Here is a 72,089-nt window from a genome sequence, read left to right on the forward strand (position 1 = left end):
TGGACATAGGTCTTTTGTAGGGAGTTCCAAGTTCCACGATTCTGAGCCGCTTGGATCCAACGGCTACCTGCGACGCGCTTAATGTCGTCTGTCCACCTCGTTGGGGGTCGACCAACGCTGCGCTTACCAGTACGGGGCTGCCATTCCAGCACCTTGGGACCCCAACGTCCATCCTTTCTCCGAACTATGTGCCCGGCCCATTGCCACTTAAGCTTCGCAACTCGTTGAGCTATGTTGGTAACTTTGGTTCTTCTACGAATCTCCACATTTCTGATTCGATCGCGTAGAGATACTCCGAGCATAGCTCTCTCCATCGCCCGCTGAGTGACTCTAAGCCTTCTTATGAGGCCCATAGTTAACGACCATGTTTCAGAGCCATAGGTCATGACCTATGATAAAATAAGTGCTTATTGCTAACGTAAACTAATATTTTTTTGTTGTTCAGGCTAACACACCTTTGTACACATACATAATGAGTGAATTAAAATACAATAACTAAAACTTAACCTTACTACCTACTTATAACTTGTACTATCGACGATCTCACATAATATTTATGCGTAGCTACATAGTTTTTAAGTAAAAACAAATTGATTAGTGTAACAAAAGTGGGTGGACATACAAAAATTGAGCAACGGAATCGGTAAACTGCAGCGTAAATCGCCGCCGTCTTATAAGTATCGGCGTACGATAGTGGTTTATTAATTAATCGGTACTGCTACAAGTCAGAAACCAGAGAGTATAACGCAAAAAATTCCTTGCGAAGAATTTTAAGACTCTATTTGATTTTGATAATACATTATTTCTCAACATATTGTGAAGTCCATTTTCTAGCTTATTCTATTTCCTTTGTCTTCAAAATCCAATTTTTCGTTGCATGACCTAAAACAATAAAAAAATGTAGATTAAAATTCTAAGTAGGTAAATCATAATATATATTTTTAAAAACAGTGAGTGTGCTTTTGAATGAGAAATGCGAGTTAAAAAGCTCGCTATGTTTTAAATTAAATTTCCGACTTGGCGTTACTATTCCTGTGGGATTTGTAAGCCTCGCCTAAGAAGCTTTGTTGAATAAATATTTTTCCTTATAAAATATAACATTGCTTGACAAGCAGTGTTTTTGTTTGAAAGCACTGCCTTGTTTTTAAAGAAAAAATCAGAAACATAGATAACATAGGCATACATTAATTACTTTGCTCAATTTATTATTCTCGACCAACTATACGAATATTCCAATCGTTATAGCTTACGTTATTTATTTACTATTTATTGTCACACAAAGAATTACAAGCATTCAACAATTTCTGGCAATTTCTTCAGATTTATAATATTACTTAAATCTAATATTATTGTCGGATTAAAAATTATATTATATTTATTTTCTATCATTTAATGCGTGTATTCATGACGGTAAGAGAAACCTTTCAGTTTTACAGTAAATTATGGTTTTACCATAAAAATATTAAATATACCTAAAATTACTTAAATGTCATAACTTAAAATCAAATAATTACCACCTATTTTGTACTTACTTTGTAAAATTTCAATCCTTAAATTTTTATTAAAAGCTTTTTTTTTATTTTATGTGTAAGGAATTTTTTTATCGGGCAAATGGGTCCAGCACACAATGATTTCGTAAGAGTATTACTCTAACTGTGGCATGGATTCAATAACCTGATATTAGATACTCTTGAGAACATCTATAACTGAAAGATAATCCCCGGTAGGTGTAGCGAGGAATGGATACAGATATTTTTTACTATGGCTATTTTGGTTGGTTGCTGTCAACCTGGGTATTTGGGTTATTGGATGAGAAAAAGGACACCTGCTCATACAATACTTTATGGCCTATAGCTGCTGAAAAGTGGTAAGCACATTTTAGTGAATTTTCTGGGATTTAACGACCTGTGATCTCTGATATCAATCAAAGCAAAAATATGACAGCAGCTGTAGATATGATGAGTAGACTTGTGATGAGAGAGTAGAATTGACGTGAAAGATAAAATATTGTTTTGGTTATTAACATTAAGAACTTCACAAAGTACTACATTTCATAAACAACCATCCCGGTCCCAGATATCCTTTATATACATTTTCATACTTATTTTTTTTTGACAAAAGTTATAATAATATTTGTTGAATACCTATAATTATGTATCTAAAATTATATTTGACTTATAACGAATGCTTCTGAAGTGGTGATAGCCCAGTGGGTAGGAGCTCGACATTTCTAAGTTATGTACGTTTTAAGTAATTAAAATATCACCTGCATATCTGATAGTTCTCCATAATGTTCTCAAAGGTGGTGGAGTTCTCCGATCCGCACTGGGCCAGCGTGGTGGACTGCGGCCTTAAACGTCATTCTGGGAGGAGAGCCGTGCCCTGTAATGGGCCGATAATAGGTTGATATGATGATGCTGTTGATAAATGCTTACGACATGTGTTGTCCGCAATTTCAGTGGGGCGTTTTGCTTAAAAACGTGTGCAGTTTGGCGTAGCATTCTCTAATAGACAATGCATCATAAGATAAGACCTGTTTTCACAAACACGAATGAGTGTAAACATACGAAGGCCTCAGCCCACGTCTAACAACAAAACTCTTGCAACTAAACCGGGTCAAACTAAGAACAGTTGCAGGTAGGATAATAGGGCATGCCCATTAAAAAAAAAACACCTTTTTCTTCTAGGTATAATTTACAGTTCTCTTTACAAAACACGCATAGTATATATTTGTGTATTTTACATGCGTATATATTTTTTTTTTTGATTAAACGATATTTTCACCTCCTACTTATTATATATATTATATATTAATTCATATTAATATTATAAATATGAAAGGGTGGATGTTACTCGATCACACAAAAACGGCTGAACGGATTTGGATGAAATTTGACATGCGTGTAGCTTTTGGCATGTAAAAAAATTAAAAATTGTTTACAAGCTAAGCTGCGGGCAGACAGCTTTGTAAGTTGGTATGCATGTCACCTATTCTATGGAAAATTACGTTCTTCCTATACATTGGTATAGTTCCCGTGGTAGGATTAACAATAGTTAACGAGTGAAGCTTTAAACCCAATTTTAAAGTTCACCTAGACGAAGTCGCGGGCAGAAGCTTGTTTCATATAAATTGACAATCAAAGCAATTGGTGGAAAACAATAGATATAAATTGGTAATCAAGTATTACCTATATACTTTTTGGTAAGTGCACATCGAAGAATTATTAGGATATAATAATGCTTAAACATCGTCATTTACTATCTATCGTATGAGATTGCGAGGTTGATGTTATCGAATACCAAAAAAATCACATTTCATAACTAGTTCCGAACAAAAGGAATAACAATTTTATACCACGATAACAATATTATCTCCATTTCAGCCAGCGCAAAAAGTTAGTTTTTATACGATAGACGTGATGTTTGTTTTAGTTTAGCGTGCACTGTTTCCAGACACCTGTTTCTAATGCGTTTTGTTTTGAAATAGTGTATTTGCAAAAATATGGAGCTTTTATTGGAATCGGTTAACTGTTTACATGCGGATTTGTCTTTTTTATTAGAGTGCTGCATACGGCTATTTGAGCGCTTATATTCTGTGGGCGTTTGTGGTTTAGGTATATTTGACGACCCAAACTCCCTGGTGCAGTGATGAGCGCTGGGATTTTAAGTAGGTGGTCCCGGGTGCGATCCCATGCAGGGCAATTTGGGAATTTATAATTTCTGATTTAGTGGGAGGTTTTGGCCTTGACTATTTACAGACAAAGCAATTATGCGTTCCAATATGAGAACTCTCGGGCATGCAAATTTCATCGCGATGTTTTCCCCCACATTTAAACCGAGTGATTTTTAATTAAATAAATTGTCTTGACAAAAAAAAAGAGAACAAATTCTTAAATCGAAAATATTGTATCCTCGGTTTTACAAAATGTAATTGGTTATTTTATATGACGATCACAAAATGTTATTATCAAGAAAAACCTGTTTTAGAATAATTTTAGAATTTCAACCTTATTTTAATTCTCTGACGGGGCTTCATGTTCATTTAACAGTATTGTATGCTATATATGTATCCATAAAATAAATAAATAAATTGATAAATAACTGAGAAAAGTTAGTTGTGCATACCGGGAATCGAACTCAGCCCGCCCAAAAGGGAGGCCGAAATTGAAAATACTAGGCTATCATAGCTTAAACCAAGCTATCTTCTAGTAAAAGTACGGATTTGAGCTTGGTTCACATTAATGAATCCCACTCGAATCTTGTTTAATTGGACAGAGTACTCGATACATGCTCGTTTATAATAATGATGTCTGCTGTAAGCTTTTGAAGCTGGCACTTGAGTTAAAAACGGCCTAGTTTTAAGCCGTGTTCCGTTGACATGCAAAAATGCAAGTATCGCGATCCTATGGTTATCCACTGCTAGACTAAAAGCCTTTTCCAACGAGAGGGTTTGCCTATAATCACCACGCTTGGCAGATTGGTTGGTGATCACTGCAGATTGCTTCCAATGAGCATACGACGATCCAAATCACTGGCGATATATAAAAAAACAGTTAAGGCTAAATATCATCATCACCATATCAAACCAACCAAGGGCTGTAGTGTTCTTGTTGATGACGATGATGATTATTATTTACTGATATTATTCATCATCATCATCATCTCAACCAATTGACGTCCACTGCTGGACATAGGTCTTTTGTAGGGAGTTCCACAATGCACGGTCCTGGGCCGCTTGCCTCCAACGGCGGCCGGTGCGATCAGTCTAGCCCTGCGATGACCAACCCGCCTGCCCAGCGTGGTCATTACCGGACAAATCTTTGTATGAATGGAGAAAAGAAAGGCTAAATATAAATTAATATAATTAAATATAATATAATTTATATTGGCGACGACTATTAATACGAGTATTTATATTGTATTCACTCTCACGTAAATATCTATAGTATGTTATAGTATTTAAATATTAATGTGTTGTTATTATGTATTTGTTTATTTTAGAAAGCGAAACGTAGGTACTATGCGTGTGTCGGGCTTTTATCTTCAATAGGGTTGGCATAAATAAACAGAATTAGTACAATGTTTTGAATTAATTTTTATGAAAAAATAAATATGCTCTTTTTGATTTAATATCTTTACTTTATATCCTTATGAAATATACTTATGTACTCTTCAACAGTATTTCGTAATTCGGTTACATGTTCTATAATGTTAGCTCGTAGATAGGATGGACGGTATACAATGAAAACTCATTCGTATAAAGGCAACCTAAATATATGTTACTTAATCGGAAATCGAAACACGTCTGGTATTAACGGGCTCTGTATTTCTCTGTCGATACACAGTCCAAGTACCCTAATAAGCAACACTAACTTTCCATGTACCGATTGAAATTGTTGGATACCATCACTAATTGTGTTAGGAACTCACGAAACGGGGAACTTTGGATTCGGTCGTATTATACTAATCAAATTAAACTATGTTTTGAACACGAAACTTAATGTAAGATATAATTAAACTGAAATTATCCAATCTCAAAATATGTAGGTTATGATCAAAATCAAAATTCGAAATTTATTCATCACATGTAAGCCTAATTTTTAAGAACTTTTGAAACGTCATGTCAGTCTGTTTGTAGTGACTCTACAAGGAAAGCAGATTCTACCGATAAGAGCCGGCAAGAAACTCAGCATATTTCTCTTTTTCAACGTAATTAATTTACAGTTAAGTTACAGTAACTTTACAGTTTACAATATTTACAATTTTCTGTCTTGTGGGAGATGAGAGCGGATCGACCTGGTTCAAAGCTGATGAAAGATAAGGCTTGACTATATTCAGCAATCGCTTTTATTTTACAATCATAATCCTTAAATAGTCCACTTAACTTTTATCAACATACATGCACGAACACTCTAGTACTCACACTGCACGTTTTATTTGCATGTCAAAAACGCGTGTACTTATGTACACGCGTTAGAAGATATACTTACAACTACTACAAGATTATTTTATTTTCAAAAATTTCATCTTTTGCCAACAGAAAAAAGGTATTTAATACATTGAAAGTTTTACTATAACGCATTATCTATTTGTCTCATTATTGGACCACCAAGTCTTACTCAAAATTATAATTCGAGATTTTTGTAGTTGAATCAATTACATCACCGGAATGAGCCCGCAGACTTTGAAAATTGAAAGGGTACACTCCCAAAGTTTTTTTTGAAAAACTAAAATTGGACTATAGCTAACTTAATGGGGTCGGTTTTTGTGTGATGGTGTGCGTTCGCATCGTAAAAAATTACACTCATAATTTTTCCATAACGCGCCAAAAGAAGTATAACTTCATTAAATGTATTATATAAATAAATTGAAATAAAAATGTGTTTTGTAAGGGATGAGCGAGATCTTCTGGCATAGGTTGTAAACTTTACAGAAGTTTACCGCCTTATCTGCTATTGTTATTTGTGAATACATAAATTTTCATTTCATTTATCAATACACAACAGTAACGTAGGCGAGAAATCCCATAATATTTGATGAAATCAAGTGCAACCCAAAAAAGAATAAAAATAGACCATTTTACTCAGTGAAAATCAAACAGCCTTTCCGTGTAGTGATCTCGCGCCAGTAAAAACTTCAGCACTTGAACAAAACTGCATATTTCACAGACATCCCGCTCGCCCGACGGTTTAAAAGGCGAACCAATCTCCATTACACTTTCATGTCCAGTGGAAGTAAATTCTATGAAACTGAAACGATCGCTTTTTTATCTACTTTTTGCGTCCCCACTTTATCCTTTGCTACGAGCCGTCTGTAGACTCAGTTTTTCGTTCTTTGTGGAGTTTAAAAAAGGTTTTGCTAGAGTGATAACTTGCTCATGCAATTAATTCATCACCAACATATCAAACGTCCATCTTTATACGTCTTTTAACTTTGGTATTTTGCATGAATTTGCAAACTCCACGGTCTGGTGCAGCTTGTATGGTAGCGACACCCAGTAGTTTTTCTTAGTCCACGCCGGAAAATTGTTGGGTGTTATAAGTATGACGTGTCTGTGTGTGTGCGTGGGTGTGTGTGTGTTTGTGTCCGTCTGTGGCATCGTATCACCCGAACGGATAAACCTATTTTGTTTTTTTTTTTTATGTTGGTTTATAAAGCGCTCATATGTGAAAACTTCGATAGCGCGATGTAGGATCTTCCGTTGTCGATATGTGAGATCACGCGGACACTTGTGGTGCCTTCTAGTTCGATAACTCGAAGCATGCCCGAGTTACATCTTTTGTCTCTCTCAAATAACGAATTGTGTATAAAGCTGAGACGTCCTTAAATTACACTTAATAATTCCCGTCCAAAAAAATATCGTATCGCCACCTAAAAAGTTTTACTCCATTAATTAACTAAAATTGAAATAGATGTCTGGGACAAGTTTAATTTTATCTTTAGCGGTTATTCTGGCCTCTCTGAAATGTATTTTCGTCAGCGCTCAATTTAATGCACTATTGATCGGATAGCATTTAAAATGCACGACATTGCATTTAGTGTCGGTACGACTTCACCACCAATTTACATTTAAATACAGAGCTGAACTAATTTGTAAAATTAGAAAGGTTAAATTCACAAATTACAAGTCCGGCATTTAATGCAAATTTTGCAATAAAAAAGTGGTTACCCAAATGTAGTTTGATGCTTGGGCTCGTTTTTATAGTTATTCAAGCTTCGGTAAAAAATCATTCATCATCATCATTTTTATTTTTATTATTTGGTTATAATATTATATTGGACTAGTTAAAAAAAACAGATTTGATAAAAAGTAACTCTTCGGTCTATAATATATCGATACCTCTGGGCTCAAAGGGCGTAAAGCACATTTTGGGGCATATGGAGTTAATAATACCATCGTATTCAGTTTTTCATTCTCTATCGATTGGTATATGCGAAGTTGCCAAATTCGCACAAAAATGTTCTTTACGCCCCATCTATTTTGGGCTGCTAAACCAAAATGAAACAGGAAATCGGGCTGTAAATTACATTACTACGCAAGTTTTAAATGTCCTAGGTTGTATAGAAATCCAATTATGAGTATTAAAGCGTATAACGCATTAATTCTCATTATTGTTCTTTACAACCATTCAACATAATCAGCAACTGTACCATACTACCTCAAAACTATTGAAAATGCATAAAGTATTTCCTGATTTTAGGGTGTAAAGCACATTGCATTTGACAACTGTTCTTCACGCCCTAAATATTAAAAGATAATAACAATTTAAATGTACCTTACTACCTAAAAAACAATTAAACATAATTTTTTGTTTGCCTCATTTTGTTCTTTACTTCCTCACACTAAAGTTTACTTTGTCTTTTACAATTTAATACAACATTTTTAGCCCTTATTTTCATGTAGTTATGGTTTGTATTAAAAAAGAATTACAAATGTTTACTCAACACTATCACAAGGATAAATAAGATATTGCTTTCTCTTTCAACATAGCGCCTAACTGGCTGCTCTTCTCAATGTTCCGTTTAGAAAAGAATCTGAAAGTAGTAGTGAAGAAGAAATGGATATAAGGAAGAGAAAAATTAAGAAAGTTAAGAAAAACTCTCATGTAGAAATTAAAAAAAAAAAAAGCCAGAAAATAAACGCAAGATCATCAAGAAATTAAAGGTAGAGGGAAAGTCTTCAAAAAAATCAAAAAAAAATCAAAAAATTGTTTATTACATTTCAAGATACTTGATACAACAGTTGTCGGAGCCCCCTTTTAAGCTTGTAATTGCCTGTACCAGGGGATTCCGCTCTTCCTTAAATATAATACATAGGTATATATTTTATTAACATTTTACTTTTTTATTTAATTAAAAACAATTTTAGGTAGGTAGTTAATTTTAAGTTTCACTACAATAATTTTAGTTATAAGTAATATATTACCAACTAGTTTTATAATCATTTAAGTTTGACTTCGATCTATAGTTATAAACAATGTTTTAAGAAAATAAATTTTACAATTATTTGAGTTATACTACGAGTTTTAGTTATAAACAATATTATCTAACTTTAAATTTTACTTAGCCAAATTTATTAGTTCACCGTGTTATTCCATAAAATGTATGATATACTTAATAATGTCTTACGAAAACAGAAGTGGAAAAATCGGTCCCGAAAAAGAAATTTAACATAATCCATGTATGAAGGGCAAATGCAGCAGAGGATGCTATGATATACCAGAAAAGAGACGTCAGTCGCTATTTGCACACTTCTGGAGTTTAGATTCTCAAAGGAGGCGCGATTGGTTAGTACGATGTTGTCACACAGTTCCAATAAAAAGAAGGAAGAATACCGACAGCCCTGCCTTGAGAAATGCATCTTACGAATATTACATTAACAATGGCGAGGATCATCAAAAAGTTTGTCAAAAGTTTTTGTTAGATACCTTAAATATTACTCAAAAATACTTGACTTATACAATGTCACGTGCTATCGAGAATACGGCTCAAATAGATAAGCGCAAACCTAATGCCCCACAAAAATATACTGATGATTCTAAGCTTAAAGTGAAGGAATTTATTGAATCGTTACCTGCAGTGCCATCCCATTACAATAGACAAAGAACAAACAGAGTGTATCTACCTCAAGAATTAAAGAACGTGTCTAATTTGTACCAGATATATAAAAAAAGCATAAACAATAATGAAGACACTGTTAGTGAAAATATGTTGAGAAACATTTTTAATGAATATAATATTAGTTTCCACATTCCTAAAAAAGACAAATGTGTAATACGCACAAGAGCGGAACATAATATTATGGACACAATGAGTGAAAAAGATAAAGAATTATTTGACTATCACATAAAAGAAAAAAAAGCAAGTTATAAAAGATTTAAAAAACATCAAGATTTGAAGTCTTTTGATAATGGAACTATTACATGTAGTTTCGATTTGCAAAAAGTTTTAAGCACGCCGCACGGTCAAAGTATGTTACTATACTATTCAAGAAAATATGCGGTGTATAATTTAACATTTTTCGAAAGCGGCACACAGGAAGTTTAAGTGCTATAACTGGGGAGAGAGTGACGGTAAACGAGGAAGCAATGAAATTGCCTCTTGTCTTTTAAAGTACTTAGAGGAGAAAGATAGAATTGGCATAAAAAACATTATTTTATACTGTGACTCCTGTAGCGGCCAAAATAAAAATAAAACTGTATTGTCCACTATTAACTATTTTCTAAAGTTGGCAATTAATATAGAAGTAATACAAATAAATTTTCTTTTGCCTGGTCATACATACATGCCCGTTGACTCTGTACACGCCACGATTGAAAGAGAAGTGCAAAAATTAATTGTATGGAGTCCGTCGCAATGGCCGACATTCTTTGAGACCGCTCGGAAAAAACCTAAGCCATATAAAGTCATTGTTATGGATCACACGGATTTTCTGAATTTTGATTAATTAACTGCCAATACTTTCACACCAAACACATTAAAAAATATAAAACTAAAACAGATTAGAATTGCTACATTTAAAATAAAATACGAAAACCAAAAAAATACTTGTCAAATATTCCATGGCAGACGAAGCTGAAACTCAAAATGTAACGTTAATGGAAAAGTCATCAGTAAAAGGAAAAGGAAACGGGAAAGGCAAAAGCAAAGGAAAAATTAAACAAAGGACAAGTCAAGCGAAAACAAAAAGCAGGAAGCGGAAGAAGTTAAGCCACTATATACAACTAAATTAAACATAAACAAACAAAAATACATGGATTTGACACGTCTCTGTGACAACGGAACTATACCTAAGCGATTTCATGAAGAATATAGAAAGCTTCCATGGAGCTCTAATGTTTGTGATACGTTAAATGAAACTGATAAAGAAGATAAAGAAGATGAAAATAACACTGAAAAAGAAAATAATTCTAAAGATGAATAATCCAAAAATTGCTTAAAACTTTCTTGTTTGCCCTTTTATTACGTATAATAAAAACTATTAACAATAATTCTTCAAATATTTAATTTTTAAGAAGCTTTTTGGTTATTCCCATAATCCCCATTGGGATGGGGATTATGGGAATTATCCATCAGGGCGGGATGGGGTACCCCCCACCTCATTTTAACCCTTACTATTATGAAAGAAGTACAATTTTAAATGCCAACTTTGTGATTTACAACACAATTAAACATTGCTATTATCATTTACCACATAATATTCTACAACTTTTTTACGCTAGGTTATAATATTTTCATGCTAAAAATAACGTCAAACTGTTGCTGCGTCAAAGCAGGACAGAACATTGGTAGAATAGATTTATCAGTATTTTATATGCACTGTTTATTATTCGAAGAACATTTCTACCTTGTCTTATAGGTATAGTTTCGTCAAAATTTGTTCAGCTATTTTAGCATAAAGAGTTTACAACAGAATCGTCCTACTACACACACACACACATTTTTTTTTGGAAAGACTGCTACATCTATTTATTTTACTAATTATTTATTTCGGGCTTAAAGATAGTCTACTAATATGAATTTTTTTTTTGTTGCATAGTATTCTTGGATAGAAGAAGGCGTTACTTTGAGGATGGCCGTATATATAACTGTTACAATGAACATAAAGCTTAATTCGCGAAAACCAGACACATCTGCACGGTGCATTTTATTTTTCCATCAATCTTTATACACCGCACAGATCTTCCATTCTGCGCTGTCTACGCAAGTATCACTCTGCCAACAGATATACTCTGAGGATAGTTCATCCTCAGAAGATGTTGACTGTACAATGTAAAATTACTATGTCAAACATTTACTAACTTTTACTAGATTGCACTGTGCAGAATTGTCTGGTTTTAAATGAAGCTTAATATTTACTGGAATAAAATGTAGCGTCTACGTAGTTCACATAATATATAAATATTCATCATCATCGTTATTATCAAATCATTACCGGCCAACTACGGAGCACAGGCGACTCGTGCTCCGTAATTGGTAGTCTTCGAATGAGAAGGGTTTAGGCCGTAGATCAACACGCCAAGTGTAGTTTGGTGTACTTCACACGCCTTTGAAAACTTTATGGGGCAATCACAGGCATGAAAGTTTTTTCAAAATAGAAATTGCGCTCAAAGCTTAGAAAAAAATAGCGGTACGTGCTGGAATTCGAGTTAGGCTAAAGCTAACCGTTAGTCTACCACCTATATATATTATATATAAAAAAAAAAAACGGGGTGTTATAAGTTTGAAGTGACAGTGTGTGTGTGACTCTGTCTGTGGCATCGTATTTCCCGAATGTATGAACCGATTTTGATTTAGTTTTTTAGTCAGAAAGGTGAATTAGTCTGGAGTGTTCTTGGCTATATTTGATGAAAATCTGTCCATCAGCTGCCGCTACAAATTGGCAAATTATATATTTTTTCACATCTCCCTCAGTATGGGTATCTAGCGAAAGGACTTGTATAGAAGAATATTATACACTATGGTAAAATTTAAATCCAAGATGGCCGCGAACACAAAATGGTGAATAATATTATTTTACCCTCGATATGGGTAACAAATGATAGGCCTTATCTAGTGTCGTTTTTTTTTTTTTTTTTTAATTGCACGCCTCATAAGCGAAGCGTTGAGCTGGTTATTACGCACACCGAGTGATTCTCCGACTTAAAATGTCACTTTTTTATTCTTTATTGCTTTTATATGTGAATATAAATAGACAAATGTTGAGGAAAAACACTATTTTTAACTCTTAAATCTCTTTTTTTATTATTTATACTAACTAAAAAATTGTTTAAAAAATTTCTGTCTTGGACGTCCGTGTGTCTGTATGTGCGGATCCAATTTTATTGTAATGAATGAGATTAGGAGGCGTGCACTTTTGGATTTTCCAACTATTTTTATAATTTAGTGATAAAGAATTCGTTCCAACTTGCTCTGTAGTTTATTTATCTGATTCCTTTCATTTGTTGCAGATTATGAAGCCCCGCATCGGGCGTGGCCTTGTGCAGGCGCTATGTGGAGGGTGGGCGTATTCCTTCTCACCCAGATAGCTGTTTGTCAATTTACTACAGGTAGAAGTCTTTCATACAAAATACCCACTTTATTTCTTAAAGTAAAAGTTAAAGTAGCAAGTTAAAGTAGCAAGATAAAGAAATTTGTCTGACCCTTGATTAACCCCATATGTACGATGACATAAGGTGGGCTTAAATATATATTTTATCAGAAAGCTGTTTTTCAATTTGCTACAGTTAAAAATATTTTATACAAAATACATAACATACTTACAATTAATTAATTAACTATTTGTTGTTTATATTTGATTAAAATTTATAATAATGAGGTATGGCTTTCAAATAACTGTCTTACTCCCAAACAGGTCTTTTGAGATTGCAGTCAAATGCTAACTTGTAGAGGAATAAAAAAAAGTTCAGCCGTTTCGAACCTTAGCACGTAATTCTAACTAATGCTAGTTTGAGTATCTAAAGTAGCATTCTATCCACAGACAATATAACATCAACAACAGTAGAAGACCACACAGTAACACCCTACTACGCTCTCAGCACTGGCATCGTTCCGGCGCCCGTGATGCTGCGACTGGGAAACTCCACAATCGATAGCACAAAGTCATTCAAAGTGCCCCAAGTACCGCAGCCGTCTAAGGAACCGGAAACAGAGACGCTGACAGTTCAGACTAAGCAACCCAACCAAGTGAATGTTAATATCGATATGGTGCCTCATGTGATTTCGGTTAAGAACACTTATTTTGACCACGATCGAAGATACGGTCCAACGTTCGAAGATACCCCTGATGGGAACATAACTAAAATAACTGTACAGTTAGGGGAAGACGCGCATTTGAATTGTCGAATTAGCTTGCTACAAGATAAGACGGTAAGTTCAAAAGCATATATACTAAATATATACATTACATTATTGATCGTCATCATCATCGCCACTGAGCTATCACCGCCTTAAATTACAATTCAAATATCACCTGCTTCAACGGTAAAGGAAAACATCGTGAAGAAACCTGTATGCCCGTGAGTTCTCCAAAATGTTCTCAAGCGTCTGTGGAGTCCACCAATCCGCACTGGGCCAGCGTGGTGGACTACGGCCTTAACCCGAGCCCTAAAGTGGGCCGGTGATGGGTTGATATGATGATGATGATCATCAGCCAGTTATTGTATATGTTAGATACACGCCTCCTTTGAAGACCAACCACATTGTTGTTGAACAACCAACAGCTATGCAGCCACATTCGTAGTTAATTCGTCATTAAATAAAATGAAATTTTCACACATTATTTTGATTGAAATCAAAAATTTGTGGACCAACGTTGTGGATAATAATAATAAGAAATCGTTGTACGGAAAAGACCAACCACGTCAAGTCTCAGTAGTAAGTCTCAGAGCTGAATTGCAAAACTTTTCTCGGGAGTTAAAGATATATATATATACCCTTTGTGAGGATCGTAGGACTACGTGATACGGTAAAGAATCTACAAAGATTTATCTCTTATATATAACTAAAATATACTAAAAAATCATCTTTATTTACACAGAACATTCAAATACCTAATTGGTCTAAACTTTAACGAAACTAAATTACAAAAATAAATAAAAATATTACACGATAATTTGCTAACATATACTCTCAGTCACACACACACACACACACACACACATACACACACACTACACACATACACACACTTCGACTAGACTAAGTGATAATAATATAATGTAACACTATCATCATTATAAATTATAGATTTTTTCGGTAAAAAGTACTGACAAATCGAAACTTGCTAGCGCGCACAATAACAAGCTCAGCTTAGTGTGCTCGCTAGCGATATGTTCTGTTGTGACTTATAACAATATTTTTACGTAATGTATGTAACAAATAAGTTGTAATGTTGATGTTCAAATAAACTTTTCATTTTCATTTAACAAGCAGCAACTTTCGCTACTTCGCGATAAGGCCGCCTTTTGTATTCTACTTCTGTCTTTGTATTTCTTTTGTTTTTTTTATTTTCCTAACTTCATTGTGGTGTACAAATAAAGAGTTAAATAATAATAATAAATAATAACTTTCACTGGTCGGTCTTCCGGGACTGAAAGATTTCGTTTCCTATCCTGGATCGGTTGTACCAACCATACCGACCGTACTTTAGACTTTCTGGAATAGATAGCTAACGACTAACTAATAACTATCTATTCCAGATTTAGGATTTTTTTCTTTTCATTACTGTTTTATGCGTGCAACGTTGTACTCAGGTATATATAATGAAACGCCTGTCGCACCAACTTTTTAAGTATACCTGAAGTACCAAACCAATAACCATACCTTATCGACAAGTAACTTTACTGCAATCATACGGTTATTAACTTAGGGTCAGGCAAAATACATTTCTTTTAAAACGTATAGTAAACGTATGTTAAAATAATATGGATATATAAAACTTAGTGTTTGTATTTAATTACTGTGGTTAAAGTACTGAGGATATTTCAAAATGTCATGTACCTAAATATAAAAAAAATAAGGGAATGATTTCAACATCTATCGGTTCATCGCAGCTAGAGTACCTTAGACCAATTGGTCTATAATTTACTTCACCTATGTCAAAATTTCTACATATATTAATACCCCCTTGTCCAAACGACTGCACCAAAAATTTACATTTTCGATATACATAAGTTCCATCGTAAATATTATTCATTTAAAACTATATAAATCAAAGGTTATTTCCATAACATTTTATCTTTTCACTGTCAACGTTATTTATAGAAAAATAGAGTTATCTACAGTTCAAAAATTTCCGCACAATACTTTCAGCCATTTTAATCTCTGAATACGAGCAGATAGACCGAGTAAGCCGTTAAGCCGTTTTTAATGCAAATGTGCCTCTGCAACTTTCACTTTTACTGAGAAAATGTAGCATAGATAAAAGAGAACTGTACAAAGCTTATGAGTAGGTGTTTTAAGTGAACATGGGAGTCGTACTTAAACTTGAAGGGTTTCTTTTGTCTCTCCACAAACGTTACTGTGCGGTGTCTCTATTTATAACAACAACGCTTCTTTCACTCTTATTTCGTTTCGGAGCTTTTTATATAAGTCCATTCCAAGTTATTTTACCTCCAGCCAAAAAAAACGTCATCGTCGTCGACATATAGTATCCGGTTGGCGTAATTTATTAATTATATATTTACTTACTTATTGTTATGTAACTATAACGGACTAAGCCCGATTAAGCATTAAATAGAAGCAGAATTCCATTATATATTTTGAAAGTAAAGCTTAATTTGCTATACTCCGCGAGAAGATGGAGAATCTGTACGGTTATTATAATTTCTTCAATCTTTATACTCCACACCAAACTGATCTCATATACCCTCTACGCTTTTTTCACGCTGCCTCCGGAGCACCCTCAGGAGTTGTTGACTTTACAATGAATAATTGTTGAGCGCAACTCTTTAAATATATTAAGTGTAACTAGTAATTAAAGTGTAATTAGTGTAATTAGTAATAAATAATAAATAATAATAAGTGACTTGCACTTAACAATTATTAATTGCCGACGATCTGTTTGGTGTAGAGTATAAAGATTGAAGAAAATATTATAAATTACACCATACTAATTCTCCTGCTTTTCGCGGAGTTTAGCAAATTATGCTTTATTTTCATAATAAGCCCGATTAGACTAACGCAATTTTCGTTATAATGACGAATGTCAGAGGTAAAATAACTGTGAATGGATTAGTCCACAAAATTTACGAAAACCTAATGTGGCTATTTATTGTAAATAAACAAAATTCTTATTTCATTTTTAATTAATTCAAATATTGACTTAATTAAAGCGCCATTCACCAATTATAACGTCATAATAAATTAAGGTTTTATCTCGTATAACATCTGCCTATTAAAACATACCTAAATAGCCGGCTCCACATTAACGGATAGGTACGTGTAGAAACTAATTCACCAACCACAGGTATTATAAAAACGTAGTGCAATTTTAAGACGCTCAGAGTTTTAAAGAAAAATGGCGTCTGGATATCAGGAACATCGCACACTGGTCATCGATAAAAAAGTGTTCGGTGTAAGCAAAGTTTTCAGTAGGAGACACAACATAAACTCATTTCCCTATTTACCATTGAAATTCCAACTTAAAATTTTCCAACCAATTAAATTCTTTTGGTATAAACGTGACATGAAGTGGTGAATACATATGAATGCATCGTCTAGCTTGACGGGAAAGTATCGGTACGTGATTGGAATATTCTTGGACAAGACACCTGTATAAAATGTAACAAAAAATTATAATTATGTCGTCATTATTATTTGCGAGCCATAGAATGGCAGATTGTAGCACAGAACATGATATGTTTTATCAAATATTGCATAGAAGCAATTATTCATTGTAAAGTATACATCTCCTGAGGATGCTCCGGTTTCGGAGCGAAACGTGCGTAGAGGGTACATTGCCGAAGATCTTTTTGGTTTGGAGTATAAGGATTGAAGAAATTATAAATTACACCACACAGATTCTTCTGCTTTTCGCGCAGTATAGCAAATTAGGCTCAATTTTCATAATATATACGATCAAATTTGTTAACCTGCAATCACGCAAATAAAGATTTCAATTTTAATTTGAATATACTGCTGAGGTGCTTAATGTATACCCGGCTATTGACTATACGAAGGGGAATAATGCTATGCCCTAATTTATAGCTTATTAAATTCATAAGTACCATTGAGATTATTCTTGTCTTCTTTCGGGTATTATTAATGTTCCCAATATTGTCTCACCCGAATTACCATTTTGGATAGTGAAAATATTTAAATTACGTTTTAAAATATGTTTGGATTATACCTTCTTGGAATTACTCTTGTCATGGCTGTAATTTGGGCTACGTTTAATGTAGTTTAAGTAAAATATCCCCTGCGTGTTTCTGAGAATATGTTAAACCGTCGGTCCGTTATTATTAAACGATTTAATAATCGTTAAATCCTTCCAACCCGTATAAGAGGAATGCTCCCACTGGTCTCACATGCAGCACAATGCTGAGCTGGCACCTTTTTTCTAGGTTGTGCCACACATAACATACGTGGTGTCGTTAATGTATAATATTGGCGACACCACGTGGCGTTAATGTGTGGCGCAATGTAAGAAATTTTTTTTTTTTTCCTTCATTGAGACATTTATAGGCTAAAGAAGATGATAAAAAAAAATCCTGATTAAAGAAATATATATATTAAGCACTGTTACTAAACTACTATTGCAGGAGTTATGAGCGTTTCGTTCGTTTCGAGGAGTTTCGTATTCAAACCTTTTTCGGTCGACATTTGCAAATTAAATTCGACTGATATTATAGTGCTATACCTGGTAATGGCAGATCAGAATCCAGTTGTCACTACCCGTCATCTTCCCGCGGGTATTGTACGAGGCTACTAAGAAAACTAGGAGAACTTTCAACAGCGTCTTCTGTGGTGCTACTGCTACTGCTGTCACCAACCCGTATGCCCAGCGTAGTGATTATGTGCAAACCTTCCCATGAGGGTAATATTGATAAGGGTACACGGTATAAGCGAGAGATGTTATTTATGTAACAGTTTTGTAGCTTGATTAATTACCAATCTAAATTAGAAATCATTCTCTTATTGATGTACCACTATTAAGGTTATTATTATTCCTATCACGCAGGTAACTTTTTAGTCCAAAGAATAATAGAATGGTGATGAAGAATAAGAAGAGTAAGAATGGTGAAAATAGCAAAACAGGTTTTTATCATCATCATCATAAAACCCATTACCAGCCCACTACAGGGCACGGATCTCCTCCCACACACAGAAAATGGTGCCGCGATAACTGTTGCAGTAGTATAAACTGAGTCGCAACAATTGACGCCCACCTCCAACAATAAATGTATACTACTAATAAAACAAAAGTAAATGCCTATAAAAAAATTAGAGCCAAGGAAGTAAATTAAATAAAGATAAATAAAAACGATGATTAAGTTTCAAAAATAAAACGTTATAATGAGGTTGGAGAATGATTTCAAATAAATTCAAAATTCATTTATTTCAAGGATGCATAATAATAAGCACTAATCATTCAGTCTGTTTGTAGTGACTCTACCACAGGTTTGGAAGGCAGATTCTACCGAGAAGAAGCCGGCAACCAAACTAAGCAGTTGTGCTTTTCCCACTTCAACAATTTACATTTTACATTTTAACATTCATTTTTCTATCTTGTGAGAGATGAAAGCGGAGCCGGATGCTTCCAAGCAACCTAAAATAGAAAAAATATAAACATCGCAATCAGTTCAAACCTAAGAGAGTAACGGAGTGTATCTAACAATTAAGGGTTTTATTGCAGAAGTCATTTAAAAATAGATAAAATACTTAGGCTGACAATAACAATGATAGACAAATATATACAAATTAAAACAAGGTATTTATGTTTATGAAAACTCCATCTCTTTGGCGAAGACAAAGAAAACTCGAGTTTCTCAGTTGGACAGTAAAGTTGTCCTGTTTAACTTATTAAGACGAAGTTTAATTAAGTAGTTCAAAGAAGTAAAATAAAACAACGAGGAGTTGTGAGGGAAAATGTTTTTGTAAACAAACTGAAATATAACCTAACTACATGGTCTAACATTTAACTTCACTTGAATTTTGAAGTTATTTTCGCTTCATATTTACTTTTCTCACTTTAATAAAGGACAGCATCTAAATTACGAACATTGAACGTTATATGAACCGTGTAAATGAAAACCGAAATAATACTTCACACGCTTTAGAGGTACATTATTTACGGTCTCTAAGACTTGTGAAACCGAAACGCTAATAGTTTTTGAGTAAACAACTGATTTAGTTTTACTAAAATAAATCAGATACAGCTTTAATATTACATTATTACAATCAAGTAACTCCTAAATATTGGATAGAAGCAGGCGTTACTTTGCGGAAATCCATAATAAATTATGAAAATTAAGCTTAATTTGCTATACTCCGCGAACAGCAGTATGGTGTAATTTATAATTACTTAAATCCGTATACTCCACACCAAACAGATCCTCGGCAATGTACCCTCTACGCACGTTTCACTCCGAAACCGGAGCATCCTCAGGAGATGTTGACTTTACAATGAATAATTGTTAAAACGTACCTAATAAAGTGACTCCTGTCACTGACCGCAAAGATTTGCCTTCCGGCTTCCTTCTTCCCTGAAACCTATAATATGGGTTGCTTCATATCAAGAGTGAGTACTTTCACCCCCATTTACTAATCGGTCGTAACGTAATGTTAAACACGTGTGGTAAAAGCCAAGGGTAATTCTTCTATGGAGTCTCACGAGACTCACACATACGATTGTGTTGTTAGTAAAATGACTCTATTTGTAAAGATTATTTGTCTCAAAATGACATAACGTTTTAATTTGTTTTATTTTGTTTCGAGATTTAGATATCCAATGAATTTTTTAGAGGTAGACCTGAATCATTTCGCTGACTACTCAGGACCAGTAATTTTGTATTATCTACATAGTATTTTACATCCCTTTAAGCCAGCACTTCTTCTTTGGATTACAAATTCCATTATTTCAGGCTGAAATCTTAGATATACAAAAAAATAAAATAGCTTTAGTTACTTCTGTATAACAAACCTTTCTGACTAAGCGCCTAGTATATAACTTAATGAGTAGGAAAAAAAATATTGCTATTATATTAAAAATTGATCAAGGATCAAATTATATTTATCCTCTTTCTAGTTTAATGTTTTTTTACGGGAACAAAAAGTATCCTACGCCGATCCCCGGTACAGCTAACATGCGTGCTAGATGAGATAATTCTGTCTACTGTTATCACGTCTTATTTTTATAAGATAAGACGAGTAAATAAAGGGTAGACTAACTTATCTCGTCCTAAGACCTCCAGGATGCTATATCTATGCAAAATTTTAAATCCAGCGGGAACTGTTCCCGAGAACTTCTCGACAGGCAAATCTGATACCTAACAGATTGCCTAGATTAATTGAATAGTTAGCTTGAGAGTTTTATTACGTGAATATCTCTACGACTAAAACATAATATATATGAGTAAAGTATTGGTACCTTTCATAAGGAGTACGGATCCCCGAGAAAAACTGTAATACAAATATTTCCATAAAACAATTAAAGGCTACCGAGTATCTCCATCATAATTGCAAAGGTGGGGCTATCCGGAATCCGCAGTGGTCGTAAAAGGCTTCATTGTTTGAGATCCTTTGAGATAATTACCGAAATTGTTACGGTCCTCTTGTAAAATTGGCTAAAACTCCCAAAAGACCAATTACAAAAGGATTCCCTGAATTTATTTTCTTTCGAGCTTGTTGAGATAAGGGAGAGATGTTATTTATGTAACAATACGGTTTTGTAGCTTGATTAATTGCCAATCTAAATTAGAAATCATTCTCTTATTGATGTACCACTATTAAGGATATTATTATTTGTATCACGCAGGTAACTTTTTAGTCCAAAGAATAAAATCTTTGGTGGAAATAACAAAACAGGTTCCGGCCCACTACAGGGCCGTGGGAGGAGATCCGTCTCCTCCCACAATGAGAAAGGGTTAAGGCCATAGTCCACCACGGTGGCCCAGTGCGGATTGGTGGACTACACATATCCAGGTTGCCTCACAATGTTTTCCTTCACCGTTGAAGCTAGTGATATTTTAATTACTAAGCGCACATAACTTACAAAAGTTAGAGGTGCGTGCGAACTCGGTCCAAAAGTGATGTCGAGCCCTACCCACTGCGCTATCAATGTTTTATTTATACCAACATAAAATTATGATTAAATTAAGTAGTAAATTTGGGGTACACATGCATTCAGACAAATATTGTATTAGGATTTTTTTTTGGATAGGATTCTCTGAATAATCCGTTATGTTCTAAATTTTTGAGGTCCACAGTCAACAAGTCTCAGTAGATTAATATTGAGATAAAATAGAACAATGAAAAAGGTTTGGGGTACCTCGCTTACACCATGATGTGAGACTCGTTAAATAGGTCTTGCAAAAATATTGCGTGTATGAAACTATCTTGGATGGGATGGAATTAGCAAAACATATAACTTAAAATCTTTGTAGAAGTACAGCTTAGGTTTTACCAGTTCATGGGTATTCGACCAACTTATAAAATATACTACTTGGATTCATCTGTGTTGTTTGATAGTAGTAGAGTATTTTGTGACAGAGCTCGTCCGTAGAACTATGCCATGCTTATTTCTGTCGCTAAGCGGGTTTGTTCAGTTGATGTGTTCCGGTCTGGAGGGGGTAGCTGCTGGTGTAGTTAGAGATACATGAGGCTTAAAACCTTAGCCTTAGGTTGATTTAGGACCTGTTCCATCCCTCAACGTGCTGTACTGGTTATAGGCTATGGTTTTACTTTTGCTATCAGTTGGGCCATTCATGGTCCGTTTAAAATAATACCCTACTAATATAATAAATGTGAATGTAAGTTTGTTTGTTACGCTTTCACGCAAAAACTACTTAACCGATCCTCATCAAACTTTGTACACATATTTTTTGAAGTGTTAAAAGTAACATAGAATACTTTTTATTCCGACATTAAGCTCGGTTCCTTTGGGAGAGGGGATGAAAGTGTTTGACGATTTTACACCATAACTCCGACAAAGTATAACCGATTTAAATAATTATTTTTGTACTATAGAGTTTATAATGTGTTTAATTTTGCCCAAACTTTGTTTGGATCTGAATGTGGTTTGAGATAGAGGACAGAACTCCTCAGCGGACGGCAGCAAACCCCTCATTTAAGGCTTAGCGATACTGAATACTTTAATTTTTTAGAACTGTAACTAAATTGAATTTCACATCAAAAAACAAAATCAAACGCAGACGAAGTCGCGGGCAACAGCTTGTAGTATTATAAAATGTGATTTTCTAATTCTGTTTTCTATACACGTATAATATAAAGGCTTGGTTCCATTTTAAATAAATAAAGCATAGTTTACAAGTTTTCAGTGAAAAATGAAGTGCATCCGAAGCTCATGCATCGGTGATTCCTTGCATTAGTCCCCTATCCACTGAGAATTATCCCAGAGTACATCCACTGCAGAATATAATCTAAATGCTTTCTGCTTTTATCTCATTATGTGTAGCACAACTGCAGTGTAGTTATAACATTAGAAAACTAGTTATTCTAATCAAATCTCATTAAACTGGTTGTTTAATATTATAATTCTTTAGTTCACAATGACATAAACAATAAAACATGATAATTTTATTTTCAGTAAAGAAGATACGACATATGACAGACTGCTATGAAAACTGCTAGGCTAGTCTATTTTAGTTATTTTCACAGCATTATGTCATACGGAATTTTACTATAGGGTAATCTATAAAATGGGTCCATGAGAGACATTGAGAGATAAATTTAAAATGTTAAAATAATGACAGTCAATACATATTTGAAAATTTAATGTATGTTCACAAAAGTAAATCTAAATTAAAGCGAAAATGCGATTGTAACATTTTGAACGTTAGAAGCAAAAATAAACTTGTGATATACTAACTAAATAAAGTAATTCATTAAGAGGAAATTTTATACAATTATACAAAATATTATCGGTTGATTTCTTGGGGAGATGTCTCTAAAAAAGTTAAAAGTCCTATTATAGTATAAAGGATTACGTAAACGATAAAAAAAGCTTGGGTGTGAACTAATAACTGCTCTAACCAGGTTGCTTCTAAGAATAGTTTCATCCTATACTTGCATAAAGAAATGTTTGATTTGACATGACTTGACTAAATGTTTAGTAAAGTGGACAAGTTTATAATTTTTACCGTGCATGTCGAAAAAACTTTAAATAAAAAAAAACTGAGAACATATAAGTCTTAAACTTATATATTATAATAACTTAATTATTTAATCTTTCATTATTATTAACAATAAATACATTATTTATCCATTCTGTGCTTCAGTTAACTTTAGAAGGTTAAGAAGCATAATATAAGTCTTAACCCTTAGTTATTTTATAGGTATCCTGGGTCCGACGTAGGGGTAAAGATGACATGCCTGAACTGCTGACAGTGGGAGCTGTAACCTACGCTGCTGACAACAGGGTGTCAGTGGCAAAGCGGTACCCTGGGAACTGGAAGTTACTGATCAGGGAAGTGAAGCCTGATGACGAGGGAGTATACGAGTGCCAGATATCAACACATCCGCCTAGAGTTAGCAGAACTTATCTACATATAAACAGTAAGTATATAACTTTTGTACACAATATATTAACCCTATGGCAACGGCAGATTCGGATATAGTTGTCACCACCACCTCTTGCTGCTGGTTTCATACCGTCTTCGAACCGTCAAAACGAATGTAATAGAGAACTAGCAGCAGCGTCCTCTGTGCTAATACTACGATGTGCCTGTGATGATTGATGCCACAATAAAACCTTCAATAGTTTGTATTTTTATTTCGTTTGGCCATAAAAATGCTTCAAGTAGTGCTCTTTTGGCTGAGTGACTTGGCGCAACTTGCTTTTAGATCGCACGGCTTCCCGCTATTCCCGGTGTTCTATATCCCGTTATTCTATACAGCCATAGCAAGATTAAAATCCAAAAAGTTTTCTCAAAGGTACGAGTAATAAATGCAAAAACGATTTGTCAAATCAGACTGGCAGTTCCAGAAAAGCATTCAATAAAAAATAACTGCTTTACTATTAAAGATAGATAGATGTATGAAAAGAGATATCTGCAATGAATTAACAGCTGATTGGCGCAGTGGGTAGCGACCCTGCTTTCTGAGTCCAAGGCCGTTGGTTCGATTTCCACAGCTAGAAAAATCTTTGCTTGATGAACATGAATATTTTTCAGTGTCCGTGTGTTTATCTGTATATTAAAGGTATTTTTGTATATATAATTCATAAGAATATTCATCAGTCATCATAATACCATATACTAAGACAAAACACAGATCGCTATCTAGCCCCAAAGTAAGCGTAGCTTGTTTTATGGGTACTAAGATATTTGATGAATATTTTTCAGTGTCTGTGTGTTTATCTGTATACTAAAGGTATTATGTATATTTTATTTATAAAAATATTCACCAGTCATTTTAGTACCCATAACACAAGCAACGCTTACTTTGGGGCTAGATAGCGATGTGTGTATTGTCGTAGTATAGATATATTTTTTATAAGTATAACTCAAGTTTTCCCATGTCAACAGCACCTCAAGTATGGGTGGTAGACGAAGCCGGTGGGCCGCTACAAGAGAAATACTACGAAGCTGAGTCAACCCTGGCGCTGATGTGCCGAGCGCGTCACGTGGAGACGCCGGCGTTGCTGACCTGGCTGCATGAGGGGAGGGCGCTGAATGCTGACACCACTAGAGGGGGGATCAGGTAATTTATTTTAAACGTGAAATTTTTTGGGTGGCAAGAAGATAAGTGAAATTACAAGAGACATCATAAAAATAGAAGGTTGAAACAAAGCGATAGAATAAGATGTCTTTGACGACCTCCTTGTCGCAGTGGTGAGAGCTGTAGTTTTACAGAGATAGGTCCCAGCTTTGATGCCCGGCCGGGGCAATTTCAGCTTATTTTAAACTTAATTTTTCTTAGTCTGTTCTGGTTTGAGGCTTCGGCTGTGGCTAGCTACCGACAAAACTGTGCCACCAACGCCTACAAAATAAACTATTAAATATTAATGCAAATCTACGACACATTTCATCCAATACTAATATGGAAATAACCTATTAATCCTAATCTACAAACATAATCATCAAAGTCAAAGTCAAAGTCAAAGTCAAAAATATCTTTATTCAAGTAGGCCCACAGGTGGCACTTTTGATGCGTACATACGTTTTTTTTTTTTTTCTTATCACCATCTCACAATGTCATTTTAAATTATTAGAAGAGCAACCTGGTTAGAGCAATAATTTACACCCAAGCTTTTTTATCGTTTACGTAGTCCTATATACTATAATAGGACTTTTCTATAAGCTTACGTTTAATACAAACTTTGAACTTTTTAAGAGACATCTCCAAGATGACAATTGGTAGTTTATTGTAGAATTGTATGCAATTTCCTTTTAACGAATTATGAATTTTATGTAACCTAGTATATTGCACTGTAAGTTTATTCTTACTTCTAATGTTTAAATTATTGCAGTCACATTTTTTCTTATATTTAGAAATGTTTTTATGAACGTACATTAAATTTTCAAATATGTACTGACTATACACTGTCATTATTTTAAAATCTTTAAATTTATCTCTCAATGACTCTCTCGGACGCATTTTGTAGATAGAATGAACAGCCCTCTTCTGCAGCACGAAAATAGTGCTAATATCAGCAGCATTACCCCAAAGTAAAATTTCATATGACATAATGCTGTGAAAGTAACTAAAATATACCAGTCTCGCAGTTTCTACGTCGGTCATATGGCGTATCTTCTTTACCGCATAGGCAGCAGAACTAAGCCTGTTCGATAAATTATTTACATGAGGGCCCCATTGAAGTTTAGAATCTAACGTTATTCCTAGAAAAACTGTCGTATCCTCCAGTTTCAGTTCCTCATTATTAAGTAGTACAGTGGTTTTCACGTGTTTAACATTAGGTAAAGTGAATTTTATGCACTTGGTTTTTTTTCCGTTAAGAACCAAATTATTAGCTTCAAACCACTGTACCACTTTAGCGAGAGAGTTGTTTACGTCGTCAAAAGCTAGTTCACGTCGATTTATTTTAAAAGTCAGTGATGTATCATCGGCAAACAGAACTATCCCGTGTTTATCCTTGGCAAGGTAAGGAAGGTCATTAATGTAAATAAGGAATAGAAATGGTCCTAATATAGAGCCCTGTGGGACACCTATTTTCATAACTGATCCATTAGACCGTTTATTTTTTTTCAAAAACTTTTTGAGATTTTTCATCAAAAACTAATATATCCGTATATCATATACTAATATGTTGTCGTCCATGAATATTGTGCGTTATCTGTGGTCACGTGGTAGCATTGGACTAGCGGCGCGCTCGGCGCGGGCTTAAACGAAAAACGGGTGGAAAAATGCAAAAATGTTGTAAGCGTTTTGGAAAAATATCAGTAACCTCGGTATTGTATTAAGGATTATTTAATAAAAGATTACCGTTCGTATTGAGCCTGCAGCAGTTTGAATTTTTTGAATTTTTGAATTTTGAATTTCATTCTATAAATATGTATTGGCATAACTCCTGCTAAAAGAACATTATTATACTTACCTGCATATTGATGTAAATTAATAAATGGTGTATGTTTTAGATAGTCTTTTACTAAATATAAATCCGTCTAATATCCAACTAGACAGTTAACACGCTTATTATACGCGTTAACCTGTTTAGAACCTTCTAGATCAATGTGTACCAACGTTGATAGATGATCCGCGTTCACCTCAAAAGGAGCTAAAATACATTTATATATTACCAGCCCAGGTGCTTTGAAACGCGATATGACAGTGTGACACCGGTAAACCTTTTTGTGCGTGCGCGGAATGTGTAAGATTATTAATAAATAATGGCACCGAGAAATACACCTTTACGCCGCGTGAAACCTTTATATTACGTAAATTAGTTTTTTACAGCGAACGTGTGAAAATTAAGCTTCATTTGCTATACTCCTAATTAAGTCAATATTTGAAATAATTAAAAATATATAAGAATTTTGTTTATTTACTATAAATAGCCACCTTAGGTTTTCGTAAATTTTGTGGACAAGTCCATTCACAGTTATTTTACCTCTGAAATTCGTCATTATAACGATAATTGCATTAGTCTAATCGGGCTTATTATGAAAATGAAGTTTAATTTGCTAAACTCCGCGAAAAGCAGGAGAATCTGTATGGTGTAATTTATAATTTCTTCAATCCTTATACTACACACCAAACAGACCTTCGGCAATGTACCCTCTACGCACGTTGCGCTCTGAAACCGGAGCATCCTCAGGAGATGTTGACTTTGCAATGAATAATTGTTAAGATGTTAAGATGATTCATTGTAAAGTAAACATCTCCTGAGAATCTGTTTATGGGCAGGGCACGGGTCTTATCAATAAAAAGGGTTTTGGCAGCATTCCACCACGCCGGCCAAGTGTGGACGGTTGGATTTCAAACGACTTTGAGAACGTTATGGAGAACTCTCAGGAATGCAGGTTTCCTCACGATCTTTTACTTCACAGTTAAAGCAAGTGATATTTAAATCTGGAGGTGCTTGATAGAAAGGGAAGGCGAAGCCTAACCCACTGAGCTATTACCACTTGTGTATTGTATTTACCCAACGTTAAGTCACACGGACAATTACTGCCACATGCAAATAGGTACTGATAGTCGTGGGAAAGTCATCATCATCTCAACCAATTGACGTCGACTGCTGGATATAGGTCTTTTGTAGGGAGTTCCACAATGCACGGTCCTGGGCCGCTTGCCTCCAACGGCACCCAGCTACTCGCCTGATGTCATCTGTCCACCTCGTTTGGGGCCGACCTACGCTGCGTTTACCGGTGCGGCGTCGCCATTCCAGCACCTTAAGACCCCAACGTCCATCGGTTCTCCGAGCTATGTGCCCCGCCCATTGCCACTTCAGCTTCGCAACTCGCTGAGCTATGTCGGTAACTCTAGTTCTTCTACGGATCTCCTCATTTCTGATTTGATCACGTAGAGACACTCCTAACATAGCTCTCTCCATCGCCCGCTGAGTGACTCTGAGCCTTCTTATGAGACCCATAGTTAGCCACCATGTCTCTGATCCGTAAGTCATCACTGGCAACACGCACTGTTCGAAGACTTTAGTCTTCAGGCACTGAGGGATTTTGGACGAGAAGATGTCACGAAGTTTCCCGAACGCTGCCCATCCGAGTTGGATTCGGCGGTTTAGCTCTTTCTCGAAATTGGACCTACCTAACTGGATCGTGTGTCCTAGGTATATATACTCGTCTACAATTTCGAGTGCAGAGCTCCCAACAATTATTGGGTGGAGCGGAACATGAGCGTTAGACATAATTTTCGTCTTGCTCATGTTCATACGAAGGCCCACCTGTTGAGAAACTCTGCTGAGTTCATTGAGCATCGCATTAAGGTCTTTCAGAGTCTTTGCCATTATGACTACATCGTCGGCAAACCGAAGTTGAGTGATGTACTCGCCGTTAATGTTGATGCCAAGCCCGTTCCAATCCAGAAGCTTAAAAACGTCCTCCAACGCAGCGGTAAACAGCTTCGGGGAGATAACATCTCCCTGTCGCACTCCTCGCTGCAGTTGGATCGGTTTCGTAGTCTGGTCCTGTATACGGACTGACATAGTGGCGTTTTTGTACAAACACTTCAAAACTTCGATGTACCGGTAGTCAATTCGGCATCTCTGCAGTGACCTTAACACAGCCCAGGTTTCCACCGAATCAAAGGCTTTCTCATAGTCCACAAACGCTAAGCAAAGTGGCCGGTTATACTCTTGAGTCTTCTGTATAACCTGCCGCAGCGTATGTATGTGGTCTATGGTACTGAAGCCCTTTCGGAAACCGGCTTGTTCAGGAGGCTGGAAGTCGTCGAACCTATTCGCGAGACGATTCGTAATGACTCTTGAGAACAACTTGTAGACATGGCTCAACAGCGAGATAGGTCTGTAGTTCTTCAGCAAGGTATTATCACCTTTTTTGAAGAACAGAACAACCACGCTCCTGTGCCTCTGGCGTTGTGCCTTGATGAATGATGGAATTGAACAACCGCTGAAGGACTTTAAGTATCGGTTTTCCACCCGCTTTCAGGAGTTCTGCTGTGATTCCGTCATCACCCGGTGCCTTGTTGTTCTTAAGTTGTTTGAGAGCCATACTAATCTCGTAAAGGCTGACGTCCGGGATATCTTCAGTGAAGTGTCGGGTCAATTTGGCTCTAGGGTCTTTAGCCAAACTTTCAACAGGCTTTTGTGTTGAGGTGTATAACTGTCCATAGAATTTCTCAACCTCACTCAGGATCTCTGGTTTCGTGGGAAAGTACTAGTCTTAAAATATTACGAAAAAGTATAAACCAAATTTGACAGTTAATCGCAAAATGCAAGCGCAAAACTGTATACGTCGTATTTCGGGAAAAATGTGTTCCGACGTTGATATATGAACTACGTACCTCAAAAGAAACTAAAATCCATTTTCATAGCAACAAACCATTGCCGGCCCTTCTCATTGAGAAGAGTTTAGGCTGTAGTCCACCACGCTGACCAAGTGTGGATTGGTGGACTCCACTCACCTTTGAGAACATTATAGAGAACTCACAGGCATGCAGGTTTCTTCACGATGTTATCCTTCACCGTTGAAGCAAGTGATGTTCTAATCTAACCATTGCTAGCCCAATACAGTGCACGGGTGTCATCGATGAAAAGAGATTAGGCTGTAGTCCACCAAGCTGGCCAACTGCAAATTGGTGGACTCCACACACCTTTGAGAACATCATTTAGAACTCTCAGGCGTGAATGTTTCCTCACGATGTTTTCCTTCACTGTTGAAGCAAGTGATGTTTAAATTACTTAAAACGCACATAACTTAGAGAAGTTCGTTTCGTGCTAGTATTCAAACTCGGCCCCCCGAATGTAAAGTCGAGCTTCTATCCAATGCGCTTTCACTGTTTTTTTCATATCATTCATGGTTTTTAAAACGTGACCGTACCAGGTCGACACGGCAAGTAGCTTGAATTTTCCGGAGTTATTTGCGTGGTCTATAAACAAAATTCTGACAGTTAATCCATTCTGAAAGCGCAAATCTGTTTACACCGTATTTTGAGTTCAATGTGCTGTGACGTTGATAGATCAACCCACGTGTAGTCAGAACTGCTCAGCACGCTAACTTTTTATAGTTACATGCGATTTATAATAATAATTATCATTTATTTCAGACGTTTCCATCCATAGATTGTTAGTATTAGTAAATTTTTTTTACTATCCACTAAGTTAGTAGTATTGATTGGTTTAAATAAAAAAATAAAAATAAAAAATTGGTTGCCTGTAAAGTCGGTATACGGGCGAAAGTTTTACGTGACAACGACTTTGAGTGGTAAAATAATTTTAAAGTGAATATTCATTCGTATAGTAGGAAGAAGGATGAAATAATAGTAACAATTTAAAACATTTAATTATACAAAGAATTATATTTAAAACATTAATTTATACAAAGAATCTCGCACTGAATTTCATATTAACAAAATTTTATTTTTACCTTTACACATACATACGTATTTATATACAAATATACATACAATAACTTGCAATACATTTGCGTACAATGAAACAGCGTTTACTACAAAGGGACGCGTGCCTTTCACTTTTTATGTCTGTCTCTCTCGCTCTTAGGCGGGCTAACCATGCCCGAGTGGAAGGGACGCGTGCCTCTCACTCGCTCTCATTGTGAGCGCATAACGTGAGCGGAGCGTAACGCAGTTTCTTGAAGTGTCACCCGGCAAACCAATTTATAAGACGTTGTCACGTTAAAATAAACAATACTACACTCGCCCGATTGCTACTCTGACACACAGTATAGGGCAGTAGAATCTGGCAGCAAAAACCTTAAGAGTGCTGCTGGTACGTAAACGCTGTAGGAGAGAGGCTGCTTTGTTACGCATTATGGCTAAAAAGTCATTTTTCAGATTCAGATTTAAGCAATTAAATATCAATTTGGTTGTATCAGTGAAGGGACACACTGTAAGCTTTTGCCCGCGTTGATTACGGTTTTTGGAAATCCCCTGGGAATCGTTTGTTTATTGGGATCAAAAGTTATACCCTATTTTACTCTCCGTCTTTTCAACTAACTCTATGCGAAAAATTTTGTTGATTGGTTGCTAAGTTAAGCGTTAAGTAAGGACAAACAAACAAACACGCTTTAATGTAAGTAGGCCTACTTTATACGCACTTTTGTGACTTTTTTATAAATTCAAAAAGCATATAAAATTTTCGCTCAGGCCGCGATTGACAAAGAGTCGTAGGTTCAGATTCTGTCAGTTCCGAATAGTTTTATATGCTTTTTAAATTTATAAAATTGATAATTCCTCCAAGTGTAGGTAAAAACACTTTTGTGACGTCAAGTAGGTCTGTTTTTAGTGACTACCACCGGTTCGGCAGACAGATTCTACCGGGAAGAAGTAGGCAAGAATTACAGCAATTGCTCATTTTCAGAATCATTTTACATTTTAGCATTTTTATATCTTGTGTGAGATGAAAGCGGAGCGGCTTGCTTCCAACCTTGTCATTATTTATTTATTTATTTCCCATCCTACATTTTGTTCATTACAATGCAGCATGTTATGTAAATTTTAAGAATACTAGTATATATAACTATAGTCTTTATGATAAAATCCAAATCGCTATATTTGTGAGTTCACTCAGAGTGCAAAAAAAAATTATTAGTAATGATTACATGAGAATATTACTTACTACTTTTTTATCCTAGGAAAACAAACGGTTTCCACAGGCAGTGGCGTGAATAGATACCTACCCTTCACAACACAAGCCTCTCCACGGTCTGAGGCGGGGTTCTAGCTGTGGTGGTTTTTAGTTTGGATACACCCCCTTTAGAGGGGGGAGGCCAACATAAACTCCGTCCTGCCCAAAGGTCGGAGGTAACAATAAAGCTTTACCACAATGCTAAAAAAAAAAAAGTATGCACTTATATTAATCCAGTACGAGTTATAAATACTTAAGGTTAGGCTTTTTATAACTCTGACAATGCCTATTCTTAAGTTATTTATAGCTCGTACAGGAGATTTTTATCATTTTATATAATCTGCATACCCTTTGCATACCATCTTTGCACGCCGTTTCACACGGGATTTGTCAATAAAACCGTAATAAATGCAGACAAAGAACGCGGGCTACAGCTAGTCTCAGATGTTTTCTTAAAGTTAATTAACATAATATTAATGCATGAAGTTGCTTTTCACTTGCAGAAATGTGCGACTAAAATATTAAAGAAAAATCTCTTAGCTCAAGAGCTAATCCGCTTTGAAAGGGTAAAGTCTTTTCATATAGCCTTAAGAGTTGAATGTATCGCGGCGCTGCTAGCTTATTCGCATTCGCATATCACATTCAACCCACAGCATAATAAAACATTATATTCATAGAATTAAGAACATACAGAATCCTCATTCAGCCAGTATTGTGTGTAATGCATTGTGTCCAAAAACAGTAAAAACGGCCCGCGCACGTCTCATTTTACACCCGTGCATTGTTGCTAGCTCACAAACGTTTTCTCATTTTATGGTAAACGTTTAGAACGTTAGAGGTAAAATGACTACTGTCAAGTGCTAAATGGTATGCAGTGACTAAACGTTTGTTCGAGAAACACTACTAAAGTGGAGTGGTTATGATGATTCTCTAACTCTGATAATTTTTAAATATTGTGAATATTAAAATCAGTTCAATTGTTGCACAGACACACACACACACACACATAAACACTACGTTGTTTTTGCGTTGGAGGATCTTAAGAAGAGGGGAAATGTTTTCTCTTTTTTTTTTAAATAATAAACTTTTTTTTAAAAATAACCATATACTAACAATAAATTACGCAGATTTAAGCAAAATCATTTTATTGTTGCGTATTGTTACGTGTTTTGACGGTACAGAACACAGGTAATCCGACTAAGCATCCATCTTTGTTTAAATTACTCAATAAAATTTGTATAATACAAAATGTTTCTCCGTTATCATGCTGTCACGTCACATTTGGAATTACCTGCTTTAATATTATGTAAATGTATTTCAGCTTCTTTTGCGCAGTGAAAGGGGATCATTTATCAACGTTGGAAAACATTGATCCATACGGACGGCCTAAACAGATTTAGCCTTTCATAGCGGGTTAACTGTAAAGTTGAAATATTTACGTTCAGATATGTTCGCGGCGAGCTCCAACGTTCTTAAAGTTTTCAATTTGTTCATCCGCGACTTATTAAAGTCATATGGGAAGATCTATATATTTTCAATTATTGCATTTAGATTTTTATATTATTTTATCGTTTAGCTTCGGTCCCTTTAAGTTCCTTCGAGCAACTAATATCAACAATTAATATAGTTGCATTAGTGACCCAACTATAAAATGCGCCGCAGACTTAAGAAACAGTTATAACGAGTCTGACATAAATCTGTTGTATTGCTTAAGCTTAATTTGCTAGTCCGCGAAAAGCAGGAGAATCTGTATGGTGTAATTTATAATTCCTTCAATCCATATACTCCACACCAAACAGATCTTCGTACCCTCTACGCACGTTTCGCTCCGAAACCGGAGCATCCTCAGGAGATGTTGACTTTACAATCAATAATTGTTAAGTAACTAGCTACCCAACATTATTTATTATTCCTCAGGATTTCCGCAAAGTAACGCCTGCTTCTATCCAATATATAAATCTGTCGTTTGAACACTAACTTTGACTGAGCTAAATCTTAGCTTTAGACTCCTGTCTAAGCTTAATGTATATCATGGAATTCCAATGAATAACGTCGACATTTCTATTCAAGGTTATATATATAAGTTGTTTTTTTTACAGTGTTAAAACAGAGCAAGTTCCTGGCGGTGCTGATAGTGTGCTCCGGTTAGCACGTGTGAACGGCAGCGACGCTGGCAACTACACGTGCGCTGTGCGCGGAGCACGTGCCCACACCGTGTCAGTTCATGTGCTTAACGGTAACGTTCGAATCTTTTTTAACTGGTTGTTTATGCTCTTACACAAAATAACATTACGCATGTACACTCGAAAGGGTTACACAGATGTGTTCAATATAAATGTAGATCTATGTTTACATTAAATATACAGTTGTATATTTTTTGCGACTGGAAGCTAGCACACGTAGTTAGTATTTAAGCTTGATTTGTACGAAAATATGTATACTTTTTAGTCGATATAAAATTAATTTCAGAAGTCACTTTTAGTTTGAAAAAGAAATCTATCTTGTCATAGTCCACAAACGCTAAGTAAACTGGTTGATGAAACTATTAGGCTATTAGGTGTTGTGTATAGTCTGCCATAACGAATCGATATGGTCTATGATACTAAAGCCCTTTCGGAACTCACGTAGGTACCTATTGTTTGGGTACACAAAAAATATTCTTAAATCAAAAACATTCCACGTTTGTAAATTAAAAAATGCAGTTTGAGAGCTGTACTTAGAGTAGTTTGGATAGCCAGTTTAAAAAGCAGATACACAATTCTATATCGTTTGTTAAGAGCCTACGTGACTTTTGGATGTAAAAGCGGACGCCAACTTGGAATGCGAAATAAAATTCGCATTTTTCGCAAATTTGCGGTTACATGTATTTGACGGCGGGCCGCTCACCGTCATTTGCATATAACTCAAAAGGGGTGACATGACAAATTTATTAAAATTAACCCTTTTATATTTTGTGTACATTAAATACTCAAGTTTTTTTTTTTTATAAAGAAGTTACCTACAGCCTAAAAAGATAAACTGTGATAAAACAAATGATACTGCACTCTATATTTTTAAGCACAGACTGAAAAAATATTATTTAACTGGGAAATCACGAAGTGTGTTCGTTTATCATCGTCATCATCATCACATCAACCCATTACCGGCCCAGTACTGAGCACGGGTCTCCTCCCACAGTGAGTAGTAACCCCTTGGTTAAGGCCGTGGTCCACCACGCTGGCCCAGTGCGGATTGGTGGATCCATCCATGGCACATCCATTGGTAATGCGTTTATCAATACATCTATTTTATGTATTTTTAAAATGTATACTATTTAAACTAGCTTTTGCCCGTCGGAATCTCCGGTTTGAATTGTATTCTAGCAGTCTATGTTACTCCCCGTTATTTTAACAGACGGCCGAGTGGCACAGCGGGCAGCGACCCTGCTTTCTGAGTCCAAGGCCGTGGGTTCGATTCCCACAACTGGAGAGTGTTTGTGTGATGAACATGAATGTTTTTCAGTGTGTGGGTGTTTATCTGTCTATTATAAGTATTTATGTGTATTATATTCATAAAAAAAAATATACATCAGCTATCTCAGTACCCATAACACAAGCTACGCTTACGTTGGGGCTAGATGGCAATGTGTGTATTGTCGTACTATATATTTTTTAACTAACTCTTTGACAAAAATCAAGTTGATTGGATGCATAGCTACGGCGTTAAGGAAGGACCAACAAACAAACACGCTTTAGCATTACACCCATAATTTTGGGTATTTGTGGAACTAATTATGTAAATATTGTATTTTTATAAAGTTTATTTTGGAAGATTACTGTAAGTGATAAGGCCGCCTTTGCACCGCAACACTATATTGTTTTCTTGTATTGCTATTGTAGATATTAATATGTACTAGTACAGCTATACACAAACTAAATTACAATTCAAAAATAGCACATAAATAGTTCAAGATCATAATTTTCAGGCGGATATAATAAGACAGAGTCTAACATAACAAAAAAAATATCATTATGTTGAATTTTAAATTTACACACCAAATGAAGAAACCCGGTTAACTTCAGGAACAGTAGCTGTTGACACAATTTCGAGGCCACTCGCTCTTTATTTCTTTATGTACAATAGGCTTGTTTTAAAATTCTTAACTTTTACTTTGGATTGTTTTAGACGATTTTTTTTTCTAGTTGTAAATAATATAAAAAGTCGTCACGGGATACAGCTCATGTAAAACATCAGAATTTATAGTAGGTAGTCATCATAATTAACAATAGAAATATATTTTAGAAATTAATAGAAAAATCTAAGTTTTGTTAGCAAAACTAATATTATATATAGTTTTTCTTATTAATTTAAACTAAAACTAAAATAAAAGTAATATAATTAATTATTATTATATATATTTAGGTTCAGATAAATACTTTTTATTTAGGTGTTATTTGATAAAACCGAGAGCAACATAGGCTAATTTTGATCGCAGCAAAACAAACGGTTTCGGATTTATAGAAAACAAAAAAATGCAGACTAAGAACTCTGCCAACATCTGGTAATAGATATTTATGCAACTGTCACGTAATGACGGCGATTTATCAAAATAAGACAGCACGAGAGTTTAAATAACTAATTGCATTGTGTTGCATACAATATTTAATCTTAAGAAAATAATAATAATAGAACGTTTATTTGACAAAAAAACAACACATAACAAACAACATAAAGTACACGCTAAACGATAACATAACAATGAAAACATAAAAAAAGGGAAAAGATCTTAAAATTAGGTAACTAAATAAAATTAAATGAACTAAAAACAAATAAATATATTGCTTTGTTGTCAGTGACATATAACGTGTAACATATTTGTGTTGTTCCTCTCGAACAGAGTATCGCCTCAGCATTAAGCTGTGGTTTAGTGATCACTGCTACAGCGCTGATTTTCAGGCGACCTCTCTCGACATCCATATTTAATTGTACACCACAAAAAGAAAAAGCCATAGACTAAAAATAGGTAACTTAAAGTAGGATACAAAAGGCAGCCTTGTCGCTTAGTAGCGATCTCTTCTCCTCCTATCTCCTCCAGGCAACCCCAGGATTGGGAAAACCAAGAGACAGAATGTACCTACGAATGGGTTTTTGTGAAAAAGTACAATATTTATATCAAGTGGAATATTTCCCAATTTGCTGCCTGATTACGATGTCGACCAAAACCTATATTTAAACAATAATACAAATAAAAATTGCGAAAGTAATATCAACACGCAAATACCTTAAATAAAAAAAAACGTTTTTTTTTATATCTGCCTGCACGGCTGTAAGTTCTTTATGGTGTACACCGGTAATGAGTTGAAATTAAAAATCATATTATTTATTTACAGACATTACATCCATTTATAAAAAAAAAATATCTGTAAAAGACCAATAAGTTATGTCAATATTGCTAATGATGACGATGAGGATTTTGATCGTCGTCAGGTTGGCACACCTACCGGAATTGAATCAGCGTAGTGAGGTGAAGTCACCGCTATTATTTCCACTAAACCCATGAAAGTTTCATATGCCCAACAGTGCATAAAGATAATTCCAATAAAAGTAAAAAACTTAATAAAAACAGCTAGAGATTGTGCCAAGTATTTGCTGCGAAAGTTTCTGTTGTGAAGAAATGTTTCATAACACTCTTGATTAAAAGTGCACTTTTGTTTACAAGGGAATAAGTTAACAAAGTTAAAACATTCACGTGCCCGTATAAGTAGGAAAAAGTTAATATTATGAAGCGAGAAAGCTTGCACTTGCTATAATAATAAACAAAAACAACATTAAGATGCAAGGCGAGAGTTTGTTGGAATTCTTCCTTAACAGCTTCTCATGACCGGATTTGATTTTACTCACAGAATTACGAACATATAGAAACCGTGTATACTTCTAATATTGAAGCATCAAAAACCACTCCACTTTATCGTTGTTATTAGGAAGGGAGACCAGAATCCTTTCTTAGGTTTACTTATTTTTATATAAATAACATATTGTTTAATACTTAAGTTATTTTTGTATACTATTTCACAGTGAACTTACGATAGTAACATATTAAATCAATGCTATTTCGTGTTACTTAAATGGTCCTAGTTGTCAGAAGAAAATAAAAAAACCCGAGGACCAGACGTCAAAATTTTAGAATTCCATACAAAAAAACAGTTTAACTTTATTTCAAAGTTAAGTATTGGATAGAAAAGTCGTTACTCTGCAGAAGTCCGTAATAAAAATTAACATCCGTTTTCTATATTCAATCCATCTGTAATCATGAAGTATATTCATTGAAAAAAGTTTAAATTACACCATGCCGATTCTCCTGCGGTGATGCTTCTTTTGCGGGGTATAGCAGCCAAGCCTAAATTTCATGATACATCATGGAATTGGAATGGAAAAGTAACGCCTGCTTCTATCCAATATCTATCTGTAATCTGCTAATAAGTTGCTAGTTGATGTTTGTTAAGAAATGCATGGTTAGTTTTTGACAACGACGTTGCTAAGTAATACATAGATACAGACAGATAGATTGAAAAGTGGACAAGTTAATTTTATCCTTGTCAGGGGATATAATCAGGGGATTAAATTTTTGTATCCTAGCTTTACCAACCGTGTAGGAGGGCCATCTCCCTGGGCCGTCAAGTATAAGCACAAGAAAACTCTCACTTTTCTATTCGGAAAAAATGATATTATATGCCAAGTGTAATTCCCAGCCGATTCTTGTAAGTTATTGCAATATTTCCACCAAATAGTATCTAAGCTACAGCTCCATTAGACGTTATGACGTCATCAGCTACGAGCATAATAAGGCTCGCGCGTATAAGCAAGGCTGTGGACTTTAATATCCGGGTGGGTGTACTTACTAGTTATATTGCAGAGAGAAAACACCTTAGTAATTTATTTTGTGTACTAGTTAAAATATTGCTAAGACAAAACACTTAATACAAACTCGTAATTTTTATGTGTACTAGTTATAATATTGCAGAAAGAAAATACCTTAGTAATTATTTTGGTGTACTGAGTAGATTATTGCAGAGAGAAAACTCCTTAGTAATTAATTTGGTGTGCTGGTTAGTATATTGCAGGGAGAAAACACCTTAATATTTTTTTCGTGAACTAGTTAAAATATTACAGAGAGAAAATACCTTAGTAATTATTTTGGTGTACTAGTTAGAATATTATAGAATAGTTATGTGGGAATTCTACCCACTAAAATCCTCTCGGTAGCCAGCCTCAGGACATACCCCTAATCATTTTCTAAGCGAAATCGCAACGGAACATTCAATTAATTAATTAATTTTGACGGCCGATTGGCGCAGTTTGCAGCAACCCTGCTTTCTGAGTCCAAGGCCGTGGGTTCGATTCCCATAACTGGAAAATGTTTGTGTGATGAGCATGAATGTTTTTCAGTGTCTTGGTTTATATGTATATTATAAGTATTTATGTATATTATACATAAAAATATTCATCAGACATCTGATAGTCCATAACACAAGATACGCTTACTTTTTGAGGCTAGATGGCGTAGTACATTGTCGTAGTATATTTATTAATTTATTTATTTAAAAAAAAAAAACCTTACCGGCACTTCTTTGTCGGTAGGGTGGCAACTAGCCACGGCCAAAACCCCCACCAGACCAAAACTACTACTCGCTATCAACTACAAGCTACTACTCTACAGTAATAACTTAACCCGCTAATGCCTTCCATTTGTTTCAGCAGAAAGCCTCGCAGAGCTGCACGCCGGGGCGAAATCAGTTCACCCATCGTTAAGAACGATTGTAACGTTATTTATTATAAAGTTACTCCTCTCGCAATCGCTGTTATCAACTGCGGCTACATTCGTGCGTATAAATTGTAGCACTAGGGCCAAAGGTCAATCGAAAGAACACTATAATTGTAACGTTATGTTATTGCCTACGTGATAACGTGTAAATATTTTAAAGATATATTATTATAATTATTATTATCATAATGTAATATAATATAGTTACTTGGAAATAAAATTTCATTATATAATAATGGTTTGGTGTTTTATTTACAACTCCTGGAATCTATAAATTTCATCCTCATCAACTCATTGTTATTGTTTTTTTTTTCTTAATTTTATATAGCTTATTTTTATGTTTTAATTTAATTAAATTTTTTGTAATTTTTACTTATTGTTAAATTCTTTTAATAGCCCCGAAGATACGAATTGGGCAACTTTAATGTATTAACGAGGTGCGTTGCTAAAAAAATAAATAAATATATTACGACAATACACACATCGCCATCTAGCCCCAAAGTAAGCGTAGCTTGTGTTATGGGTACTAAGATAGCTGTTCAATATTTTTATATAATACATAAATAGTTATAATTTACATATAAACACCCAGAAAAACATTCATGTTTTTTTTATCCTAAGGTTGCCTGGTAGAAATCGCTACTAAGCTACCGCCTTTTGTATACTGCTTCTGTCTGTGTTTTTTTTATTCTTCTGTTTTTTTTTTTAACTGCAATAGTATGCAAATAAGGAGTATAAATAACACATTCATGTCCATCATACAAACATTCGCCAGCAGTGGGAACCGAATCAACAGTCTTAAACTCAGAAAGCAGGGTCGTAACCCACTGTGCCAATCGTCTGTCAAACCCGACAACCGGTCCCAAGACAACCACAGCATGTACCCCCATGGCTCTGAAAGTAGGTGTCGATGAAGCCAAAGATGAAAGGGTGCTAACCTAAAAATTAGCAACAAAAACATTCGTTTACACGTTCGACATGCATTTACAAAGCTCTGAAAACGGCGCTATACAAAGCTTTGAATACTGTGGACGTATTTCAACGACAAAGCTCAGAAGCTGTATTATGATGTCATTGACGTCGGATAAACTGCACAAAAACCCGGCCAGGGTTAATGAAATTCGAAATTCGAACTTGAATAGCTCCCAAATCGCATATTGTACGTTGTTTAGACCACTCCCTATGACTTTTTTATTTTTAAATACAGATAACTTAAGCTAAGTTGGTCAAATACAAAATACAAAATTTATTTATTTCAAGTAGGCCTAATATAAGCACTTTTGAAACGTCAAAGCGGTCTGATTGTAGTGACTCTACCACCGATTCGGAAGGCAGATTCTATCTAGAAGAAGCCGGCAAGAAAATCAGCAGTTGCTCTTTTCCAACATCATTTTACAATTTAATAATCATTATTCTTGCTTCCAAACAACCTTGTTATTAGGAATTTCATAAAAAAAAAATTAGTAACCTCGATGTACTTAAATGTGTTTTTATAAATTCTTTAAACTTATGTAAAAATCACTTTAATCGTAAAGGAAAACATCATAGAGGTCTGCATACCTGAGGGTTCTCCATAATGTTGTTAAAGGTGTGTGAAGTCCACCAATCCGCACTGGGCCAGGGTGGTGGACTACGGCCTTAACCCCTTCTCATTGTGGGAGGAGACCTGTGTCCTGTAGTGGGCCGGTAATGGGTTGTTACGATGATTATGTAAAGGTTATTCTAATATTACCTTCGGTATCAAGTTTTAAAAGCATATACCCAGCCCCGCGAAGGTTTTTTGCGCTTTTCTAAGACGATATGCTTGGTGATATCATATCACCAATTATGTCCGTTTCTACGTAAGTGCATTCATGCAACGTTCAAACTCACAGTTGGAGATTTTACTAATACTTTTACTAATTACTGGTGGATAATAATACGATAACAAACGGTTCCCAGAGGATTCGTAGAACACCGTAATAAACAATTCGTAATAAACTTAAGAGGCTTCCTATAAGGTATCGGCGTGATCGGCATGTCCTTTCTCCACTCTGTTCTGTCCTTTTTCATTCGTGGACGCCGCCCTACCTCAAGAAACGTTTTAAATTCCTACATTCTTATACATCCATGACCTCCCAGCGTTCTTTTAGGGAAAATAAACTCAGTATGTATAAAGCCAATTACCAATAGGTATTCGGGTGCCTTAACCATAAAAGCTGCAACGCTGTGGAACGCTCTCGCTGAAGATTTTTTTTTCTATTTTTTAAACCCTTGTTAAGAAATATTAACTTCGCTTTAAATTATTATCTTTTAAATTGTTTACTTTTTTCTCTCCTTGCTGTTACTAGTTTGTATGTATTTTGCATATACGATATGTTTTAGGTTTATCTTTATTATTTTATTTATTATATGCCATCTCCCGCCTCTCATGTGGCTCCGTTCGAAAAGGTAGTTCGGAGAGTTCACTTTTAGTGATAAGGTCGCCTTTTATTGTTTAATTATGTTAATGTTGTAATAAAGTTATTTAAAAATAATAAAAAATAAACACCGTAATAAAATCATGCTTTACAAAACATTAAAAACCTTAAATACTTTTAGGGTTTTGAAAGTTTTGCATGATTATTGTTGGCTACATTGTTGTATTATTACGTGATAGACGCCGACTAAACTGCACAAAAACCCGTCCAGGGTTAATGCTGCTCGCTTGAATAGCTCCCAAATCGTAGATTGTAGAGTAGGTACAACACTCGAAGCAACAAAATAAACATTTATACGCCTCTCGAGGTAGAACCTTGTTGGCATATTAATGTGAACGTGTGAATTTCAAACTAAGTATCGGGGATTCATTTATAACTAATTACGAATCTTTAATAGTATTTTAAATATACATAACTGACTGCGCGATGGAGATTGCTATTTTAGTAGTAGGTATATCTACGTGGTTCACCAAACCGGATAATTGATATTTACATAGAGATAGGTTTAACGTAGATAATGAAAAAATATGATAACACTGTTTATTGCAAGTACATAGTTGACATCTGACAGTAATATGTTTGTAGTGGCTTTGACTAAGCAAATCAGATTCTGCAGAAGAGAAAATACACAATGCGCAATGGCGCAATGGCGCAATGGCGTCTTTAAAAAAACTTTAACACTTTCCAAGTTACCACCTAATTTATTAATTATTTTAATTGAGGGCGCATACTTTCCAGATTATTATTGTAAAAAGCCAACAATAAACTTTCTATCGTGATAGTGACCCCAAGTATAAATACGTACGTTGAATGAAAATCGAAATTTTACTTCACAGGCCTAAGAGGTACATTATTTACTGTCTCTGAGACTTATCTGTGAAACAGAACCGTTTTTTAGTAAACAACTGCCATCATTTTTACTGAAAGAAATCAGACACAGCCCTAAAATCAAATTGGCAAAACTATAATCAAGTGACATCTGCACTGACTCAATAATTACGTCAGTGGACTCCTGTCACTCTATTAGGTATATGTCGCGTAGCGTAGGTACTATACCCGTGTCAGTTTTTTATCTTTAATAGGGTTGTTATAAGTATACTTAGAAAGTTTTTAATTCTTTTGTATGGAAAGATAAATATGCTTTTTATGATTTAATATTTTTACAGGGTGATTCCTTATGAAATATACTTATGCATCCATCAATATTAATATGTTATTCTGTTTCACGTTGTATACATCTGTAGTTTTAACTTAACTTTCGTGTACCTAGGAACGGTTTCTATCCACTTCTCAACTGGCCTATAACAATGCCGTATCAAGAGTTGCAAGAAATATCGTTTCAAAACAATAAAGCACCATTTTGCAGGTTCCGTTTAGGAAAGTTTTATTTGAGTCATTGTTTTATACTTGTAGAAATTGTATAAATTGAAAACAATGCCCCGGAACTACGTAAACAATGAGCGAAGCGGGGAAGCAATCCGTTTGTGCTGTAGTGATTTGGCTCAAGTTAAAAACGTTAGCGTTTACTTATGCTAAGTTTATATAATAATAATTATTATTATATATACTATACATTACATACTTATTACAAGTTTACATTATTATAATTATTGATAAGCAGCAGTAGCAGAAGATGGACCAACCTGGTAAGTGTAAAGCCTAGCCTAGGACTTGCAACGAACACGCCCTAAAAGGTAACGGCCTGTGCCCTGAGTATAAGTTTTAGGACTCACGTGCCTGTAATTACAGACACAACCTTTAGAATGAAACACCACAATGCTGCTTGACGGTAAAAAAGAAGCGTCCTGTAGCTTAAGAGCTCTGTCACAAACGTCTCTACTACTATTAATATTTTTTTAATTTATCATCCAGCAAGGATACTTTGTCATAATCATTAACGTGCGCCAAGAATAAAACTGCAGACAGCGTAAGTTACCATATTTCTGGGTCCCCATGCAATTTGTGAGGTTGGTTGGAACTGACTCGGTCTCTGCACCGGACCCTCAACGAATCCTGTGGTTTCGTAATGTTGAATGTACTACGTAAGTTACATATGACGGCCGATTGGCGCAGTTTGCAGCGACCCTGCTTTCTGAGTCCAAAGCCGTGGGTTCGATTCCCACAACTGGAAAATGTTTGTGTGATGAGCATGAATGTTTTTCAGTGTCTGGGTGTTTATATGTATATTCCAAGTATTTATGTATATTATTCATAAAAATATTCATCAGTCATCTTAGTACCCATAACACAAGCTACGCTTACTTTGGGGCTAGGTGGCGATGTGTGTATTGTCGTAGTATATTTATTTATTTATTTATTTATATAAGATGCTGAAGTTTATTGGCGTTATTAAGCACTATATACAACGTGTTAACAAATTACGTAATACTGTTAAAGGGTGCATAAGGAAAGGAAGGAATAAAGAATCACCCCAACATTCTAATTAGTGTTTACTTATAACAGCCCAATTAAAGATAAAAGACTGCCTACGCAACGTGACATATATCTAATAATGTGACAGGAATCACTCAATTTTAATTTTGCATGTGATTTTAATTTTGGCTGTATCCGTATAAAACCGTACTTCTTAAGCCTGTGAATTCCGGTTTTCATTTACACGTTGTATACTTGGGCTAACTATCACGATAAAAATTCTAGTGAAGGCTTTTTACAATAATATTCTGGCAAGAGTGCACCCTAGATTAAAATAGTAAATTAACTGTTATATTGTAGTGTTATGGTTTTTTTTAGAGGCTAATGTATGTAGGTATGTGTATGCTTTCTCTTCAGCAGAATTTGTTTTTCGAAGAAGTCAGAGCCAATAAAAGGTGTTACTGTCAATTAATGTCAACTATGCACTTGCTATAAACAATGTTTTCATAATTTGTATCTAAGTAAAGTCTAACGTATCGTACAACAACGTTTTGCTTTTATTATGTTTTTGGCGGTAATTCCTCAGGTGCAATTCATAAGATCTTACCTAATCATGATTACGCTGTCTCTTATACGTTAGGCCGCTGTAAGGGGCGGGTACACTTTGTTAAATACAGAGCATATTTTAAGCTTAATGTACACAACATGTAACTCACTATAAGCATAACTTATGAGCTGAAACGTCTTAATGATTTCCCGACTCAGTGGAAAAGCAATAAATGTAGACATAACACGCGATATTAGCATAAAGCCAAAGATATTTAATCGTGGATTATCCACACTTAATCCTAACTAATATTATAAATGCGAAAGGGTGTTTGTTTTGTTTTTTTTTGTTTGTCTTTCCTTTACACTCTTACTAATGTATGAATATAAATAAATAAACATACTACGACAGTACATCCATCGTTCTTCATCATCATTTAGCCCCAAAGTAAGCGTAGCTTGTGTTATGGGTACTAAGATGACTAATGAACAATCTTATGAATAATATACATAAATACTTATAGAATACAGATAAATACCCGGACACTGAAAAACCTTCATGTTCATCACAGAAACATTTTACAGTTGTGGGAATCGAAACCACGGCTTTGGACTCAGAAAGCAGGGTCGCTGCCCACTGCGCCAATCGGCCGGCCGTCAATATACTTTTATTGTACACCAAAGAAAATACCTAAACAGGAAAGCAATACCAGAACAGCGTATAGGTAAAATTTAGCGGCCTTATCGCTACATAGCGATCTCTACCCGAAGGTTAATTTCGTATCTTGCGACAAGCGTAAATCTTACGATCACTGCTGTCAAACTTCACTTTTCCAAACAATAAATAAACAATAGTGACGTTTGACAGCAGTGATCGCGAGATTTATTCTTGTTGCAAACCTATCGCGAGATACGTTATCATCCTGCAGACGTCCAATTGCGAAATTAAATACTAAAATAAACTTAGGTAACTAAGCAACTCATCGACTTGATTTTTAGAAAAGAGTTAGTCGAAAGGACTGAGAGTAACATAGGCTATTTTTTATTCTAGCAAAACAAGCGGTTCCCATGTGATTTGTAAAAAAAGCCGTAATAAACGCGATAGAACAACGCAGGCATAAGCTAGTATTATTCCAGGAAAACAACAGGATGTGCCTGTGATCACATCGGCATCATTGCCTATAAGACCGGAAAGCTAGAACTTCCCTGGACGAGCTGTCTCACAAAAAGCTCTGCTGATACTTTACTTTCCATTGCGGATTATAGATAATATTACCAATAACCGCTCTACTGTGTAGGTACTTAGATCTCCCCGTTGTATCTGTACTGTTAATTATGATTAAACAAGCAATGAATAATCATAAGGTTTTCTTTTGAGTTCTGATACATCATGTGTATAGCTCTGCGTAGTATTTCTGATATGGATTTCTGATAGATCAGGAAATTTCTCGCCCATGCTCGTCATTTTCTAGCTTTGCCATAAAGCTATCAGGCAAAGCTATATTATTATTAATTTTTTCGCTCAAGTTTTTTCATTTAGAAACCTGCAGCAATATGCTGATACGCGACCATTTTGTTTCTGGGAAATAGAGGTACAAAATCGCCGAATACATATTTTTTCACTACTTCCTCTATATTGGTATCAAATGAGAGAATTTGACTAATAGAATAGTATACACTATGACAAGCTACAAATCCAAGATGGCCGCCACCATAAAATAGCGAATTACATTTGTTTTCACGATTCCCTCATGTGTGGTATCAGATGAAGGCATGTCTAGTAGAACAATAAACATTATATTGAAAGTCAGGATTTTTTTTTTAATTTATATTTTTGTAGTGACTACCTGACTTTCAAAAGTTCTTAGAAAGTGGGTCTACTAGAAGCAATTAATTTGTCTTTACCAACGTACGAGCACAGATACATGTAAACACAAGCAATATACGCACGATGTACATGAATCGTACGATACAAATGGAAAACATTTTTGAAAATGTAATTTAATTTTTAATAACGATGTGACATATTCAGATTGCATTCTCCTGAATATAAATTGCGGTGTACACCGGAATGGAGCGCGTAATTCAATTTGTCAAATCTTCACATACCGGCTTCAAATTGAGATAATTTTAACGTGAACGTAATTTCATAGCAAGAATGTAAACTGATTCAGACGTGTTACGATACACAATATCCGTTCGGTGGAAGGGATATGGTATGTATGCATTTCTGCTTCGATGGCCTTTTTTTTGTTGACGCCCCCGTGGAAATCTTCTGATTAAGAGATACTCGAATTCATGGAGAGGAGGGGGGTAAGTTAGGTTACGTGGGATTTCTACCCACAAAGTACTACCTTCGGTGGCCGGCCTCAGCACATGATGGGAGGCTCCGGGATCTCGATAAGAACGCACCGGTGCCTCCCTTGTACGACGCCATTTGGGCACGTCCAATTCACGTCCAATTCACGTCCATTGGGGATAAACGCTTCCCCTAATTGATTTGACCAGCTGTGAGCCACGATAGCTTGTGCCACATCAAACTGCCGTCTTCTAGGGGCCGCATAAGAAGAGTGAACGGTCAAAATCCCATTCTGACCGCTTTACCTCGATGGCTTAGTGGCTTATATACGACTGCAGATTGCAGGTTCTGGGTTCAACTTTTGAGCCAATGAATAGTATATCTATTAAAAAGCTAGCACCAACCGTCAGTTTGGGAATTCGTGGTGATTTACTCCGTGCCTCGGAAGTCCTCGTTCCTGATTCGCTCCGCAAAGATCTGTTATGCCCTGCTTCCATTTTCCCCAGCACCTATATGAGTATCTTCAAATCTTCGGCTTACTCACTTCACTTACGATCAGATGTGATTGCAGTCAAGCACATGTTGTGTATACACGAAAAAACAAAAAAAGTTAAGCTGATCCCGCGGCTTACGTCTCTCCGTTCTCGTTCTGTGGCTTAGGTATTAAGCCCCATGCACCTATAATTACACCAGCAACCACTCTATTCAGACCGAAATACAGAATTGCAACTAGGATTCCTTGCAGTAGAAATAAACATAGCTGAAGTACCTATCCCAGACGAGTTCTGTCACAAAAAGCTACTTTCTCAAAATATAAGAACACTGTGGCTTGAAGTGTTAATATCTTTGAAGAACAGTTTGATATAAAATATTTTGACGTACCTAAAATAAAGATTATCATTCTGAAACAAGAGCGTCAACACTTTAAAATAGATACCATCGCTTTCAAGTAGTAAGCTCGCAGGTCTATAAAAAGCCCACAACAAACTTTTGGTTGGAACCATTTCACACTGTTACTTAAAACTATGTACGTTTATAGACCAATTCACTCCAAAATTAGTATCATTCACTTTAATTGCTCCCATTTCGCGAATCGCCATGATGAAAGTAATAAAGAATCGCTAAAATATGATAAATGTATTGCGAAAAAGTATTTTTAATTTATATTCTGAGTGAGATTGGTATTCATTTCAAATTAATAAAACTGCAAAATCTAGCTATCCGCCATGACAGTTGAAAACCCGAATTCGAAGTTATGACGTCATTTCTATATAAAAACATTTTTGTACCGCTTGAAATTTGAAAATGTTTGCGTATATCAACCCTTTTGGGAATTCAAACTATCAGTTGCTAAGGTTTTTGTTATCAATAATAACTAAATCGATAAGCAAGGAGCATCGATTTACTAAAGAACAGGGCAACGCTTAGTCATGGGTCATGCCTCCTTTTTTTTGGCGTGGTGGAAAACATTAGTGCTACCTCCGTCCCTTGGGCAGGACGGAAGATATGTGGGACACCCTCCTCTAAAGAGGGTATACCCAAACTAAAATCCACCACGGCATGTTCGCGTTGTTGGCTTTGTTATACGCCCAGGGAACCCAAGCCATGGGTCATGTCTGAAAATAAGAGCCGCAGCATCAAGCTAAGGCAGCGCCCTGTTCAGCCAACTTAAAATAATTTATCCATCTATCCATTACTTGCCCACTAGACAGCACGGGTCTTCTCTCGCAATGAGCAGGGGTTATAACCGTAGTAAACCTAGCTGGCCCAGTGTGAATTAGTGGACTCTACACACCTTTGAGAATATTATGTAAATCTCTCAGGCATGCAGGTTTGCTCACGATGATTTCCTTCACCGTTGAAGCAAGTGATATTTTAATTGCTTAAAACGCACATAATTTCGAAAAGATAGAGGGGCGTGCTGGGATTCCAACTCCACCCCTGAAAGTGGAGTGTAACTCTGACCCAATGCGCACCGCTTCGAAAATAAGTCAGTAAGGTAGTAAATAAAACGACAAATTTTTAAGAGTTTCTTTTTATTTTGGCCGAATATTTTTTTTTTTTTTAATTATCAGGGCATGCAAGGAACTTGTTCTGCAAAGTGCCACCCTATGTCTATCCACCTGAGGCGTAGTTATTAAGCCGTGTGCCTGTAATTTACCGATGTATTCTTTACCGCTTTGACAAAGTAAGTGACATTTGATAGATTTAAACGCACGTGAATTCTTAAAGCAAAAGTGAATCGAACTCGGCACCCCCGAAAGGTGATACCGAAGCCTATCGCCAATTACCATTGTAACACTTTGCAGGACATGCAAAGAACTATACAATGTGCCTTACATTACACCGGCAACACCCTTCAGACCGGAAAACAGCAATGCGGCTTGGCGACAGAAATAAGCAAAGCGGTATTACTTTCCCGGACGAGCTCTGCCATAGAAAGCTCTCCTTAAACTTTAACAGATTTGCTCACTTTATGCATTTAACTCCAACTAAGGTAGTGTCCAACTCCAACTAAGATGGCCCGGCTCCTAGGATAGTCCACTTATAAAAAAATACATTTATGACTATTCGAAACATTGGAAATTTCGCGGGCTTATGCTACTAGTACCATAGACAATAGTGCAAATGTCTTTTATTACCGGAGCGACGCCATTTTGAAGACAGATGACAGTTTGCTTGGGCATGTCAAGACGATGCACGTTTTATAACCTCCATTATCTAAATCCTTTTGAAAACGAACAAATTTAAAACAAATCTCTTTGCTCCAAACTGTGTTAAAATCAAAATCCGTTACTTATAGTTCTGGGTTTGACCCTGGGAATCAAATCCAGGACTTCGTGATCCGTAGGTGAACCACTAGGCTAGTGGGCCATCTGCTTAGCGATAATTACTTTTTTAAAAAACCCATTATCTTCCCTGATGCACTACATATTGTCATGTTTTATTTTTTTCAGACGAAGACATTTTCATTAAACAGCTATTGTTATCTTTGTGCAATCATTTACGCGAGCAAACAGCAAAGGAGTCAACTGCAAATCCCAGCAATGTAACTCTTTGACTTTGCAAACAGTCACGTCTTGTAGTTACATTAAATAATATATAATCAACAAAGCGAATACCCTAATGTGTAGAATATAGGGATTAAAATGGAATGGCAAAAAGCATAACATAGTAGTTAGGTTATTACAATCTCAAACAGAAACGGGAAGTTACGTTGATTTCCGTGTAGACTATTTTGTAACTTGAACCATAGAGTAACACGTGAATGAGGTCATATTCTAATATTGCTGAAAACTGATTTTCCAATGGGACATTTTGAGCTTTGACTTAAGTAGACTTGCTTACATAGTATAATTTTCTCGCTGCCCACTCGCAAAAACCATAGAATTACAAGAGATTTGACGTGCTAGTGATTCTTTTTATTCAAATCACACAACAGAACAGTGTCAAACAGTCATTTATATCTAAACTTCGTTTATAAAAACGTAATTTATTAGCAGTAATTACAGTAATAGCAAGTAGTAGGTAAATGTACATTTCTAATTGATCAACACTTTAACGTAGAAGAACATCTATCTTATCATAATAATATTCTGAACCATTTTATTTACTAGTATTCTCTTCTTTTACTTTTTCTTTTCATTTAATACTATACATTTACGATTGTTATTCACACCGCTTTGATGAGAATTTTTCCGCCCCAGTGGTCTGGTATTATGGCAGCAGAAAGTTGTGTAGAACGTCTCTCCAATAGCAGCCCGTACGTACAACGTTGCCTTATAAGTCGAAAGCGGTAAATGCTCTTGGTAATTCCAAGAAATGAACATAATAATATTCCTACAGAAACGTCTTAATATTAAAGTGCTTACTAACATTAAATTTTACATTAGATTAAACTTTGAAAAAAGAATTATAAGTCACTTAGTAATATTAAATTATCACTTGAATAAGAATTCTTGAAAAATTCTTTCAGAAAAAGTTGTTTTACAGTTCGATTTTCAAATTGTAAAGTTTACATTTTTTCTTTTGTGCATTTTTTTTTCAGTTACATTAATTATTGCGTTTTAATTATTAAAAAAACCTGTAATGTAAAGGTAAGGTATTAACAGAGTTGTACTTTTTTACTGAAAGAAAATTGCGTCGTAATTTGAAGAAGGAAAGAATCAGCTCATTGTAATATTGCTATCTCACTTTGACAATAATTACTAGCATCTCTATGCAAACCGTGATATAGATTTTTTGTCTCGCTTCTATAAATAATGGCATTCCTTTAACTTTAACTAGAATATTTCCTACAAAATTTTCTCCGAAATATAAAATAGTTTCATTGTAAAATCCACCAAATTTTGCTTTCTTGATAAGACCGCCGTTGCACGCTCTATTTTCTATTCAAATTTTTTTGTGTATACGTGTTTACTTTGTATAAAATGTGCATGTGCAATAAAGCTTTCAAACAAACTTGCTTCAGTGGGTAAGGAAAACATCGAAAGAAAACCTGCATATCTGAGAGTTCCCCGTATGTTCTCAAAGGCGTGTCCACCAATCGCGTGTTGGGCAACGACCTATAAACACTTCTCACTGTAGTCGGCCGGTGATGGTTTGATATGATGAATCTTAAACGAGACTCGATTTGGACTGTCTCCAGAGTTGTGAAAGTACAGTAATGGAGTCATGGTACCTTTGTTTTGCATCTATTATCATGAGTGTAGAGAGTTCGGATGCTCATTAATAAAATGGGCATCTGAGCTCGCCTACATTCACGGTTTTATACGCGTACCCTCACTAACTCCGTAGTTAAACTTCACTCGTTGCTCTTCGGATTTAGCCCGGCGCCCGTAACATACTCGCAAGACTTTGCCATACATTTTTGTTGAACAGTCTGCTATTAATGACTTCAAAAATAAAAGCAATAATGCATAATTACATCTCAGCAGAGGAAGCAATATTATATAAGTTTGGTAGGCAAACCGAAATTCGAAAGCTGACACGTTGCTCATAAAATTATCCCGTGTCAACTTTGTGAGAGTTTGACGAGTTTGATAAATTGATTCACGTGCTTTATCTCAGTGTCGATGCGAATTTGTATTCAGGGGGCGGAGGCAATCTGAACACGGTTATAACGTAGATGAGTGTATCTCATTTTATAAATATATTCCATGATACCTTATGCTAGCTCCATTTGGGTACTTTCTTGTATCTAACCACAATGTCATCTTATTCTAATATAATAGCTTTTTCATCACACTCGCCCATAATGTAACCTTATCACATCGATATAAGGCTCATTATCCAAGATGTAAGACACGCGTGTTTTATTTATAATTACTAAATGATAATCTGGTAACAGTACAAGTTACGTAGATCTGGGTAAAGAAAGAAAAAAGCACGAATGTCATCTAGAGAGGGTCTGAGCTTCGCTTGATGATATTCTTTATTTCCTCTTTCTATCTTTTTTCTGTCTATGAACAGAAAGCAAAGCGTAAAATCTCATGCAAATCGCCATGTTTTTATTTGTATTCAAGAAATAATCGAATTTAAGGAAAGCACGAATAATAAAGTAAATGTGTTACTCATTTGAGAAATTTTAAACTACCAGGGCAACAGCTTCTTCATCGGGTAAACATTATCTAAACACAAAATGTCATGACAGATTTCGTTATACTAGTGGTGTCCCACTAGTTTATAGAAATCTATAAATAAAAATAGTATTTGTTTGAACATTACTTAGGTTCTTTTGTCAAAGAGTATAGTCTGTTTTTTTCCAAACAAATTATAATCCAAAAAAATATTTAAAAAGAGTATATGTGATTGTGTGTGTGTGTTAAATTCATGGTATGTTTTATGCATAATTATAGAAAAATATTAGCACTCTGCACTTCTTCTTTGTATAAACTATAAGTTGGTTTTGAAATATCACAACCAAACCCCGGATACACGTGCATCCGGGGGTTTGGTTGCTAACCTACTACGTGTTTTTTTTTTTTAAATAGTTTACAAAATATAATGTCACAAATTGTGTAGGTATACATTATTTTATACATGATTGTTAAGGCATGATAATGATAATTAATTAAATTTTTAATAGTGTTTTTTAATTTATTTTTAAGCATTGTTAATAATTTAAAAAAAAAAAAAAGAAAAATAATATATTAAAAGAAAAAAAAAATAATTATTATAGTCTTTAGCTTGAAACAAAAACTACTAGGGCTCCATACACGGCCTGGTTTATGAAGACCACCAACAAGTTGTCGGTTACAAGTGAAGCTTGGTAGTTAACTGGTGGCTAACTGTTTGGCTGGTAAGTAAGTGTCACCGTACCCACCATAGAAGTTACTGACACAGAAAATATTCGTAATATCATTCTTATTCACTCAGCTGGACATCGAAGGCGGAACCTCTGGCTAAACTCAATTTCCTTTTAGCGACAAATCTCTCAATTAGAGGAAACGTAAAAGGGTCATGTCAGAGAGGTTTTATTAAGGGTTACATGTATTTCATACGCCAAAGCCACAGACTAAAGGAAATAAATTAGAAGTAAAAAAAAACACAAAAATCTTAAAAAACAAATTAAGGAAATAACCTTTTTATAAAACTAGCTTATGAGAGCCATAAAGAAACAAATAAACTTTAACTGTCATCCAAACTGAACAGTGGGTTAAAAATAACTATTCCGCCATCTTGGGTATGCCACCATGTTAAATTTAGAATGATGTTACAAAATTAAACATTCATTATTATCCAAAATGAAAGTGTATAGAAAATTTATTTGCAAGATTGCATAGGCGCTAAATATTGCATTACTAACTCGTATCTCTCATTTGTTGTGATAGCTGTAACAAAAAGACGAAGAAGGTGCAAATCCAAAGGTAAATGTTTTTTTTTTTTTTTTAATTCACGCACCCTACTATGCACCGATTTGGACAAGTTACAAAAGATATGGTGGAATCGTAAAATAAATAAAATTACTAAGATGGACCCTGAGAGAGTGGGGAAAAAAATAGATACTCTCGAGATGTGATGCTGGAGGAAGATGAAAATGTTGATCATCATCATGGAGGGACGAACTACTGATGATTGAAGATTCTAAAATATATAATATCATCGTGAGACAACCAGCACGTAGTTGGAAAACTACAAATATGCAAATATAGCCTCGAAACGCACTCTTAAGCACGTCAGCGTTTATATTTCCTTTTATACTATGAAATTGCCTTGCCTTAATCAAGCAGTGATCAACAATCTACGAAATATGATAATGATAAACATAAGGGATCCGTCTAACGTCTATTTTTCTTCTAGTCTTAGACTCAAGCTTATGTTGCGTTATAAAAATGTCTACATAATTTTGTGACCCAGTTGTTGATGAATTTAACAGGAATGGAGTTTAATACCACGTATGTTTACAACATCCCAATAAATTGCCTTTAATTTTCTATTGCTTTGAATTGCTTCAATTAGGAAAAGGTAGACAGATCTGTCTACAAATCTATCTACAGGTCTGTCTACAATTTAAAATTTCATCCACGATAAATTATTTTTTGGTACCCTACCAGTTACTTCACACCTTCACACCTTCCTTTGGGAGAGGGGATGAGTGTTTGACGATTTTACACCATAATTCCGACAACTTATAACCGATTTAAATATTTTTTTGTACTATAGTGGTTATAATATGTGTTTAATTTTGCCCAAACTGTGGTTGGAGATAGAGGACAGAACTCCTCAGCGGACCTCAGCAAACCCCTCATTTAAGGCTTAGCGATACTTAATACTTTAAATTTCTTTAGATCTACAACTAAATTTAATGCCACATTAAAAAACGCAAACGAAGTCGTGGGCAACAGCTAGTAAATAATAAATGAATAAGTTAGCCTTTTACTGCAGTCTCACTACCAGAGTAATCTATCTAAGACTATCAGAGTTAGTAACGATGCAGTCTAAGATGGAAATAGGTTGTATTGTAGTTATATTAAATCCATAATCCTAATCGGACCGGGACGCTAAATCGCTTGTGTTGCAGTAAATTTATAAAGTGGGTAAATAATTAAACTTTAGATAACTATAAATTCAGATGTTTTATTGAATTGATTAGGATTTTTACAAAAACGCTAATAATTATTAATAAATTATATTTGATTAACAACCAAATTTCATGACATTGGGTTCGTGGGTATTGTGATATAAATACGCATTTTCGATACACTTCAGTCCTACATGGACTCGAAGGATGTAAAGATATCTCCCGGTGCCTTAGTCGTTTATCACTTTGTGTATGTCTCTGTCGGTGGCGTAACTAGGACACGATCGAAACCTACCACTAGCCAAACTAGAGGGAATCCTAAATTTATATATTTTCATTTATCTCTCACGGGGATCTAACTCGGGACCTTCAACTTATAAGATCACAGCGCCAGAGAGGGCGTCAAAGATGGCTTTGTATTATGTTACAGGGTTCGTCATAGTGATGCAATACAGAAGGTTCACTTTGTAAACATTAATCCCTATCCCTACTCATATTATAAACGTCAATGTAACTTAACAAATTTACTTGTACTTGTTGTTTCTTGCGTTGTTACGCTTTCACGCAAATACTACTTAACCGATCCTCATGAAACTTTGTACACGTATTCTTGGAAGTGTTAGAAGTAATATAGAATACTTTTTATCCCGACATTACGCTCAGTTCCTTTGGGAGAGGGGATGAAAGTGTTTGACGATTTTACACCATAACTCCGAAAATCGATTTAAATAATTATTTTTGTACTATAGAGGTTATAAAATGTGTTTCATTTTGCCCAAACTGTGGTTGAAGATAGAGGACAGAACTCCTCAGCGGACAGCAGCTAACCCCTCATTTAAGGCTAATCGATACTGAATACTTTAATTTTTTTTAGAACTATAACAAAATTTAATGCCACATCAAAAAAAAAAATCAAACGCAGACGAAGTCGCTGGCAACAGCTAGTAATTACATGAATTTAATAAATAAGATAAAAATGGATTTGTAAATATATTTTTATGTTATGTAATCATCGCCAGAAATTACTTTTTTTGTAACCTTTCCTTAACGACTGTTATGTCTGCAATAACAATGCTACAAATATTATAAATGTGAAAGTGTGGATGTTTGGATGTGTGTTACTCAATCACGCAAAAATGGCTGAACGGATTTGAATGAAATTTGGCATGCGTGTAGCCTTTGACATGGAGAAGAACATAGGTTACCCTTTATCCCGATTCTTTATGTCGCGGGCCGCGGGCAGACAGCTTTGAATTTTGGTTTGCATGTTACCTATGCTATGGAAAGGGACAGTACTTTCTATACGTAAGATAAAAATTATTTAACGAGCAAAGCTTTAGACATAATTCTGGAGTCCACGCAGTCGCGGGCAGAACATACTACTACTTCTTTTTACCCCGAACTCTCTCTCTCTCTTCTCTCATAAAGCGTAAATAATTGCTACACACTAATAATTTGCTAATAATGTAATTGTTCTTTTATGACATTCTAAAGATGTTTTTGCGGAACACAGACGAAGTCGCGGGCAGAATCTAGAAATATTATAAAGGCGAAAGTTTGTATGTTTGTTAGTCAATCACGTCACAGCGATTGAACCGCTGAAATTTGTTACAGAGATAGATATTTTATATCCCGGGAAATAAGAGAGATCCCGCGGGAATACAAAAGTATAAAGTACTTTATATTTTAAAAAGGAAACTGCGGAACAATTTTATCAATTCTTTCACCATTACAAAGCTACAAGATTTCAGCCGCATCCTTCTTCCGCCATTCATCGCCGCCATTACGTTTTTTTGAGAATCCCGTGGGATCCATTCGCTTCCCTGGGATAAAAAGTAGCCTATGTTATTCTCCGTCCTTACAACTAACTCTGCATAAATTCAAAAGAAGGACAAACACGCAAACAAACACACTTCCGCATTATAATCATCTTCATCATCATCATATAAACCCATTATCAGCCCACTACACACGGGTCTCCTCCCACACTGAGAAGGGATTAAGGCCGTAGTCCACCACGCAAGCCCAGTGCGGATTGGCGGACTCCACACATCTTTGAGAACATTATGTAGATCTCTCATGCATGCAGGTTTCCTATCGATGTTTTCCTTCACCGTTCAAGCAAGTGATATTTATTCTCAATATAGAAAATCTATTATTCTATATTTATTTTTTTATTGTAAACTGTAAAATGATGTTGAAAAAGAGCAATCTGCTGAGTGTCTTGCCGGCTCTGCCTTAAGAACCGGTGGTAGAGTCACTACAAACAGACTGACTTGACGTTTCAAAAGTGCTTATAAGCTGGGCCTACTTGAAACAAATGAATTTTGAATTTTATAGCTAGTAATAGTATATGTTGTTTGAACCTCATTTTGTAATACTCAGCATCTTAATAGGCAGCGGATGAATATTTTAAACGTGGCAAGATTCCTGGCTTACCTACACTACACGTAGTTTTACAATAACGTGACAAATTTTCGCGACAAAGCCTCCTGTACCTACAAAGCGGCTACAAAAGCGTATGAGTGAAGTTTACTTTAGCACATTCCTTTCACATGCACGTGCTGTGAAAACACATGGGCACATATTGTCTGCAAAACAGTAGCAGGTTTCAACGATTACCTTGAAATATAATCAAATTTAGTTTGAATTACTGAAAATAACTTAATTTAGTTTAATTAAGAGTATGTAAAGAAGACTTGATAAAAAACTATTTTTTTTTATTGTTGATTAAATTGTTTTTATTCACGCGTTCATAGACATCATAACTTCTGATTCATTAATTAAATAAAAATAAACTTTTCTAGTTGCACCAAATTAACGGTCAAATTTAGGAGTTATAAAATTTTGTCATTTTCTTATTTTCACTTGCGGTTGAAGAAATTTATTGTTTTGATAAGAACAGTATTCACTTACATGAAAACTTAAGCTATTACATTATAAGGTTTGCTAAGATTGCAAGTCAGAGCGTGCTATACAAAAAAAAGACTTAATTCAACATGCCAAAATAATTAATTTACATGCAGCTATCCATTAAAAGTATACAAAAATATGAGGGTAGTATGGTATACCATTGGTACACTTGGTACACTTGGTACACTTACGTGGTACACTTGGATGGTAATTTACATGAAAATTTGGACTCGTGTGTAGTAGTTTGTACTTCACTAAACGCGCGGCCGCGTACGATATTTTTTATCGTGTGTTTCACAAATATGGAACGTTTGGCGTGCCTCACGTGAATACTCAGGTCTATTGAAGTAGCACAATATCGTACTTAAACCCCACTCCTTGACATATGAAAGCCGTGACATACCGAACTCTCGAGATATGCCTCTATGTAATTGCTAACATACATGTGTATTTATTGTGCTGGGCTTTTAGCTCGCAACTTCATCCTGCATATTCTATAAGATTTCTAAAAGGAAAATAATATTTACATCGGTTGCAACTTGCAATACATTTTCTTAGGAAATCATGTTTAGATATTGCATTTTATTCGAGATATACCTTAATGCCGATAAACTATGTCACTTTAATATTGTTTTGCGGGAACTGGAAGTATGTAACACTGTTTTGGCGCATCCATTATCTAGGGAGGCCAGAAAACTTTATGACACATATATATATATTATTGCGATTTCCCGTCTCTCATTGCCTTATTCCAATAGTTAAGGTAGCCTGGAAGAGATCACTGTTAGTGATAAGGCCGCCTTTTGCATATAATTTATGTTAATGTAAGTGTTCCAGTGTGTATTTCCTTTATATGCAATAAAGTTGTTCAAAATAAAAAAAATAAAAAAAAAGTGTACATTAAGCGTACGCAGTAATGAATATCCTTAAGTAGCTCCGATGAGGGTGGCATGTTCAGAATTGAACAAACCCTCCATAAAAATTAAGAAAAAAAAAGATCTTCCTCATCAACATTATTATTCTTTTATCACATTCTAATAGATGTGTTTCCGAGATTTTGTTTTACTATCATATATCATTAAATTTTGGACCCAATTCTGACGAAGCCGCGGACAGAAGCTAGAATATTATAAAAGCATTTTTTTTATTTTTGTTACTCAATCACGTTATAACTACAGGGCATGGCTCACCGCTCTGAGTTAGAAGGGTTTATGCTCTAGTCGGTAGACTACTAAGGCGGACTTGAGATGCCATCGAGAACATTATTGGGACCTCCGGTCATGCAGATTTCTTCACGATAGTTTCCTTCATCTTTAAAGCAAGAGATATTTAAAAAACATATAAAAATCGCAAAGTACTCTGACAAGTTAGAAGTGCGTCCTGGGATCGAACTCGGTCCCACCGAAAGGGATACCAACGAACTAACGATCGGCTATCACCGGTAGTAGTATAGAGCCATAATAAAAAAATTAAAAAAATAGATATAGTTACTTGTTTAGTAGTTAAAGGTTACAAATGAGGAAGTCTTGCGACGAGTTGGTTGTCAGCGCGAACTTTGGAAGACCGCCAAAAAGAAAAAAGTTGCTTATCAAGAGCATGTGCTTCAGCATGACAGATACAGGCTACTGCAACTGATCATGATGGGCAAAGTTTCTGGAAAGAGATGCATCGGTCGCAATAGGAAGTCTTGGTTGCGCAACATTAGAGAGTGGACTGGGATTGCGAGTGCCGCCCAGCTGTTTAGCCTCGCGAGAGAAAAGGAAAATTATCAAAAACTGACGGCCAACCTTCACTAGTTGGAGAGGCACCTAAAGAAGAAGAAGTTAGTTGTTCATGATAATCACTCGTTAGTATGGAAAATAATTGAGTAAAAATATATCTCTCCACTTCAGCTACATAGTTGAACTGGATACGTGAATACTATACGGTGAAAATTACGCCTAGTTTGTTACAATCCGCGAAAATGTACTCTCTACGTTTCTTTCCGACACCGGAGAATCATTCCTAATCATGGAAGATCTGAGGGTTTGGTTCATAAGGATTAAGAAATTATAAATTGCACCGTTTAGATTGGCCTGACTTTAGCAGAGTATAGCAAAATACTCAGATAGCTTAATGTTTATTATATTTCATGGAATTGCGCAAGGTACTGCCTGCTTCTATACATTACGCGAACAGTTTCCATAGGTAAAGCCGCGAAAAAAGCTTACCAAAATTAAAACTCAAAACAATCATGTTGTTTTTATTTCGTGTTGAAAATAATCCCAAAGGTTTTTCCGAACTCAAAAAATAAAGTTAATTATTAATGGAGAGAGTATTTATTCATCTGGTTTACATAATATATTTCAGAGGATCGTTCAAATTGACTTCGAAATCGTCCCCGAATTCAATTTGGGTCCGCACAAATACTCAGTATGAAAAAAATTTCAAGCGACAATTTAAGATATTTGTTACGACATTTCTCCTTGTACCTATTTACCATAATGAAACAGATATTGGTTGTGTTCTACACTTTTTTTTTAAATTATTAGAAGAGTAACCTGGTTAGAGCAATAATTCAAACCAAAGCTTTTATTATCGTAGTCCTTTATACTATAATAGGACTTATAAGCTTACGTTTAATACAAACTTTGAACTTTTTAAGAGACATCTCCAAGCTGTCAATGGGTAGTTTATTGTAGAATTGTATGCAATTTCCTTTAAACGAATTATGAATTTTATGTAACCTAGTATATTGCACTGTAATTTTATTCTTACTTCTAATAAATATGACTACCAAATAAAAGTGAAATGAAGTTTTGATTTTCCAATATTAAGTGTAAAACAATCCACCAGCGTGGTGGACAACGGCCTCAACCATCATTGGGTCATTGGGTAATCGGTTGTTAAGTAAAAGACAAAAGTTTCTGAAGTAGTAAACTATTGTAAGTATTATTTTTTTGTTCTTATCATCATTCATTATCAGCATCAAGAGTTTTTAGATATTGAATTTTATGTTAGAAAATCACTCTTCGCCTCAGAAAGCCTCCTTACTAATTATTGGAAAATTGTTCCCTTCAAGAAAAACAAATAAACAAAACTATCTTTTACATTAACCACATAAATAATAAATAAATAAATAAATATACTACGACAATACACACATCGCCACCTAGCCCCAAAGTAAGCGTAGCTTGTGTTATGGGTACTAAGATAGCTGTTGAATATTTTTATGAATATAATACATAAATACTTATAATATACATATAAACACCCAGACACTGAAAAACATTCATGCTCATCACACAAACATTTTCCAGTTGTGGGAATCGAATCCACGGCCTTGGGCTCAGAAAGCAGGGTCGCTGCAAACTGCGCCAATCGGCCGTCGCTTGTCTTCTTCCCTGGAAATAAGGATAACAAACATTTATTTCATTAAACTAGTAATTTAAATATACTAACCATCCCACCTAAAACTGCATCTTGATCGTCTGTTCGAATAACGACGAAGGTGGGCTTCTTCTCTTTGCACACGACATGGTTGAGCAAAACGTTGAATAGTAAATAATTTAGCATTGTTTTAGAGTATCGATTAACTTAGTTTGTGGGTGAAATTGACATTTAATGTGGGTGTTTACTACTGCGGGACTGCGGGCATTACTTCAAGCCCCGCGCACTCGCTCGCGAATACGCCGATTGAGAAAAATTTGACACTCTTCACCATTGACCACTTAAATGGATCATAGTAGAAATCTTTGATGAAACCAGTAAATTACTTTTTGCCCATTATATCCTAAACAGATTCAGATGTCAAATTGTCTAGATAGCACTGCTAAATTTACTATTTCATCTAAATATTTTATATCCGATCTGTTATTAACTTCGGGCGTAATAACCAAACAGGTATGTTACTCACGATAAGAGACTGTAGCCAAGATAACTTGACATCAAATAAAAATTAAAAATAAAACAGCAAAGGGACGCAAGCGGAACGTAAGTCATATAAAATAAAGTATCATCATCATGCCACAGAGACAAAATAAAAATGTCAGGTGAGAAGAAAATATTGTTATCATATGCAAGATGAACGTTACAGCTTCCCCCTCACAATATGACAAAAAACAGGAAAAGCAATCCTAAACAATGATACGGTTAGCAAACAAAGATATTTATTTAAAAGGTAGACCGGATATATACCATTTTACAAATCATGTTTCTTATTTTAAGCCTCTGTTACTCTGGATTCACAAATTAAATTGATATCATTTCTAATTTTATAGTAGTACAGCTTTTTGTGCCAAACCCACCATTTCAGTACTACTGTGTTCTGATCTGTGTTCGGCGATGTATTCACAGGCTAATGAGGCTTAACACCTACACCTCAGATTGATAGACACAGAACGGCACTTTATTAATGCAAGTAGGCCTATAGAAGGCACTTTGGATGTTTATTATTTTTTACATTGTTATTAGATTACAGTGGTAACTACATCTGTAAACTCTAAATTTAAGGCGCTAAGAGTTCCACACTGTAACCCGAAACATATAAACACAGTTCAAATTTGGTTTACACCTAATGCTACACACTGACACCTTTATGCTTTACTTTTATAATGATAATAACACCTTAATTTTTTGTACATATCCTATCTATAACTAGGAACGTATAAATAAATATCTTTAGTCTAGAGAATGACTTATGACGGTGGTTTTTATTTCGGGAGATAAAAAGGTGTTTTACCAAATGGCTCGGGAGAGAGATTTATATGGTTGAAAAGAAATTTGTTTCGTATTATAAAACAAAGAAAAGATTTTGGTAATTAGATATGGAAGAAATGTTTTACAACATCCAATTTGCGAACTCAACGTATCATGTTGATGAAAGGAACATAAGGACTTCAGTAAAAACATTATAAGGTTTCGTGATGTTATTTTCATTTTGTTTTTGCATGAAAATGTTTACGCTCACAGCTTATTTTACATGAAAATAAAGCATATAAAATTGTCAATGGTAATTTAAAAGTTAGCCCTGGATTCAATCCCATCTGGTGGTAACGTTTGATGCAGTCTAAGATTATAAAAGGCTAACTTGCTGGGATTATTGCGTTTATACTAAATACATAATTAAATAAATAAAAATAAATAAAATAAATAATAAATATACTACGACAATACACACATCGCCACCTAGCCCCAAAGTAAGCGTAGCTTGTGTTATGGGTACTAAGATAGTTAATGAATATTTTTATGAATATAATACCCATAAATACTTATAATATACAGATAAACACCCAGACACTGAAAAACACTTATTGCCCATCACACAAACATTTTCCAGCTGTGGGATTCGAACCCACGGCCTTGGACTCAGAAAGCAGGGTCGCTGACCACTGCGCCAGTCGGCCGTCCAGACCAGTCGGATCTTTGTCGGTAGGATGGTAACTAGCTAATGTCGAAGTCTTCCACCAGACAACACCAGTGAAAATAAAGAAACCATTACCGTTATTTAGCATCATCACAGTTTATACTATGTAAAAGTTATGCATATGCTGTCTCGGACTTTTTTGTAGGCATTATCAAACTTTTCCATAGAACTCAATCATATATCTCTCATCTTTAAGGCAGCGTTCGTAAGGAACATTTTTTCTCCGACTTTGCAAATCTGACTACTACGCAAAGTTCTTTTGAGTTTCCGGTTTAATATGTCTATGACGCTCCACAATAACGTATCTTTTATTTAGTGAAATAATTTTTCAAATCGGTTCAGTAGATCCAGAGATTACCCCTTACAACGTCACAAACTCTTAAATGTACTCACTAACTTTTCGTGTTAACACGAAAGCGGATAGTCAGATTCTGCCCGTAACATCCAACTTGACATTACGTACCTACGCAGTCCCGTCGTTACCACGATCCATGCAACTGGGTCGAAATATCGACAAATCCAAAAATATTATCGTGGTATGTACCCGTTGAACTATATATTAAATAAAAAAGATAATCTTAGTTTAAAATCTTTAAGTACTCACTAACTCTTTATAATATTAGTATAGAACAGCATTGATAATAAATGAGAAGAGCTTCATTCCTCGGTTTAGGAATCCGGAACGCTGGTGGATTCTACTTAATTCCGCGCTACAATATAGGCCGCGTGGGTTGAGGCTGAGATGCCGTGCAGGGGCCTACGTTATTTGATGCAGTCATTTATTACATTTTTGTCTTATTCCCATGAACTACTTACTTGTCCAGTGAAAGTTAATTCTTCTGACGGAGACGTATAAGGGATTCATAGTTATACTGATCGAGGCCTTCCGATTTGCCGTAAATTATTAACATAAAATGTTAATGTAACCTAATTAATATTGTAAAAAAACAGTGAGCAGTGAGTATAAAGATTGAAGAAACTATAAATTGAATCAAAAGAAGCATATTTAATTAATATATATTTTCATACCAACTGATTCATAACGTTCTAAGTGTTTACCTACGGAAGGCTGATTGGCGCAGTAGGCTGCGACCCTGCTTTCTGAATCCAAGTCCGTGGGTTCGATTCCTACAAATGCAAAATGTTTGTTTGAACATTAATGTTTTTCAGTGTCTGGGTGTTTATCTGTATATAGAATACAGTATTTTTATTATTTATGTATATTATAAATTAAGATATTCATCAGTCATCTTAGTACCCATAACGCAAGCTACGCTTACCTTGTAGGCTAGATGGCGATGTATGTACTGTCGTAGTATATTTCTTTATTTACCTACGCAACGCGACGTTTACCTTATAAAGTGATAGGAGTCACTTGATTTTAATTTTCCATGTGATGCTTTCAAAATCGATATCTGGGCATTCGCTTAGATAACAACAACGAATCGGTTTTCAAAATTAAAAAAAAGTGGACGCCATCTTTAAGTTTTTAGACATAGAGCCGATTGCTTTCAATCTATCTGGGCGTCCGCATAGATCACAAAAATGAATGTGTTATCAGAATTCAAGGCTATGTCTGTTTCTTTCAGAAAAAACTATGACAGTGATTTACTCAGAAACTATTAGCTTTTCGGTTTCACAGATAAGTCTCAGAGACAGTAAATAATGTACCTCTAAAGCCGGTGAAGTAATATTTCGGTTTTCATTTACACGTTGCATAGAATAGGTTTTATTACAGAATCGCCTGATCGGTATGAAATTTCTGAGTACCTATATCGCGATCCGAAATTGGATACAAAACGTCACTGGTCGAAAAAAAATTGCATCTAAAGTCTCCAACATACCGTTTTTGTAGTAATCCTTAAAGTTAACCACCTCCATAAATTAACCTATTCACATAAACTTTATATCGCAAGTAAACTTGAGTTGAATTTATTGTCTGCGATAAAGTAATACATATAAATTCTTCAACGTCAGTACGTAGTTACTTGCGAAACATAATCTGTATGTTTATATGCCGCAGATCCTTGTATATGAAACAAGACTCGCATATATTATGTTGGTAGACTAAGGAGGGTTGGTTGCGTATCAACCGCGATCCAAATTATATAAATAGATGTGTATATTTTTTTATCAACCTATCAATGTTCCACTATTGGGTGGCATGAAAGCTTAGACTCACCACACTGCTATTATTATGGATGGTGTTTTTAAAACCAATCATATATTTTGGAAACTACACTTTAATGATGTCTTAATCTTGTAAATTTCATTTCCGCCTTAATGGCTCTGACTTGAAAAAGCCATAGCTCTGCTTTGATAAAGACGAATTAAAAATAAAGACGACGATCAATGCTGCTATATTATCAAATTCAAATCCAAATTCAAAATTTCTTTATTCATGTAGGCCTATCACCGGCACTTATGAAGCGTTCATACATACATGTTTACATAATTGTAAGGGGATGGTGATAACTTCATTCGCAAACTTAAACCTAAAGCTACGAGGATTCCAAACGCGCCCTGGTCTAAGAAGAGCCCACAACAAACTTAGCCGGGTATTTTTTTTTGTTATCACCATCTCACGGTATATTTATTTAGCTATGAAGCTAGAGCAATTCACGCCCAAGCTTTTTTATCGTTTAAGTAATCCTTAATATTATAATAGAATTTTTCAGTAAGCTTAAGTTTTGTATAAACTTTGAACATGTTGAGAGACATCTCAAAGATTTCATTTGGTAATTTGTAATAAAATAATATACAATTGCCCTTGAATTCATCACTCATCATAGTACCTATAACGCAAGCTAAGCTTACTTTGGGGCTAAATGGCGATGAGTGTATTGTAGTAGTTTATATTTATTTAAAGGTCTGGGAAGAAACCGACGGCAAACCCAGTAAGTAGGTCTAATGGGTAAAAGGTTTGTATCAATGAATGTAACGTAATATTATGTTAACATGATTCTATTCACTCCGTTTACAGCCGCTTTAATTTCGTGAAACGCTTTTGTTGAGTAACAATGATAAGATTACAAGTAATTCACATTTTATTACGGTCCCGTGATTATGTTATGGTTCAAATAAGTACTTACAATAATTTCAGAAGTGTTATAATCGACGGCCGATTGGCGCAGTTTGCAGCGACCCTGCTGTCTAAGTCCAAGGCCGTGGGTTCGATTCCCACAACTGGAAAATGTTTGTGTGATGAGCATGAATGTTTTTCAGTGTCTGGGTGTTTATAGGTATATTATAAGTATTTATGTATATTATTCATAAAAAAAATATTCATCAGTCATCTCAGTACCCATAACACAAGCTACGCTTACTTTGGGGCTAGATGGCGGTGTGTGTGTTGTCGTAGTGTCGTAGTATATATTTCCTTATTCCAAATTCAAAATTGTTAACTTTTCTACTAAAGGTAGACTGTTACAATATATAGAGGTGTGTTATTCGCAAATTGCTAACTACTACTAAAGGTGGGTACCATACCTATATTTTTCATTAAGCTGGTAGAGCTTTGTGAAAGAACATTAAATTGCAGAATTGCAGAATTGAGAATTGCATACAATTCTACAATAAACTACCCATTGACATCTTGGAGTTGTCTCTTAAAAAGTTCAAAGATTGTATTAAACGTAAGCTTATAGAAAAGTCCTATTATAGTATAAAGGTCTACGTAATCGATAAAAAAGCTAAAAGGTGTGAATTATTGATCTAACCAGGTTGCTCTTCTAATAATTTTAAATGACAATTTGAGATGGTGATTAAATGATGAAAAAAACACCCGGCTAAGTTTGTTGTGGGCTTCTGCTTAGACCAGGACGCGTTTGGAACCCTCGTAGCTTTAGATTTAAGTTTACGAATGTGGTTATCGCCATCATCTCACTACTGTGTAATTCTCATGTACGCATCAAAAGCGCCACCTATGGGCCTACTTGAATAGAGATATTTTTGACTTTGACTTTGACTTTTAGGGTCGTGTAATCACTCGCACATAAGGCTTAACACCTACGCCTCAGGTTGATGGACACAAAGCAGGACATTGCAGTGTTCTTTGCATGATTGGGTTTCCACTTACCATCAGGTGAACCATCTGCTTTGTCCGTCAATTATAACAATAAAAAAAATGTCAACAAACTAAATTCTAATTTTAATTTTGCTCTCACGCTTTTTTTTATTGGATAATCAAACTGGTAACAACCATTGACATTAACATGAGAATAACGAAAGTAAAAGAGAAAGGCAGGAAATTGGAACCTTCTAGAAATTACCACGGTTTAATTAAAATAATACTTAAGCACTAACAAAGCAAACGTTTAAATTTAAAATAAAATTATAGGATTATGCTTTTTTAAAATCCTGCGGAAACTATTTTTTCCAGAGAGAGCCGACAAAAAGAATAGCGTCTTTTATGATGTTTCTTAAACGGTAGACAATGGTACCAACTCAGGGTAAAGCTTCAACTTCATCTCTTAGCAGCGCCGGATTAACCACGCAAGCAATTGCTACGGGCCCCGCGCGAAAGGGGGCCCCGCATAAATAATACCGTCATCTGTGCCTGACTGACTGACAGGCTCGCACACGCACACAGACATCGCCAATAGTAATTTACTCCATAATCTACCCTAATAGCTAATAATTATAAGGCGAGGTTCGCCACGTTATAAGCCAATGGGTATTTGTGACGTTGTACGAATAGCAGTAAATTTATACAGAACTACCGCAGCTTAGCAATCACACAGTTCGGAAACATGTTGACCTACCTTAGAGACGTTCCATCATCAAATGTTAAATCACTGTTTAGTTCAGATTGATCAACGGGAGTGGGTGCACTAAATTCTATTTGCGTTTTTTCCTCCTGAGATAGTGAATGTGCAGCTCACGGACTGATAGTAAATAGCGAGTTACGATAATGCAAAAGCATAACCATTTCTTGCCTACCTACCTGCTTTTTATCCTTTCCGTTTTTGAACTGTTTACTGTTTTGTGGCACTGCTTCGTTTGTGAACGGTATGTTAGCGCAATAAATTAGGCATTTTGGCTTTGATTGTCCCTCTGGAAAAAATCTTGGTCCTCACTAATTTGAGCGTTTGAAATATATATAAAATGATACTTATTTACTACACTTTTATGCAGGGTTCTGAGACGCCACATGTTTTAGTCTCACAATTATATCGGATTATTTACTGAACTGTAAGGTTGCTGGTCTGTGACGCTGCTTCGATCAGATTTGTGAACGGGATGTCTACGCAATAAATTGGGTTGTCAGGTGCATATCCTCAAACAGTGATAAAATAACTCGCGGCCGTCACGTCATCTGATATTTGAAGATCCCTGCTAGAACAAAAATAAATTTAACGAGTTTGGTATCTACTTGTAATGGTATCTAGGCATATATTTTTTTAACTGACATTTTCGTCCTACTATTTTCTGAACTGTACGATCGCTGGTCTGTGACACTGCTTCGTTCAGATTTGTGAACGGGATGTGGGCGCAATAAATTGGATTGTCACGCGCTCATCCCCAAACAGCGACAGTGGAACTCACGGCCGACCCGTCATCTGTATTTTACTCTCGGAGTTCAGTAAATTGTCACCACCGCGCTGGGTAAACTGTCAAAGTATGTCCGCCTGCACAGTTGATACTCAAGGATCAAATCCGGGCTAGGTTACTATTTATCCATTAAAAAACACTTCTGTGTCCTAAAAAACTTAAATTTTAACTCGCCATTTCGGCCATCTTGGATTTTAATTTAGTCATACTTCACAGTATTTTACTAGTGGAGCCTTGTCATTTGATAGAAATATCTGCCATTTTGTTGCGGCGGCCATCTTGAACAGATTTTCATCAAAATTAACTAAGAAAGCTCCCGACGAGTTCACCTTAATCTGTTCGGGAATCACGCTGCCACAAACAGACACATATACACACAGACACATCAAACTTAAAACCCCCTATAGTTTGGCGTCGAGGGTTAAATATTTGAAAGAAAGTTCAATCAACCTATTGATTTAGGTACCTCTTTGTTAAAATTCCTTTGTAGATATTATGTCTGATATTGGATTGTTTTGGGTTTTTCACGAAATTGTAGTAGGGTTCAAGGGCTGCGTTATTCGATATGAAAATATATTATATTGCACGTTTAAACTCTGTGTAAAGAAATAAATAAGTTACAAATTTTGCAAAAGGTAAAAGCATTCTTAGTTTGACGACCTCCCTGGCACAGATGGGAGCGCTGTGATTTTTAGTAGGTTGTTCCAGGTTTGATCCCCAGCAAGGCCAATTTGAAAATTTATAATTTCTGAGTCTTGTAGGATGCTTCAGCGGGGGTCTAGTTACCATCCGACGAAGTCGCGGGCAACGGTTTGTACACAATACTTCATGAATGTTTGGTACTCGTGTGAAATGAAATAGTTATCGTCCTTGTATCAAAATGTTCTACCGCTTAATATCATACAAGCTACTGAACTCTGGGTTATCCAGTATACAGGGGCGTGAAGGAATCTTATTTTGGTAACTTATTTTGGCAATCATATTATTAGTAAGGATTTAGTGCACAGCTAATGCAACAGATGTTTCTTAAAACAACGTTTAGATTGATTTTGTACAATGAAAATAGATTTATTATTAGGTATCCTTAAAACACTTCGAGTCACGTATTTTCTCAGCTTCCTATTTTCTTGATACCGACAGCCACTAAGTGGAGTAGGTACCTACATACCACCAGACCCCCCTCGACGGTTAAAAGAACAAACGAAAGGTTTTATACCATCCGACATACCTAGGAAATCTTATCGTGACAAGTTAAAACACCTTGTCTTCTGTATGCTTTTTTGGTATTCAATAATACAAGCATAATGTCATGACGTAAACATTTGTAACTAGTATCTGTGTATTCCTGTATTGAGTCCACGCGGCTTACAATCATTCCTCCGTTATGGACCCTTTACCGGGTTACTACAAAACACAGGTCTCCTTTAAGAACTAGAAGGGTTTACGCTGTAATCCATCACCCTGGCCAAATAAGACTTGGTCGACTTCACACACCTTTGAGCAGGTTATAGACAAATCAGGCATGCCTGATTTCCTGAAGGTACAATATTTTATCAACTTATGCAATTTTTATTATTTTTTTATTTTTTATTTATGCAGTATTTAGTTTTTATGTGAATTGAATTTTGTGTCAAGTGATGAGTGGTATAGTTCTTCTAATTATTGTGAATAAAACCAACGTATTTTAACGTATTTTTGAATGTGTAAAGTGACAATAATGATGGCGTACTAAGTAGAAGAAACAAAACCCGCGCCCAAAACCCGCGATAAAAGCTTTGCTATATCTAAAAAAAATGAAGTATTTATTATATCGTATATGTTATCGTATCAAACTCGGTCTACCCAGAAGTGAAACTGCAGTCCTAACCGCTAGTTTACATATCCCTGCTTAAAAATACTGCTTCAATATTACATGCTTGTAATTTTATTATTTTATACATAATTTTTGAGTCGTGTCGTTACAATAAATGTCTTTGTCATAACAGCACCCACGAGTATCTCGCTAAACAAGCTAGGTATCTCGGAATATCTTCTGTAGGTACTCATTCACACTTTGTCACGCAACTTGAAACCCTATAACGTAGCTGTCAAGGTGGATTTTAGTCTAAAAATCTACTCTACGTCGTGTTCTCTAGTAAAGGTAGTTCGTAAATACCTTAGATCTCGTAGATATCTTATGTTTCTTAAATTTCGCGTTGCATTTTCTTTTCGTTTTAGATTTTGTGACTTATACCTTTTTTACTTCTCAATAATTTTAATAGAATTTTATAAAGTAAGTCCGTTTTTTGTACTA

The 72,089-nt window shown here is 35.3% G+C and overlaps 1 protein-coding gene across 1 annotated transcript; it reads left to right on the forward strand.

Annotated features, from left to right (window-relative positions):
* The first annotated feature begins 12,987 nt into the window (after nt 1-12,987).
* On the forward strand, nt 12,988-40,365 carry LOC120632730. Its single transcript, XM_039902719.1, has 6 exons — nt 12,988-13,049; nt 13,481-13,869; nt 24,018-24,237; nt 25,209-25,383; nt 34,525-34,661; nt 40,163-40,365. Exons 1-6 carry the CDS (start codon nt 12,992-12,994, stop codon nt 40,363-40,365), a joined length of 1,182 nt encoding a protein of 393 aa, XP_039758653.1. The 5' UTR covers nt 12,988-12,991.
* Nucleotides 40,366-72,089: the final 31,724 nt, after the last annotated feature.

The sequence above is a fragment of the Pararge aegeria genome, chromosome 20, assembly GCF_905163445.1.
Source record: "Pararge aegeria chromosome 20, ilParAegt1.1, whole genome shotgun sequence".
Classification (NCBI taxonomy): Eukaryota; Metazoa; Arthropoda; class Insecta; order Lepidoptera; family Nymphalidae; genus Pararge; species Pararge aegeria.

Bases quoted from the DNA above. Each gene is read 5' to 3' on its own strand.
- LOC120632730 (XM_039902719.1), top strand. From the start codon at position 12,992: ATGTGGAGGGTGGGCGTATTCCTTCTCACCCAGATAGCTGTTTGTCAA. The intron at 13,050-13,480 runs GTAGAAGTCTTT...TTCTATCCACAG, and splicing joins TGTTTGTCAATTTACTACAG to ACAATATAACATCAACAACA. The intron at 24,238-25,208 runs GTAAGTATATAA...CCATGTCAACAG, and splicing joins AACTTATCTACATATAAACA to CACCTCAAGTATGGGTGGTA.